This window comes from Castor canadensis, chromosome 8, assembly GCF_047511655.1.
Source record: "Castor canadensis chromosome 8, mCasCan1.hap1v2, whole genome shotgun sequence".
Taxonomy (NCBI): Eukaryota; Metazoa; Chordata; class Mammalia; order Rodentia; family Castoridae; genus Castor; species Castor canadensis.
The window spans coordinates 28,446,472-28,518,560 of NC_133393.1; the positions used below are offsets into that span (position 1 = coordinate 28,446,472).

A 72,089-nucleotide genomic window follows, 5' to 3' on the forward strand; every position below is an offset into this window, starting at 1 on the left:
TTGATATGGGTCTTTGGCCTCAGTCACTGATGACAAACTTCCTGGATTTGGTTCAAAGCCTCCGAGGATCCAGTCTGCTACCTGGTAGCAGAAAGGCCTTAAGTTCTTATGAGGTACCCCCTGGTTAGAGTTCTTTTTTCCAAGGTACTCCCTGTTCTTGACCATAAGTGTAGTCTTCCTCTTCTACAATAAGGAGGCTTTTCTGTTCCCTTCGACATTTTATTAATAAAAATGTTGCCAAGGCTGCAGCCATTATGGGCTGCAGCATTATGGACTGTAAGGGTCTTAATTCACAGGCTGGGATCTATGGCAACCTGTGTTTCAAGGGCTCTCTGCATCAAGAAGATGCATTGAACCAAATACAGGTGAAAAGTTGCTAAAATACTTTAAAAAAGGTTAAATAAGTCATCTTGCACTTCATTAAATGTACTAATTCAAAAGAAAAATGAACAATTCTGGTGAATTTTGCCACATGACAGGAAGGAGGTACAAACCAGGAAGACAGACATAACATTTATAATGTGGAAACATGAAGCCTGGCTCCAAATGGAATAAAATTAAAATACCAAATCAAGCATGCTGATATTTCTCACTACAGATAAATCTGCAGGTAACATTTTTGACTATCATCAGAAAATGAACAAATTATTTTTAGAGGATCACCAACAGCATAAACAAATCTGAGTATCATTATACAGTCCATCAGTTCCACAGAGTTCATCTGCTAATGCTTCTCTGGGAGATATGAGCTGCCAGCACCTGGAAAAGGAGTAAAACAAAAAAGGAAGAGGTTCTTCTCTCCATCCCCTCCTGGAGTCTGTTTTGGTATTGTGATGGGAGGTGGGGAATAGGATAGATCTGTTGGCTAGCAGTTGAAGCCTTGTGGGGAGCTGACAAGTGTACTGAATAAGTTGTGTGTTTGAGTTTGGCACAGCCCCAAACTGCAGAAGGGAGCAAGCATAGTTATGCCCAATAAGTTGCATACTTGAGTTGGTACAGCCTCAGTTACAGAAGTGGGCAAGATGCAGTACAGCTGTTTTTCCTTTAATGTTTACATTCAGAGAGAAGCTGTCACAGGTTCCTCCCATTCCCAAAGATCACAATGTCATGCCCCCTCCCCCAAGAATCACGTCTCCACCTTGTGTTGCTGCTGTATATAACAAACTCACTGGAGGTGGAGGGATTGGTATGTCTCCATCTGAGCACCCAGCCTACCTGACCCCAGCTTCATGCATGTTTGGTCTTCTGTCTGTTGTCTTTTCTGCATCTCCCGTCGCCCCCAGTTAAGGTTTCTAGGACAAGCTCGTGCGAGACGTGAGAGGTGGCGCCCAAACAGGAACCTGACAGCAAGGTGATACCTGGACGGAAAATTAACTATGGGGGGAACTGGAAGCCTGATAGGAGGAGACACATAGGACATAATAAGAGACAAGTAAGGTGTGGGAGGAGAGTGAATTCAATACAGCCAGTTATAAAACATGGGACAGGGTGAGTCTAAGGACCGAGAGCTCTACATACAGGCTTTAAAAGCTATACTAAAGATTAGAGGAAACAGGTCATTTGAACTTATGCAGTTTTTAGATTTTGTACAGGATACCTGCCCATGGTTCTCTGAGGAGGGCACTGTAAATTTAAAAACATGGAACAAGGTTGGAGATGGGCTGAGGGCTTGTTATATGGCTGAAGAGCTGGAATGTATGTCCATTTTTACTTTTGGTTTGTAGTATGTGATTAAAGATCGTTTGGGGCCTACTCCCTCACATAAAGCCTCTTCGGTATTTGAGCTGGGATGTGGGACTCACCCTTTACAATCAGCCAGGCAGTATCCCTTAAAGGAAAAACATGCTATGGGTGGCAGAGTCACTGAGCTGTTAGCCCCAACTTATGGTGTCAAAGGGGAAAACATTGGGCAAATGAATGTCACTCCAAAACGGATATAGATGGGCAGCCCCTTATAGGGCAGAAAAGCTTCCAGCTCCGTCAAACAGTGGGGGCAATCATACAGGCTTCTCACCAATACCCACCACTGAAAACCTTGTCTATGCCACCCCAGGAAGCATGGAATTGGGCCTCAGTCCCACCTCCCGATATGTATTAACACCTGATTTGGGAGGGCAAATTATCCCTATGGGGGTCTATGGCTCTCTGCCCTAGGGCACAGTGGGTTTAATATTAGGGAAAAGTAGCACAACCATAAGGGGATTACAGGTTTATCCAGGTGTGATTGATGAAGACTACATTGGGGAATTTAAGATAATGATCCAGGCACCAGGTGTCTTTGTAGCAGTATCCCCATAGATTAAAAATAGCTCAGCTGGTTATTCTCCTTTCTTTACCTTGAAGAAAGGCAAGGTGTTAACTCACACCCCATGGAGAGATGGAGGATTCGGTTCCTCTAATCATACCTACTGGGTACAAGAAGTAACAAAAGATAGGCTTGAAATGACTTTGTTCTTAAATGAAAAATGGTTCTTGGGACTTTTGGATACTGGTGCTGATGTCTCTGTAGTTGCTGCTAGACACTGGCCAAAAAGTTAGACTTGCCAACTCTCTGCTGCTGATCTGCAAGGGGTAGGGGCCGCTCATGGCCCCCTCCAGAGTGCTCAGTGGATCTGCTGGAGGGATAAAGAGGGACCCTCAGGGCTTTTTGCTCCTTATGTCCTAGACAATCTTCCAGTCAATCTGTGGGGCAGAGATGTTCTGGAGGATATGGGAGCTATACTCTGCAGTCCTAATAGCGTGGCCTCTCACCAAATGTTTCAACAAGGCTGTAATCCCCTTAAGGGATTAAAAAAATATCAACAAGGCAGGTTACATCCTGTACAGCCTTTAGAGAATCTAGAAAGAATGGGACTAGGATGTCAGGTCATGCAGCTTTCTCAGTAGGGGCTCTGGTCCAACAAATTAAACACTTTCCTTTCAAACATAGAGCCCAGATCACTTGGCTTTCAACAGATTCAGTCTGGGTGGATCAGTGGCCCTTGACAGGGGAGAAATTGGCTGCATCCACAGCTCTGGTGGAGGAACAATTAAAGGTAGGGCATATTGAGCTTTTCCATAGCCCTTGGAATACTCTATTTTTTGTGATTAAAAAAAAGTTGGGAAGATGGAGGCTCTTAAAGGATTTAAGAGCTGTCAACAGGGTAATGCAGCTAATGGGAGTGCTCCAGCCTGGCTTTCCCTCACCCACAGCTATTCCATTAAATTATTGTCTTTGCATTCTTGATCTTAAAGATTTTTTTTTTTCCATTCTTCTCCATCCAAAAGACAGAGAAAAATTTGCTTTCACTTTACCATCACCAAATCATCAGGGCCCTGGGCATTGATTTCATTGGACAGTGCTGCCCCAAGTCATAGCTAACAGTCCCACTATGTGTCAGGAATTTGTTGCTGCAGCAACAGAATCTACATGCCATAAGTATCCAGAAACAAATGTCCTTTATTACATGGACGATATTCTGATAAGTCATCCCAGTGAGTCTATACTTTCACTAATCTTGGCAGATCTTACAAAGGACCTTGAGGCCTGGGGATTGTGCATTGCCCCCCAAAAAGTACAAAACAATGCCTCAGTTTCACTATTTAGGGCAAGTTATGGAGACTCGATCCATCCTCAAAAGGTAGAGATTAGGAAGGATAATTTAAGAACTTTAAATGATTTACAAAAACTGCTAAGAGATATTAATTGGCTGAGACCCTCTCTAACACTTACCACTGACACTTTATCTCCTCTTTTTCAACTGCTCAAGGGTGACCCTAATCCTTCCTTGCTTTGAGAATTTATGGAGGACACCCGACAGGCATTGATTAAGGTAGAGAGAGCAATTGCTACAGCCCAGCTTCAGCCCTGGGATCCTCAGCAGCCTGTTCAATTACTGATTTTACTCTCTCCATCAATGCCAAAGCGAGCACTCTGGCAATTGCGGGGAGGGTGTTGGAATGGTTAGACTTGGGTCACTGTCCTGCTAAGGTTCTTACACCATATCATGAGCTGGTAGCTAGGCTGACTGCTAAGGGATGCACTCATTGTTGTGAATTGCTGGGGCATGAGCCCAGTAATATTGTTGTCCCATTTTCAAAAGATCAACAGCATTGGTTATGGCAATTTTCAGACTTATGGCAGTCTGAACTGGCTAATTTTCCAGAACAGATTGGAAAATATCTCCCACATTCAAAACTTTTACAGTTTGCCTCCCTTCATGTGTTTGTTTTTCCAAAATTATTCTATCCTTCCCTCTATCAGAGGCTGTCACAATTTTCACTGATGCTTCACTGATGCTTCTGGGCGTGGTACTGCGGCCTATTACACCAAAGATTGCCATAAGGTTGAACATACTGTTTTTGCCTCAGCTCAAAGGGCAGAGTTGTATCCAACTCCTTGGATTATGGGGCAGGCTTCATCACAAACATTCAAAAAATTAAAAAAGGGGGAGATGTGGGGAGCTGACAGGTGTATTTAATAAGCTGTGGGTTTGAGTTTGGCCCAACCCCAAACTCCAGCATAGTTATGACCAATAAATTGCATGCTTGAATTGGCACAGCCTGAGCTGCAGAAGTGGGCAAGATGCAGTACAGATGTTTTCTCCTTTAATGCTTACATTGAGAGAGAAGTTGTCACAGGTTCCTCCTGTTCCTGAGGATTACAATGCCACTCTATATAATAAACTCACTGGAGGTGGAGGGGGTTGGTGTGTCTCCATCCGAGTGCCCAGCCTACTTGGCCCAGCTTTGTGCATGTTCAGGCTTCTGTCTGTTGTCTTTTCTGCATCTCCTGCCGCCCCCATTAAAGGTTTCTATGACAAGCTTGTGCAGGATGCAAGAAAGCCTCTTTTCATAGCTGCTGCCTTCATCCTCAGAATCTTGATCCTAACCTCAATAGAAGCCCTGACAGAAATTAGGGACAGGAGGTGTGCACATGATCCTGGGCTGCAACAGGAGACCCTTGTGCCAAGGCACAATTGTTCACTGGTGCCACACAATCAGGTTGGAAGATTGACTGACCAACCAGGGGCAAGAGGCCACTTCCATTTTCCTAGGAAAATGCTCTAGGTGGTCGTCTCTTAGGTGTGGCACCATGGGGATGGACAGCAAAGTCCATGTTAGGCATTGGCAGGTTGCAGCACCTGCTATGAATTTTGAAGTATTGGTCAACTGGCATTCTAAAAAGGTCATATGCCTCCCTTTTACCACCCTCCCTCAACTTCAACAGTTAAGAAGCTATGGTATACAAATTCTATCTCTTCTGATGTTATATTCTTTTATTCTGTTGATTTAATTTTTAAATTTGTTAGCATATATTAGTTGTACAGGGGAGATTCATTATGATATATACATATATGCTTACAATATATCTTTGTGTGTGTGGTACTGGGGCTTGAACTCAGGGCCTACACCTTTAGCCACTCCACCAGCCCTTTTTTATGATGGATTTTTTTTTTTTTTTTTTGAGATAGGGTCTTGCGAACTATTTGCTTGGGATGGCTTTGACCTGTGAGCCTCCTGATCTTTGCCTCCTGAGTAGCTAGGATTGCAGGCATGAGCCACATCTGTATATAATATATCTTAATTACATTTACTCCTCCATCATTCTCCCTCATCCTTCCTCCCCCTCTGATGTTGTATTTTGTGGTAACACTATTGGTGACATAATGAAGATTAAAGTTAAGAATTGTCACCCTGAAATAAAATGTGTGTTTAAATCCAGGTTCCAGTTCTTGCTGTGTTATCTTGGGCAAGATCCATACAATATTTATTTAATCACAGCTCAGTTTTCTCACCTATAAAATGAGAAAATAATAGCACTTAATAGAATTATGAGATAGGACATATTAGCACAGTGCCCGTAAAAACTTTGGGCTCAATATTACCTTAAAAAACAAACTAGGGGGCAACCTCTCTTGGGACACCCTCTACTCTTTTCTATTTTAATAAACTCTTCTGATTTATACTTAAAAAAAAAAACACTAGGGCTGGTGGAGTGGCTCAAGCAGTTTGTCTGTCTAGCAAGCATGAGGCCCTGAGTTCAAATCCCAGTGTGGCCAAAAACAAACACACAAACAAAATGTTGAGTTACTTAAGTATTATCTGGTCACTTTTAGTATAAGATCATTGAAAACAAACACTAATGTATTTCTTATAAGTCTCTTAGTGGAAGATTTTGTACATTTCACATTATTCTAATTTGAGGTCCTATTTACATTTTATACTGTAACAACATTAGGTACCATGGATTACTTAAGTCTTGTATAATTGCTTTCAATTCTCACATTAGTGAAAGACAATGTGTCTCATCAAACAGGTAAAAGCATTAGAGCAGAATTTACCTTTATAGCCCCCCAAAACTGGTGTAGCTCTAACTTGTGGCAGATACCACACATCCCTAAACTCAGATACTTTCACTAGTCTTTCCTGAAGAGGAGTGCAGATGACAGCAATGAAACAGTTTCTGAACTATTATTTTCAGTAGTAACTCCCTCACCCTCTTCCACAATCGTAGGTAGCCAGAGAACCCAGTCAGATTCTCTTTCAAGGGAAGCTAAACTCAGTCTTTATCAACCCATTCCAGAAAGATACAGAAATCCATAGCACAGGTATTGCAGTAAAAAACTGGTTATAGTATCATGTCTTTTTTCCAAATTCAACAGTTTCACCTTATTCCAACTTTGGCTTAATTCATTTCTATTCTCCTGTTTTTTTTTTTTTTTATCCTTTTTTTTCTTTTATTCATATGTGCATACAATGTTTGGGTCATTTCTCTCCCCTCTATTCTCCTCATTGTACCTGAATCTGGATTCTGGCCTCTTGTCCTGCATACTCTTCTGATTGTGTTTGCTTCCTGGCATGACCTCTGGATATGGATTTTAGCCTTGTATTAAAATTCCATTGTTCACGTATCTCTTGTTTGACATAACCCTGACTTAACATGACAATCATATTTAGCTTGTGGTCTTCACTTTTTAAGGTAATGTTATGAAAGCACTGTTCATCACTGGAGTGTGCAAAATACTTCACTTCTTGGGCTGGAATGTAACTCAGTTATAGAATACTTGCCTAGCATGTGTGAGGTTGTGGGTTCAATCCCCAGCGCTGCCCCTATTTTCTTTTTTTTACTCATGGACTTAGCCTACCTCCTCATGTGGAGAAATAATTAACTAGGAGAATTAACTGGGGCTGATGATTAGTTTCTTTACCTGGATCGTCTTCCTACACTATATAGTTACTTCCCAAGGCAGTCTGTTTGTCTACATCCTACTGCCATGACTAACCTATTTAATAGCCGCTCCCCAAATTCTGCTCTTCTGGTTTGAGTTTTAGCAGTCAATAACAGAAAAAGCACATTCCCAGTCTCACAGAAAGCACACACAGAGATAATGATCATATATAGAACAGCAAGCCTGAGAATGAGACAGAGAGGGAAAAAAACCCCACTGTTCTTTCAGTCATCTGTCTCAATGTTTTTTTTTTAGTGTTTTTCACATTTTGCTATTTTATCAGCATTTCCATGTAAATTTGTTTCTTACATTAATACTTTTACCTTATATGAAATCTCTGGTGTTGACTAAGATGTGAACTCTGACTGAAGACTCTCCTACATTCACATCGTTTACAAGGATTCTCTCCAGTATCGATTCTCAGGTGTCTGAATAAGGTGTGAAGGTTTTTCCACATTCATATTCATACGGTTTCTCTATGGTGTGAATTCTTTGATGCAGGGTAAGATATGAGTTCAGGCTGAATATCCTCCCACATTCTTTGCAACCAAAGGGTCTTTCCCCAGTATGAATTCTCTGATGTCTAATAAGACCGGAGCTCCCCTTTAAGGCTTTTCCATTCTCATAGGGTCTTTCTCCAGTGTGGATTCTTTGATGCCTAATAAGCTTTGAACTGTGCCTGAAAGCTTTCCTACATTAATTATACTGATGGATCTTTCTCTCCACTATAAATTGCTTTAGGTTTAATAGTTTGGGCTCTTGAAAGGTTTTTTTCTCCAGCATAAATTCCTCAATGCTTAAAATCTGAATTCCAATTGAAGTTCTGGTCATGGGCACCATGTTTATAAGGCTTGTGGTATGTGAATTCATTTGAGTTCAGATTCAAGTTTCTCTCACATCCACCATGCCTTATTATTTCACCTGTGGGATTTCTGTGGATGAGGATTTTACCCAAACCTCCATACAGGCAGGTTGATGGTCTCTGGAACTCCTCTGGTTCTTTTTCCCATTGTCTCTTTACCCTTTCTTCATACTTACATATGTCCTGAGGCTCATCAGATTTTTCTGACATGTATCCTGAGATGCTTCCTGATATAATTCTAGGTGATTCCATTTTTTTCATAAATGTCTAGCTTTGGCATGGGTCCACCATTTTTACTCTCATTGTCTAAAACAAAGAAAAAAGAAAGAGGTGCATATTATCTGCTTGCAGCACTGGAAGAAAATTTTGGGATATCTTAAGACACACATTGATATTTCCTTTGGCCACTTTAAATATGTGCCCTTTCACATGAGAGGAATGATGGACAAGGATGCAAAAGAAAGAAACATATATAAAGGAAAGGAATGCATGCAGTGGTTGGTAAGGGGTGTGGGGAAGGAAAGAACGAAAAAAGACATCTGACCAAGAATAGAAACAACTAGAAGAATTATCAGCAAGAATGGGTGGGGGCAGGAGACAGAGTAAGGACAAAGAAGTATGCAATGTGACCAAGGGGAATCTTGGAAACTTTGGGTCTCTGATACATTTCTAGTGTTAAGCTTAAAGACAGAAAAAAGGGAGGCACTACTTAAAAAGAAATCAGATCAGGACACAGGAGAGAAAAGTAAAAAAACTATAAACAACTCTGAGTTATGAATATGTGGAGGGAAAAACATTCATCCATCATCTACTTCTTCTTATTCCATGGCTAATTATTTTTCCAAGTTGTCTTCATTTTCTGCTAAATGTCCCCCATGTACATCTTTTCCTTTACAGATGTGCTACCATCCCCACAGTGTGAGACCTCACTACTCCTCGTGTACATAACTCCTTGCAGCCTCGTTGCTATTTTGACTGCATGCTTTCCTTCTTCCTAGTCATCCTAAATATCCTTACTAGATTAATTGTCATTCAACACTGTCATCTTAATATGGCTTCCAAAACTCATTTATGATCTGGTCCTCACAGACCCGATCCTTATGATCAAGTCTACTAGGTCTAGCTCATGACTTTATACTGTGCTGGAATAAAACAGTACCTCTTTACATAGGATTTCCTTTGTCTAGAATATGCTAGAACAGGAAAGGGGTCAGAGAGTGCTACTCTTGGAGTGAAGGAAATTTGCAATTTTATATGGGGTGTAAGGACATGTTTCCAGAACAAATCTGAAATCACAATCTGTGGTAATTTATTAAAAATTAAAATTAACTTATTCTTGGGCCCATTCACACCTAAAGGAACACTGCATCTATGAAATTTTTCATCAAATGGATTTTAGAAAAAAAGATAATTGTTCTATGAAGATAATCTCTAGAAGTGTAGCTAACTATAAAAACATAAAAGCCAGGTGCTGGTGGCTCATGCCTGTAATCCTAGCAGAGACAAAGAACAGGAGGATCCCAGTTGGAGGCAGCCCAGGCAAATAGTTTGTGAGACCCTATCTCTAAAATACATAACACAAAAAAGGGCTGGTGGAGTGGCTCAAGTGGTAGAGTGCCTGTCTAGCAGGCATCAAGCTCTGAGTTCAAACCCCAGTACAGCCAAAACAAAACAAGAAAAACCATAAAAAACTTTACAAGACTGAAAGTACAATATAAAGGGCGATAACATGGATCATATGTACCTGTGAATTGTATTCTATTTCTGATATATCAACATGCGCTCTCTCAAAATGCCTCTTTGTCACTATATGTTGTTCTCCATTAATATGTTTTTGTTTCTGTTCATTAATATGTTGTGTTTCTTCCTCTTTTGTCTATTACTTTTTCTCAACTTATTCATTTTTCTTTAATTTGGTCACAGCATAAAAGTATCCCTCTTTTTAGAAATATTCTGGATAAGGGTATAATCTCCTTCCCATTGGCTAAAGATCCTAGGAGAACAAGTTCCCTACTTTTCATTAGGTGATAAAGAAAAAGACCACCTACAGTTTCTAAGACTAATCTGAGAAGGGAGCGTCATCTCCTGCCTCTTCACTGACATGCACCACAGGTAGTACAATGCCCCTTACTAGAGTCCAGCAGGAGCTATGGTTTTGAAGACCTATAGTGAGCCCTGGTCTCCACTGGTTGGAACTGAACATTAAGTGCTGGTCCAGGAGATGACACCTTTTTTCTGAAAACTTCTTGTCCATATCCATGGGATGGAACCTGAGAAAGATAAGTCACATTTGGATGTATGAGAGAATCCCTTTTGGAATCAAACATCTAATAACAAAATCTCCTGCAGAAATAAAAAACTGGGAAAAAAATTCCAAATCAGTTGTACAATAGTGTGGTATCAAGCAGACAGAAAGTGAAACATAAATGCAAACTGAACTAAGAGCTCCTTCAAGTCTCATTAGATACTCAATTGAAGGCTCTTCCTCTACTTGTAGGACTCCATCCATTCTAGAGGTCTTGGATCTCCCATCCCCTATGCACCTGGAGAACTGCTTTGTCAATGCCTCTCTCTAAATCTTCCAGTATGGTCCCGCCTCCTCTCCACTGTCGGGGTAATGTTCATATACCCAGGCCTGCAGAGGCTCTGGCAGGATGGTCAGGAACTGCTCCAGCACCAGCAGCTCCAGGATTTGCTTCCTGCTGTGGGTCTTGGGCTTCAGCCACTGACAGCACAGCTCCTGGAGCTGCCTCAGTGCCTCACAGGGTCCAGGAGAATCCTGGTAGCAGAACTGCCTAAAAATGTTGCTGGCAGAGCTTCTGCCTGAAGAGACTGTTTCCTCTGTGAGCAAGTCCTCTTCCTTTTCTCCTTCACTATCAAAAGTCCTTCAACCTCTGAAAAGTTCTCAGCTGCAGATTTGTTTCTGTAGCCATTTTGGAGTATATTGTCAGAAAATCCACCTCTGCTTTGGGAAGGGTCTTCTTTAGTTTCAAGAGGTATCCTGAGGGATCAAGAGTTACCATTACTAAGAAAATGAAAACCTGCATCACAGAAATCATTTTCCATTACACAAAAATTTACTGGGTATTTATTGTATGTAAAAGTACTGGTGTAGCTGTTTTAAGAAATACAACTGTACATGATTTTTTACTTCAAAACAATGTAAAACTTAAACTTCAAAATAAGATAATTTAAAAATGGTTAAAAGACTTAGCCAGAGGGAAGCCATTAATCAAGTGCCATGTTAGCTTCAAAGCTGAAGGAGGTTCATGAGGGGGTCTGGTTCCTAAAAAATTGGGAGAACAGAAGGAACCAAACTAGGATACGGTCAAATGATTGTGTGGATTGTGTTGATTGTGTTCACTCATGCTTATAGATAGCAGCCACTGTCTCACTTCTGTAACTTAGCTAACAGCTGTTGTCTTACTTCTGTACTTAGGCTAGCTTGCTTTGCAAAGATTGCCAGATGGGATGTAGTTTTTGCCTTTATAAAACCTGCAAAAGGTTAGAAAGGGGCTACTCTGAGTACCAGCGACCTGTTGGTCAGAAAAGTCACCAGCTGGCTAATAAAGACTCTCCCTTAAAGTCTTTCTTGGGTGGTCATATCTCATTCTGACTCATAACAGAAACATCAAAAATGAAATGATAGAAGTGCTTTCCTAAATAGAGGATGAGAAAAATACAAGAACAGGTAAAGATTTGACTAGGATATGGGACAGAAAGATACAGCCAATCACAAGTAGGGAAAAAGAACAATTAGTTAAGGGTAGAAACAGAAGTGGGGAAGCAAAAAGTTCAACAGGTTTATGTAGGGAAAGTGCGAAGACAAAGGTTATATAAAGGTTAGAGTTTACATTTAGGCAAGGGGAGCCAATGAAAGCTTCTGAGCAGGATGACCTGCTAAAAACTCTTTGTAGAGATTACTATGCTGTTCATTTATAGGATAGACTGTAATATAAGAAGATAGAGGACACTGTACTCATTATGAGCAAAACACAAACTTGGATTGTTATAATTATCTATTCAGAATTTGGAATGAGGATTGCTTATAAATCTCTTATAGAGAGTCAGATATTAACTTCAGCCAGTATAACTGGCTCCTTCTCCAAAAGTCTCCGTAGGTTGCCTCTTGTCCAAACAATTCCTTCTCTGTCTTCCTAGTTTTATGACCCAATTCATATTTTAAGTTTTTGAGTCCCCACTTTTCACCAATAAGAAGAAATATAAGTATGCATCATGATCTTCTTCTTAGTCTTCTGTGAATCTTTTATTGAATCTATCTGTTCTGTAAGTCTTATTGGTTCATGGGAATGGTCAGGCTGGTTTTTAAACTGAAAAACTGAGTGACAGAATTTACAAAAGCAAAATTAAATATCAGCCATTCAGGCTACTACTAAATATTTTACTAAGTTAACTACTGACTGATGCACTGTCATATACTTTATTAAGAATCTTACTACAAGCAAAGTACTGTGCTAGAAGATTTATGACAATAGCTTACAAGAAAGCCTGCATACAGGATTGGTATCTAAGCATCATAGGGGAACTTTGATCGAAACAGATTCCTGAACCCTGTCCCTGGAGATGCTAACATGGTTAATTAAGAGATATGTCTGGAATATCTGCATTCTGATGTACAGGTGTAAGAGTTTACAAAGTGTTTGAGTTTGCAAACTAGTTGGGACATATGGACATAAAACTTATGGATGAAAATTAAATAAAAACATGCTTCACATGACATATATTATACATGCTTATTAAATGAGTACTGAAGTACTAAATGAGTTGCATGGGTGAGACCCTGAAGATCCTAATGGTTCTCAGGTAAGTGGTAGCAAATATTTCCTAGAAATAGTGGGGCTTAATTTGTACAATAAAGATAAGACAGATTCAGAAGTTGAGGAAGTGGGAATGGGCAGCAGATTGATGGTGAGACCAGCTTGCAGGGTGTGAAGTGACTAAGAATTCTGTGTGTTTTTTTTTTTTTTTTTTTGGTGGGACTGACGTTTGAACTCAGGACTTTGCATTTTCAAAGCAAGCATTCTACCACTTGACCCATACCTCCAGTCCAAATTCTACTATTTTAAGGAATTCCTAAACTCTACTGAGTCTGAGTTCCTATAATTCCTAACAACTGTATATAAGATATACTACCCTGTATTAATTTTAGTTGTAGCTGTTTTTCTTCATCAATTGGTATTCTATATTAAGTGCCATATGTTATTAATATTTGTTAAAGATTCATAGTTGTTAATTTACTGAATGAAAGGGGAAACTGGGGTGACTTCTGTTTTGGATATTTTATATTCAAGATCACAGCTTATCCAGTTGGAAAAATAATTCCAACAGATACTATGAGGTATTAATAATGGAAAGGAGGTAGAAATGGGAATACAGATTTGGAAAAAAAAAACCATGGAAACCGGCAGCTGATTAAAAGGCTTAGATTAAACTTTGGAAAACAGTCTGAGTGAGTAAAAGTGGGAACAAAATTCAGCGATGCTAAAGCGGGAGAAAGGCAGGTACGTGCTATGGTAAATCAATCACTGAGTCTTAACCCCTCATAGTTTGCCAGGCCATTACTTTGATGTTGTGGTTTAATTTCATTTCTTATGTTTCCTAGATTAACACTAATCAAACACTTAACCAAACAGTGTCCTAATGCTTCCTGAGTATTACCTTATTTAGTATAGGGAGATAGGCAGTAAAGTAGGACTATCTAGCCCAAAATTCGCTTAAACATCAATTGTCAGGCTAAGTAGCTCATTCTACAACATGTTATCTCAGACAGCTGACAGTCCCATCTTCCTCATTTGTCCACTTAACACTCAGTTTTAAATGAGTCCACAACTCCAGATAGAATTATCTGCAAGGATTTCATACATCCCTCACCCCGTAACCTTATGTAATAACTCCAAGCTTAAACACATGTATTGAACATCTAGTGCCTTACGTTAGAAATGAAAGAGGCATGGAAGAGGCAGAGAGATGGTTCAAACACCACAAGGCTGGTGTTTCAGGCAGGAGCCCTGTGGAAGGGGACCCCAGCAAGAGAGCTAGAGCCCATTGCCATACACGGACTTGAGCTAGATACAGGGGGCTGATAGAAAAGTACCAGGAAGGTCAGGAAGGAATACCGTTGCTGGACAACCAAGAAAGATAACTTGTGGTTAGGTCACTGCTCAACTGTCCTTGGCACCCATCCGAAGATAAAGGTTAACAACTGTCCCTTTGTTAGTTTTTGAAGTTGGGTGGGGAGTTTCTAGTAAGCCATCTGCAAGTGGGGAGGGTATCTAGTCCTATCTTGGCTGTGCTCACTGTTAACCCCAATATCTTACAATTGTTGTTGGAATTACAAGAATGTTAAGCAGATGTGTAAACAAACGCTAAGCAAACAGCAAGGAAGGAGTAATCATGAGAATGGTAGGTGTTCCTAAAGATCAGAACTCCTGATGTTAAGTAGGTCCCTAGTGTGAATGTTGTGGGAAGAGCTGGGGGTAGGGAGTTTTGTTGGTGGAAGGAGAGGAGTTCAGGGAAATCTGGTGGTGGCTGTAGAGCGGGAGGCTGCAAGGAAGTGGGGTTGGGCAAGGCCCCCGCGTCTTAACACTGAAACACTTTTCACAGTCTGAAAACTGCCGGCTTTTCTGTCTCCTTCTAGAACCACAGTAGGGGCTCAGTGCTGGTTTCACTCCAGCCCCAGCACACATAACATACTAAATATTTACTGTGTGAATAAATTTCTGGGCGACACTGGAGTTTTCAACTACTTTGCGAAAGGCAGTTGCTCCTTTCAAAAAAGCGGGCGTTCTGGGCGCAGATTGGAGACACATGCCACCTCTTCCCATCTCAAAAGGCTGGATCGGGCCACTCTTGTTTTCAGTGACACCACAATGCCAGCAGAACGTCCCCCTAAACCACGCCCTTTCTGGCGATGACGTCACACGCAGCCGTGGGAACTATGGAGTCCATCAAACCCTCCAGCAATACGAGGGAGCAGCGAAAGCCTTCTCAACTCTAAAGATGGGCTGCACCTTGCTCCGGGATTCTTTTGAGGTACAGCGTCCAGTTGCCACGAGGACGCTGCATCTGAAGGGAACATGAAAAGGTCTGGATATTTAGAGCTGGGTTGTCAAACTCACCTCTCCTACCGGCTGGTTCCGATCCCACACTTCCGGTGGAAGGACCGAACTGCGCAACCTCTCACGGATTCGGTGCACAGGACTGGAGCGACAGCGCAAAACACAAGCGGGTTTTGGACTACGATTCCCAGAAACCTTCGCGGTTCCTTTGGGCATTCCGAAGAGGTTCTTCAGGCATAGTTGTCTAAATCCAGAAGATCTCAGGGATTGAAGGAAGAGGTAACTTTCTTCCACCCTCTGTGGTAGTAATAAGCCTGGCACTTTTGTGTTCATGCAGCTTCAGCCTTGATTTTAATCCGAGCAATGAGACTGAAGCAGCAGGGACAATGTACAACTGCTCTGTAAAACTTTCTTGCATTCCCAGGCAGCATTTTTTACAGTCTTACACCTTTCTGGCCCAGCAGAACACGCACAAAATGGAATGAATCACAATTCCTGGATCATGGTGTTAATCATAACACTTAGTCTGTGCTTCCCTAGAGCAGGAACATTTTAAAATTATCCAATCTATAAGGAATAGATTTACAGCAATTTATATTTATATTTATTTTTTAAATTATTTGGGGGGCCTGTTTTGGTATTTAAACTCAGGGCTTCGTGCTTGCTAGGCAGGTGCTCTACCTCTTGAACCACACCCCGGCCCTAACAATGTGCATTTACTACTACTCTTTGTTTAGTCATTCTCTGTACCTCCTCTTTTCCCAGGTAACCACTATCACAAAATTTGTGTTTGTTTCCTAGATTTTTGAAAAGATAGTTCTGTTGGATACATATGCATGCCCAAATAATATATGATTTAATTTTAGTTGCTTCTAATCTAAAAGGTAACATGCCATATATATGCTGTTTGCTTCTTTTCATTCAACATTATAAAATATTTATCCACATTGTTGAATTAAAATTAATTTTCATTATTGTATAATATTTCAGTTGTAAACATAGCATTGCATTCACTTGTTTTTCTAAAGGTGGGCTGATAAGACTATAATGTCTTATGCATTACTGCAACAGGCTTTTCAGTGATGCCTCTGCTTTTACTTGAATCTCCCACAGTTTTTTAAGAATAGAACCACCAGTGATACTGTTGAAGCACAAGTTCTATCACAGTCCTTTAAACCCTTTCAGTTTCATTCAATCCCCCAAATCCTTAATGTGGTCTATAAAACCCTATATGACCTGTACTCTATACAGTCTGTTTAATACTGTCTTCCCTTGCTCATTCTGCTTCACCCCCAGTGAATTGCCGTGTTGATCTGGACTATATATTCTTGGTTAGTACCATGGTTCTGGTTGTTTGCTCTGCTTCAAACATAGATAATCCCCTCACTTCCTTTAAGTCTTTGCCCAAGTCATATTTCCTCAGTAAGATTGATCTCATACTCTTCATTCTTTTTCCTTGCTCTACTTTTTCTGTCACACTTTTTTTTTCAGTTTTGGGGTTCCAGCCCAGGACCTTGGGTATGCTAGGCAAGTGCTTTATTACTGAGCTACATCCACAGCCCAAGACCATAGATCTTTAAAGTCATACTTCTTGTCGGTTTTGTTCACTACTGAATCCAAACATTTAATAGTGTCTATCATGAAATATACTCACAATAAGTAATTTGTTCAATGAATGATCATTTCAAACAATGTATCTATAAATCTTCTTGTATGTGTGAAAGAATGTCTTCCAGGAGTAGAATTACTGAGTGAAGAATATATATGTCAAATTTTGTAAAATAAGTCAAATCATTTTCCAATGTATTTGTTTAAATTATATTCCAACCATCCATGTTTATTCAGACATACTTTTCATCAATTGGTTTAAGAGATTTTGATTTTTGCCAATTGAATGGGTATCAAATGTTGTCATTGTATATCTCTCTCTGATTAAAGTACTACAGACGACATTTTAAACAATATTGACACTTTAATATTTGTTTACTATGAAATAATTGCTTATATATTTTTCCATTTTTGTATTGAATTCTCTAAGCTTTTCTTAATGATTTTTATGAATATGTATTCTAGATAAATTTTTTGCTAGTTTTATGTGTTGCAAACACTTTCTGCCAAACTTATAGCAGTTTTTTTTTTTTTGCTTTCCTTGTAGGTTCTTTTGATTAACAGAAACTGTTAATTTGAATATGGTCAAATTTATCAATATCTTATTTTACAGTTAGCAGTTAATGAGGACTGCCACAGAGGGCTCTTATCAGCCAGTAACATTCCCAGCTACTGGAGAAACAAGTAACACACTCCTGAAAGGGGATCTGGGAGGCAAAACATGATGTTTTGTACAGGGGAAATTTTGAGATATTCTGTTTCCCAGTCTTCTTTGTACTTAGAGAAAGGGTATGTGTTTTGTTTGACCATTCAGCTACAGCCTCTCTATTATCTGAATAAAGGATAGGTGGCAATTCTAGTATAATTTCTTTCTGGTGGTGGGTCCTCAGTGGCAGCAGGCTAGCATGCAGTGTCCAGGGCAGTCAGCATCAGTGGGACAAACTTCCACATCCAGCATTTAGTGTCAGTGACTTCAGACAACTCATAAGATGGTTCTGTATGTTGCTTTGGCTGTGGTCTGCTAGTAGGCTTCTGAGCCTGGTTCTTCATTCCTTTAATCATTCTAATGAATCATCCAACTCTATTTCTATCTTTTAATCCATTTCTGCCTTAAAGTTATTACATCATATGAAAGTAATTGAGCATGCCTTTTGCAATGTTTAGAGATATTTTTGCCTTCTGGGCATTCTTTGTAGATGAGCACAAGGATTTATATAGATAAAGGCCCATATATAAATACTGCTTTTTACATTAGAGAATGAAGACAGGTTATACAAAATGCATAGAAGACCATCTGAAGCTGTGAATATGTACAAAACATTAGGGTGAAAAATGAGTATCACATTCTTCACTATATGCTAATTAATGCATTCAATATTTACTTATTGATACCATGATCCTTCTCTACAACTCCTCCTCATGTGTTTTGAATATTCTCATCATTCCTGTGCAAAGCTCACCCATATTCATGATTGAGATTAAGTGCTGTCTTTTTCTTGCAGCTTTGCTTGACCTGTGAAGCTCTCACCAATATGTTTTCCCTTTTACCTCACATTGTACTTAGATTTGATGTGTTTATAACATAGTGATTTTATTCTTCAGTGTTTTTCATGCAAAAATGTATTACCTACTGTCCACTCCAGACAGAGTATAGTCCTGGAAAAAGCTCTAATTTTCACTTCCCACGGTACAAATGCATGTTAATCTGCGCTATCTAGTTTGTCTTAATGAAACATTTAAATGTTGAGTGCATATTTTATTGGGATATTCAAAGACTCAAGATAGAAATATTTTGTCTACATCAGCTTAAATGGATAAGATTGATCACTTCTAGTGTTTGTAGCAAATGTAGGTCAAGGAAGAGTTTAAATAGGTGTTTAATAACAGCTTTGTAAAATAGACAATAAAAATAATCATCTTACTTGAATTTCTCTTTTGTTGAACTCCTTTCAGTCACTCTAAATCATTGGGAAAAGACTTTTCTCTGGCCTAGGGTCTTTTTGAAAGTCCTCTTCAGTTCATTGTTCCTTAGGCTATAAATAAAAGGATTCAATACAGGAGCTACAACCATAAAAATAACTGATGCAGCTGAGTCTTTGTCAGTTGAATGGTTGGAGGATGGGCTCATATAGACCCCTGTGATTGCTCCATAGAAAAGAACAACCAAGGCAAGGTGAGATCCACAGGTGGAGAAAGCCTTGAGTTTTCCTTGGACAGAAGGGATTTTCATCACAGCAGAGACAATGAGAATATAGGATGCCAGGATACACACTGAAGGTACCACAAAAATCAGCCCCACCACAGCTAAAACCATCAACTGGTTAAGACTGGTATCAGAACAGGAGAGAGGGAGGAGATAGCTGATATCACAAAAGAAATGGTGGATGATATTGTCAGAGCAGAAGTGCAGACAGGCCATCATAATAGTATGCAACAGAGGGTTTAAAGTGGCAATGATCCAAGATACAGTCACCAGAGAGGTACAGAGATGCTGGGTCATAATGGTAGAATAATGCAAAGGATGACAGATGGCCACATAACGGTCATATGCCATCATTGTGAGAAGAAAATTGTCCATGTTGGCAAACATCATACAGAAGTACATCTGAACCAAGCATCCCGGATAAGAGATGGAATGAGTCTGTGTTTGAATGTTTAGTAGCATCTTGGGGACTGTAGCTGAAGGAAGACAGAGGTCTACAAAGGACAGATTGGCAAGGAAGAAATACATAGGTGTGTGGAGGTGATGGTTTGAGCCAATTGCCAGCAGGATGAGTATGTTTCCAAATAGTCCTGTTAAATAGAGACACAGAAAAAGTGCAAAGAGGAGCGCCTGCTGCCCTGGCCAACTGGAGAAGCCCAGAAGAATAAATTCAGAAACACTTGTTTGATTTTCTTTTTCCATTGCTTGGATCTGCGTAAAACCCAAAGAATGAAATAAAGTTTCCCTTTTTTTGTATATTCACCTAGTTTTAGTCCCATCTACCAAATGATCTCTCTTTAAGCCTCTTATCTCCTCTCTGATGCTTTATGCCAAGTCTCACTGAGCCTTGGCTATGTCCCTCCACCTTACTCACCAAGATTTCTATAGGATCTGCACATATCTCTCCTCAGTAGGCAGAAATTCTTTTCCTCCTTGTGATGTTGGACACTAACCCTTGAATATTCTGAATTGTATGTGGCTGCCTTACTGTCTGCTATGTGTTGGAACACGTCCATGAGACTGACATTCTAAATGGCTCCATGCCAAACATTGAGATTTAAATAAGACTTTCCCCAAAATATTTGTCTAATACTATAGGGGCCATCCTTACTTGAGAACCAGGTAGACCTCATCATTAGACCCCAAAGGTGTCAATAAACTATTTTATTAAGATTCAAAAGAAAAGTATATTAATTTTATTAACAAGTGGATAGTTAAAGCTCCAAAAATAGTTTGCATGAACTATGAACACCAAAATATTTGCAAATAACTTAAAAAGTTATATAACATAAGTAGTTATATAATGTAGAAAACAGAGGAAAAGAATGTCAAGACAGAGGTGTAGATTAATAATACTTCCTGTTAATGTTTTTGTTATATTTTAACAATAATTACAAAGAAGAGGTTCTCTTCTTTGATTATATATTATATATATATATATTTATAATCACTATGACTTTACTGTGCATGCAGATGGTAATAGTGGTGATGTAGTAAAGATGTTGTTCCTTCACTATTCCATGAGATGAAATGGTTTTGCTGTTGAAAATGTGATAAAACAATTAGAAGTGTATGAAATCAGCTTAATAAATTCTATAACCATATAAAAAAATCATAAATTTTTCACCAAGATAGACAAAATATAGTTACAACTACCAAGTACTCTGTGATACACTAAACATTTCCATTATTTGTTAATCTGCACAAGAAACTTTAAATATGTCTCATGTATCCTCATTATGTAGATGCTGAGTATTAAATTTCTGTTTTCTTTCTTTGTGATGCTGGAGTTTGAACGGAAATTGTTCTATCTCTGAGTTACACCCCCAGTCACTGAAATAAGATTCCTTGACTTGAAATCTAGCCTATTTTTCACTAAACCATGATGGTATCAGGGATTTCATACCTTCAGATGGTGGGCACCCAATATTTGATTAATTAATCCCACAACTGCTAGTAGGCACCTACTATATGTTAGATAATGCCTGCTAACCTTGAGTGGAATGTGAATTTGTCTTGCTTGTCTAAGAAAAACATATTTTTTTCTTGTTTCTTCAAACCTGGTCAGTTCCCATTGCACTTACCAAGTACTCGTATCAGGACCTCCTGGACAGGGAATTTAGCTTCCCAATCTCACTCAGAGGTAATGGGAAGCATAAACATGGGAGAAATTTGCCCTTTCCTCAGATGTACAGGTTGAGAGAAGGGATGATTCTCAAACAGATTATGCTTGGTGCAGTGAGAATGAGAATGACTGAAGGCCTCTTCCATATTAAAATTTTCTTTCCAGCCCCTGGGACCCCAATCTTGACAAGCTCCCTCAACTCTAGCAATAATTGCTTCATCCCCCTTGGGGATTTCTCGATGGCATTATTGCACTGTAGGGATAATGACCTGGCAGATGATTCTACAAGGAGATTAAGGAATTAAAGATCTGAAGGTTGTTCATAGGCTTCCAGGAAGGGTTTTGAAACCTCTCCTTCTCTACTCTCTAAGAAACTCCCAAATAAGAAACATATACAAATAACACCAATAACAAATAACTTTTTTTTCCAATTTGAGTTATCTCTTCCTTTGTAGGATTGACCAGTTCTCCAAATATAGGGTTTGTGTTCCTGCTGATGCACTCTGTTAACAATACCATCCTTGATCTTATAAATGCCTGCTCTGTCATTGTTGCCTGAGCTCAAAGGAAACATTCTGTGCCAAAGGAGGTGAGATAACAGTCATATGGCCAGGATTTGCTGGTCTTGTCATATATTCTTTCTCCCAGAAGCAATGAGGCTAACAAAACAGTGGACTAACTTCTCACAACCTCAATAAATGTGTTATCATGGGGCTAACATCCAGCACTTTTGGGATGTTGTACTCCAGGATGCTGTATATGTATGGTAAGGTAGCCAACTTATGATGGTGTGTTCCTAAGGCTATAATGTATAGATCAAAGTGCCAAAGAGTAAGTACCAGCTAGTGTTTTTCTGTATAACAAATCACACCACACCAAATTAACTATTTTAAAACACCAACCACTTATGTATTAAACAATTATTTGAGTCAGAACTTAGCTGTGTTGTTCTGATCGTGGTTTACCTCATTCAAATGCATATAGTTAGTTTATGGGGTCAGTTTGGGCTGACTGGTCTAGGGTAACCATAGCTGGAATGGCTGTGTCTATTTGATACTGTTTCTCATCTTCTAGTAGAATGGCCTGGGCTTGTTAGTATGGTGAATCTTTCAGATTTCTGAGAGAGGGGTGAGGAAGGAAGTGAGGGCTGGGGAGGGAGACAGGAAAAAGAAGGAGGAGGAGGAAGAGCAACAACAGAAGCAGGAAGAGAAAGGAGCAAAGGAATTAAGAGAAGAAGAAAAGAAAAGAAAGAAGGAAGAAAAAGGGTGGGGAAGGAGAAGGAGAAGAAAACATGAAAGACCTTTTCAGGTCTAGGTTTAAAATTCACATAGAATCATTTCCGCTACATTGTAAGTCTTGAGACCAATCCAGTTTCAAAAGATGATAAAAGAATTTGCCCCAGGATAGCAGGAACTTCAAAGTCTCATTGTAAAGTGCAAAGAGAGGAAGACAGAAATATTGGCCATTTTTGCAGTCAACTGAGGATACATGTAAGACTGATTTTTAAAAAAATTATTACTTCTAATGAACTGCTTCTAGAATATGATTTTATCTTCCCAGTATACTTAGGCTCTTCTAGATGAGGTCCTACTTCTCAGGTGGAAAATGTTTCTATCATGAAGTAGAAGAGTTTTGCTGAACTCAAAGCTGTTGCTATCATCTGGCCACTTTGGGCTCTTCATGCTAGTAGACCAGAATGAAATAAAGGCATTAATATGTTGGTGGGGGGATAATCAACCTTTATTGCCATGTGAATCTAGGGTTGCTGCTGCACATGAGATTAAGAAGGATATTTCTGGAACCCAGAAGCAGAATATGGAATTACAGCAGCCATGATCATACAAGAGTAAGGCAAATAAAAGCACCTTGAAGATGAATGTCTGTATGACCTCCTCAGGAAAGCAACAGAACTAAAAGACAACTGAGGATAAATGAAATCTACTTTATGTATCCAGCTTTTGAATATATGCTACAACGAGACTGGAATATTTTCATTAACTCTGTTGCATTGGTACAGAGTTTGTGCTGGGAGCCATCTTGAAAGGCATTCTGTGATAGTTCTGGGACAATGGAATAGATTTTAGAGTTGCCAAGGGCAGATTAATTTAGCAGTCTCTTGAATGCTACTTTGATTTATTGGCCCTTAAATTTTTCTTACTTCAGCCACTGTCCTAGTGAGTAGTCTGTGGAGGCAGACCAGGGGGTTCCACATCTCTTGGGAACACTGGAGCAAGAGCTCAGCATTGTTAGAGCACTGTTAAATTATCGTCAATGTTAATCACAAGTCTTTCTTTTAAGCACCTCATTTAATATTTATTTTTAACTTAAACATGCTAAGAAGTTGGAGGCTAGGGTGATTTGACTCCTAATTGACAGCTATTAGACCCTTCCCTGGTGCCCTAGCTGCCTTGAGTAAAGCTAAACATCTGAATAGACTGCCCTCTCCCAGTCCTGCTGCTTTTTAACATTGCACAGACTCCTTGAGGAAGCTACACTGTAGCCAAGGCTGTTTTAAAACAGCTTGTGCTGGACTTTTTGCCATCACTAAGCCTTGGGGAACTCTAGATGATCCTGTAGCCATTTTCACCCAGGGAAAGCACTTGCCTTGGTGACACAGAAGAAGGCCTGTGATTGGGGCAAACACAGTCCTTCATTTGCATGAAGGTAAGATGTAATTTGTGCAAGCACCAGTGAATAGGGTTCTGCTTACTTTTTGAGTCAACCTGAAGATACCCTGTTGTGCTGCCCAACCCCCTCCCCGGGGTTGCAACATTATTTCTAATAACAGGTTTCTCCCAAATTGTCATTTCATGCCTGTTTTTGTCTTTAGTAGAATAGGATGAGTTGATATGACAAAGATGGAATTTGTAGCAGATATGTGGCAGCAGCCCCTATCTTGACAGGGGCAGTAGAGACAACAGGGCAGGTAGGAGGGACAGAAAAGTTGGGGAGCAGAGGTGGCAGAGACAAGGAGGTACAGTGGAAGTGGAAAGAAGTTGAGAGAGGATGGAGAGCTGAGGCAAAGCAAGATAGAAGGCTTTGAAGAGCCAGAGAAGAGAAATAGCAGTCTCTAGTACAGAAGAGTTCTAGGGACTGTTAAGCCTTAAGAGTCAAGGGTCTCAGAAACCCTAAGCCTGAGGACTTTTAACTGTAGCTGCTGTCAGGAGCTAAAGGGTCTCAAAGCTGTAAGGTTGAGAGCTACACCACCTGTTGCTCTAGGGTTGAGTATCCCAGAATTGAAGTCCTATTCAAGAGCTGTAGTACCAGCTGTCAGCTGCTGCCACTCACTGCTGCTGGCAGCCAAACAGTGCCGGAACCGCTGGTGGTAAAGCTCAAGTACTAAAGCCTCCAACCCAAGTGCCTGGATCCATAATCTCTGGGTTCCATATCTTGGAGTAACTGGCCCCTAGCTCTCTGTCATGTGTGTGTGTAATTTTTTTGCAACTGAGAGAAAAAAATCTCTTTTTTCTTTTTAAAAGTAAACTATTCAAACAGAAGGACCAAGATCATTGGGGAGGTCCAGGGAGTTATCTCTCTTCTGTCAGTATAATAAAGTCATAAAAGACACAATAAGATATCCTGTGACGTTCTCTTTGATACTCATTTTCCCTGAGGAGTGTCATCTCTGGACGACTCTGTGATATCAGCTAATTCACAGTGCAGGATATATGTTTTCTAGAGTTACTAGCCAGATAAACAGGCTGAGTTCATGAAATGGAAGCAGATCTTATTTTGTGAAAAGGTAAAGAAATCACCCTGGTGTGTATGGACTGCTAAAACTTATGCAGTTTTAGTTACCAATGTCTGAAAATATTAATTGAGAAATTACATGAATAAACAATTCAAAAGTTTTAAATTTGATGCCAGTCTGAGTACTATGGTATTGCCCACTGTCCCATGCGCTGCACTTCCAAAGTTGAAAGAAAATGTTAAATACTGCTCCCTGTTATTGCTGTTACTGTTACCCACTGAAAACATGAAACCTCACTAGTTTTAATCAGTCAGTTCTCTTGCCTGTTGAGTTTTTATCCCAAGGATGAATCATCTCTTTTTCTGGCATATGAACACAATATATTCTACCATCCATAAGTCACTTGTATCCTGTTGGTTATTGGCTCAACTGTTACCTTATTGCAGTACTTGTGTTTGGGTAATCCTCATTTTACTTAACAATGGACCCAAAGTGCAAAAGTATTTATGCTGGCAATTTGAAAAGGCTAAAGAAAGATTACTAATTGCTTTCATTGAGTGAAAACGTGATAGTTCTAGACTTAATAAGAAAATAAAAGACTGTGTGCTGAGGCTGCTAAGATCTACAGGAAGAATGAATGTCCTACCTGTGAAATTGTGAAAAAGAAAGTGAGATTTGTGGTGGTTTTACTGTCATTAATTCGGATGGAAAAAACATTAACTTTGTGGGTAGAACATATAAAGAGAAAAAGTGATCCAATTTACAACAATGTGAAAGCACCAATATGAAGGCTTTGTTAAGGGATCCCATTGCCAAAGTGATACCAAGCCATTTACTGCAAGTAAGGGATGGTTATAAGATTCAAGAATAGGTTTGAACTAAAAAAATATACAAAAATTATCAGAGAGTCTGTGCCTGGTAATGAAGTTGATTAAGGGAAAGGATATCATCCACAGCAAATCTTCAATTGTGATAAAACTGGGCTTTTCTGGAAAAAAAATACCCAATAGTGCCTACATTCATAAAAGTGCAAAGGAGGCACCAGGACATAAGACATGGAAGATAAGATTAACTCTGATACTTTGTGGCAATGCTACAGGGCATATGATGAATCTATGTAGTGTACAGAATGAGAATGGACTGTCAAAAATAAAAGCTATTAACTTGTGTTCTGGTGACATAATCAGACAGTATAGATGGCAGCCATCTTGCTTATGGAATGGTTCTACCACCACTTCATCCCAGAAGTGAAAAATTCACTGGAAGAGAAAGGGTTGGTAATAGACAGCGCACCTGGTCACCCTGAATCTGCTATGAAAATGAAAATGTCTAGATTGTATTTTTAGCTCCAAATTACAACCTCATCACTTCAGGCCTATATTTGGGTTTAGTAATAACTGTGGTTTCAGGCATCATGGGGGTCTTGGAAGGTACTCCCCCCATGGATAAGGGGGAGCCTATTATATGAAAACTTTGTATCATAAAATTGGTATGTTTATCAATGAAACTAGCAGTTATGGATATAAAGAAAATACCAAGAGCTTGTCACTAAAAAAATCATAGCTTCTGCATTGTACTCCAAAAATAATCAAAACTCACTCAATATTCACTACAAGATCAACATTCACTAATCTATTTTAATTTATGTAAAGAATTCGTTGTTCCTCTAACATTTTATTAACATAAGATATGAAGAAATCTTCAAACCATTGTCAAAATAAATGTTTAAGAAAACACTTAGTAAAACTAATTGAGTTTATCAAATAATAATTTGATTATTTGTTACTTTATTTTGTAAATCTGCTTCAAAAACTGCTTCTGGATTTATCTAAATTTATCAACTACCTTGAAATCATTGGCTAATGAAAATATTTTTTGATTTTTACTAAATTAAGGTGTTTTGTTGAATACATTAATTCATACACACACCTACAAACACACACACTAAGCATACTTTTCAGTCATAATACATTAATTGAAAAAAATTTGAATACTCAGTAAAATTTCCACCTGTAAGTGAATACTCCATTTTTTTTGCCTCAAGAGCTGGCCAGCAAATTGCATTTGTGAGAATGATGTATGTTGTTGTATGTACTTACAATTTGTTTATTCCCTTATAGCAGTTCCAATACATGATATGCCATAATTTCCTTTTAGCTTATTTTATGTGTAATCTCCCCATAGAAGGTTTAGCTTCTTGATGATAGTGGTTTCTCCTCTGTTTTGATCTCTATCTATCGATCTATCTATCTAATGAAGTACCTAGTAAAATGAATGGTACATAGTAGATGCTTTATGAAGATTTATTATTTTATGTTCGAACTAGTTTCTTGCTCTCAGGAGTTTTCCATCCCATTGTGTTTGAACATGCAAGCCTTGTGTTAACTCCTCTTGAATATTCTCCTTAGTGCATCTTTCACTTCTTTGTTCCTCAGAGTGTAAATCAGGGGATTCAGCAGAGGAGTCACCAGTGTATAAAAGAATGAAATGCTTTTGTTCATGTCCTGTGAATAACTGGATGGAGACTGGAGGTACATGGAGATGAGAGCACTGAAGAAAATGATCACTACAAGAAGATGAGAACCACAGATTCCAAAAGCCTTCTGCCTGCCCTGGACTGATTTTATCTTCAGGATTGCAAGAGTAATGTGCCCATAGGACACTAAAATGAGTGAGAGGGGCACTACCAAGAAGAAGACACTGACAGCAAAGACTTCAGCCTTGTTGATGGAGATGTCAGTGCAGGCCAGTTTCATTATGGCTGGGACTTCGCAGAAGAAATGGTCCAACTTGTTTCTCCCACAAAGGGGAAGTGTCATGGTCAATGCTGTATGTACCACAGAATTGCCAAAGCCTGTAATCCAAGCAGTTATAACCAGTTGCAAGCAAAGTTGTGGATGCATGATCACCATGTAGTGGAGTGGGCGGCAGACAGCTGCATAGCGGTCATAGGCCATCACAGTCAGGAGGACACACTCCATTCCCCCAAGTCCCAAGGCAATGAGTAGCTGGCTCACACAGCCACCATAAGTGATGGTCTTATCCTTTCCTTTGAAGTTGATCAGTGTTTGAGGGATCGTACAAGTAGTCCCACAAAGATCCATAAAAGAGAGATTGGAGAGGAAGAAATACATTGGGGTTTGGAGATGAGGATCCACAACTGACAAAAATATAATTGTGCCATTGCCTAGAATGCTCAATAAGTATATGACCAGGATGACCCCAAAGAGAGCTGTTTCCAGCTGAGGCCTATTGGAGAAGCCCAGGAGAATAAATCCAGAAAAGGTGCTGTCATTGTCTCTTTCCATTGTACTCTTACTTGTTGAATCAAGAGATCTTTTTTATCTTGCACCCTTTAATCCATGTTCTTTTTCTTAACCTGGGTAAACAGAGTTCAATGGGGAACCCGAAGTATTTTCATGGTTACTTTTTTGTTGGCAAGAGAGGAGGTGATAAACAGCTGCTATGTATGGTGTGCCTTTGATGGCATAAGCACTGTCTGTGTATTTTGTCACAATAACTCTAAAAGACTGGCAATGTCATTACCTTGGTTGAATACTTATGGCACTGAGGGTTAAAGAGTTTCACTAATTTTGCTAGGGTGACTCACCTAATAAATGGCACAGATAGGATTTAAATTGACTCCACAATGCTATTTCACTGCTGATAGGGACACTGCTTTTTAAAATGATTTTACAAACTTAAGGATAACTTGTTTCTCTAAAAAATAAATTCAGTCTTCCTAAATAAGTTACAAATTTGCTACACCCCTGATTTCTCTATCCTGGTTTTCCATTAAGGCATTGAAAGATTTCAGACTGGCTCTCCTAATTCTGTTTCATGCAGAGAACATAATTATTTTCTGAAGCTGCATAGAAAGGCAAATTCACCATTTCCCAATTGTATTTGACAAAGAATTAAATGTTTTAATGCATAAACCAATGAACTCTTTTGGTACTGTGGTGTGGAATCATTTTATTGATGGGAAAGAATCTGCTAGAAATGATTTTAGAGCTCACTGTACTCAAACCTCGTATTTTAGGACCAAACCTGAGGAAACATCATTGCTACCGTTTTAAGTAAAAACTGAGAGAACCACCAGACCAATATTTAATTTCCAGACCAATATTTAATTTTCCTTTTTGCTCTTTTTATAACTTTTAAATTTCTTCAGTGTAATGAAACATTATTTTTTCAACTTTTCCTTCTGCACTGCCTAAAATATCAACTTCACAAAAATTGTTCTTTTTTCTATTAAAATACTTGGGACTGAAATCTTTCTCCATCTCTGTGTCTCACACATCTCCTATGATTAAATTTGGTAGCAAATAATACCTGAATGAGTAATTTATTATTGTTATTACTATTAAAATGATTGTTATTGTTATTTCAGAGGGGCTGTGGATCAAACTTAGGATCCCATGCATGCTAACACTCGTGTTCTACCCCTGAGTTTACACCACTCCCAAGAGTAGTATCTTACCACCATAGTCTGGAGTCTGGCATATAGACACTTGTAAAATATTTGTTGAATAAACAAAAAATAAGAGAAGCTTAAAAACTGTCATAGGGTATGGATAATGAATTTAGGGATTATACAAATTTATAGGTGTTCAGGGGAAAAACAAGAGAAAATCTCTAACAGTAGTTATTAAATAGTTGTATCATCTCCCATATAAGAGAAAACTTTAGCTGCCTAAAAAATTTGGTCTACTTGGAAAGATGAACTTTAATTTCAATTTCTTCACATATATCAAAGATACATGGTAATGAGCAGCCATACATATTCAAGTTTTTAAAAAAATGCTGTGTTGTATGGAACATTGTAGGACTCTGATTATCTTTTGTAAACGTCATTTTTCTAAGAGCAAAATTTATGAGCAGTCAAAAGGATACCTTGTCTCTTATGCCTTTCCTGTTGGATTCTTGGTGTCTCTAATCTCTTATATTCCTAAATTCTTTCAGTTATTGCTTCAGAGGCAGTTACTGTCATGCCAGAGTATAATTAACTTGGGATAACTTCTAAGATGCAATAAAATGGGAATTAAAATATTTGTATTCTATGTATAAATCTGCCATTGATATGGTTTGAGAATCTAACTCTGTAAACATTCCTACTTCCTAGCCTTTTTCGTGTCCTGGAAAGAGAGAAAAGAAACCCCTGTAGCTCTTTACTGAAAACTGGACAAGTTTACGTTCCCACAGATCTAATGTCATGTCTTGAATAAGTACTCCTAAGTCTTGCACATGCTTTAGTGAATGAACATGCTTTGTAATTTATCTTTCATATTTTCAGCCCTTGTTTCAAGATATCTAGAGTCAGAAAAATGGTAAGAATCTCTACCATCCTTTTTTAAAATGTTGTTAGTGCTTACCTTTGGCTTTTTCTCTCTATCCTTGTGCTTTAAGGATAATGAAAAATGAGCTTCTCAAATGCACCATGAGAGTTGAAGTGTCTTACAATGTGTTACAATTTTATAAGTGTTATATTTTTTTCTTAGAGGTCATGTAATGGCCTCATTAACTTAGTCTGACATACTTTTGAATTATTTTTTTCTTCTCAGCAATGTACGGAAGGTAACCTGAATCAAGAAAAGTATTCACCCTGACAAGATATGTATAATTCATTATAATCACAAAAGTAGAATTAAACTGTATAGGCTATTTAAAAAATTTCTATATGGTTGCATTAGTTTCCTATGGCTGCCTACAAGAAACTGGAGGCAGTTTCTTAAGACAACAAAAATTTATTGTCTCACAGTTCTGGAGGATAGAAGTCCCAAATCAAGGTGTGAGCAGGACCATGCTGCCTCTGAAACCTGTGGAGTAGAATCCTTCCTTTCATCTTCTGGTACTTTTGGTGGTTTACTGGCATTTTCCTCTCACATGTTGGTTTTTTCTACTTATAAGGGTAACAGTCACATTGGATTAAGTAAGGTCCACTCAAGGTCATTATAACTTCATCTTAACTTGATTATATATGCAAAGACTTTATTTTCAAATAAGTTGTCATTCACAAATAGTGGAGTTTAGGATTTCAACCTATCTTCTGTGGGATGGGGAGGGGGTAGTACAGCCTATAAAAATAGTGTAATTCATTCAGCCTTGCCGAGGCTTAATGAGTCTTTATTTTAAACACCTGCTGCATAGTGGTAAACCTAAGATGAAGGTGTTAGTTCTATCCTATTCTAAGTCTGTAAATAAGGTAAACTATGGTTATGATAATTGTTAGTATTATTATCCGTAATGTTGCTATCACTGTGATTTCTACTGATGTGTGCATAGTAGCAGTCTAGAGTAATAGGAAAGCTGATGCAAACTTGACAAGAATATCCATTTAAAGATTTTCTCATATATATATGTCTCTGTAACATGTTGAAGATGTAAATCATCAATACATATCACACACTTAAAAACTTAATGTCTGACATGAAGGTTGAGTGGAAAGGCCATTCACTTCTCTAGTGCAGTGGTATTTACCTATTGTAGAGTTCAGATTCCTCTTCTAGTTCAGAACTTACTGTCATACCAAACTCATGCATAGACATCAATTCTCAGAATAGCACCACCACATTTTATGATGTAAGGAATCAGAAGTGAAAGAGCAATCTTAGCAGACCCAGGGAACAATTGAATAGGCTTTGGACCAAGAACATGGCATCTTCCATAGAAGAATAACAAATGTTATCGACATTCAGTTACCTTTGGGAAGAAGCAAGATATGTAATCAATGAAACTAGATGATTTCACCTTGATTGGAAAGTTAATATTGAAAAATAAAGCCACATGAATGCTGAAGCCAAAACATGGCACATTCAGTTATTACCAAGTGTTGGGTTTGGATGAAGAACTGGAGAAAGGGGGTAGGGGATGAGGTAGGTAGAACAGAATCTATGGGATAGCTATAAATCCCATATATTAAAATTATGCTTTGCATATGCTCCCCTTTGACAGAGAAGTCCTTGAAAATGAATAATTATCAAAGGAAAGTGAAATTCATTCAAGCTGCTAAAGTTAAACCAATTCTTTTCAAAATTAGTGTTGACCAAACCCATGTCACTCCTAGTGTTTTCCCAGGAAGACTGTCCAGTTTTTAGAGTTTTGATGCAAAAGAGTTTTGCAAGTTGGGGTAGATAATTGAGCCTGTAACTAAACAGAAATTGGGATCTTTGAATTTTATTAAGTCTGCAAATGTATTAAAGGACTAATGTTATATCTGATGAATGATATTACAAGCCAAAATCAAGGTACATTCTTTAGGGACTGAGATGTTTGAGGATATGTTTATTTTTAATAGCTCCCAGAATGTCATGCCCCATGTAACTCATTAGCCTCAGTTTTGGTACCCAGAGGTTGACCGCCTCTGGGGAATAGTAAGAAGGTAGGCTTTGGACAGGTGAAATCAACAGATAATCTTTTTCTGCTAAATCGATGAGGAGTGAACCTATTATCTATACTTAACTTCCACTTTGCATATTAGTAGTATTGATTGCAGTTATGGGTCAATCTTTAAATTCTTCATCCTTATTTTCATAAATATTGCTTCTTCCTATTTAATAGAGGAAAAAAGTGGTCATTAGGCATAAATTTATGTACCTTTTATTCTATATTAGTTTATACTTGTGCTATTATTGACTCACTAAAAGATATTATCAACTCTGTTACCTTCCAGTGTTTTCTGAGAGCTTGTCAGACAAACCTGATCTATTCCATCTTCAGTTTCTGATATTCCATTAACTCTCATACATAGCTTAAAAATATTCTTAAGTGTATTCTATCAGAGAAAATTTAGAGGACCAAGGTATTGTTCATAGTACAGTGTGTGCTTAGCATGTGAGAGACCCTTGGTCCAATCCTTAACACCAACCAATCAAAAAAATAGAATTAAACTTTCATCCATTCAGTCTCTTTTAGTTCTTTTCTTTCCTTAACTTATAATCTATGTATTTCTCCTTCTAACAAACTTTCAAATGTTGTTATTTGCTTCTTTCCCTATCACTCTGGAAAAGCTTCTTTCAGTGACATTTCCAGTACTCTTCCTGTCATACAAAAAAGATGAGCTAACTATCATTTTACTTGACACAATTTGACTTTGATGACCTTTCTCTCCTTTGAGAAATTATGTCGTTTATTAACTAATCTCTTTTTATTTTTATGATTACTTGGTCTCATGATTCTCAGTTTTCTGGAACAACAGGTGTGCACCACATTGCCCACTGTTTTTGGTTGAGATGGAGTCTCACAAGCTTTTTGTCTGTGCTGGCCTCAACTGCTATCCTCCTGATCAGCCTCCCAGGTAGCTGGGAGTATAGAAGTGAGCCAGTGGCACCCAGGTCTAATTCTTATTACTAATTAATGCTCACTAATTTCTGGCTGCCTATGTTCCACACTAGAAAGGGAACTCCTCCCAGATTGGACCTATTTCTGCTTCACCTTTCTATTCCTAGTGCCTGATTCCATGTGTAGGTCTCAAAGTTTTTATGCTTAATCAATATAAAATTAATGAGCTATGATTCTGGAAATTTGAATTCAGTGTCAAAGGAACTCTTGTTTGGTGAACTGAGAGAAAACTATGCAAAGTACTTTATCATCTTCTCTGTATATGTTGAAGTTTATGTATATATACTCCCCATTGCATATTGATTTGAGGCCAAATCATGAAGGTGTATGGTAGAAATACTGTTTTAAGTTTATTTTTAATTGACAGAAATACATATTTATGGGGTACATGTGGTAATTCAATACATGTATATGGTATACAATTATCAAACCTTAGTAATTTGCATATCTTTCAATACAATCATTCATCATCTTTGCCATAAAAACATCTGAAATCTCTTCTAGCTATTTTGAAACATATATTACAGTATTGTTAACTATGGTCACCCTACTGTGTAATGGAACACCAGAATTTTTCTTCCAATCTAATTGTAACTTTGTACCCATTAACTATTTTTTTCTCATCCTCTTCTTCCTCTTACCTTTTCTACTCTCTTGTAATTACTGTTCTAGTCTCAACTTCTAAAGGTTTCAATTCTGTAGGTTTTAATAGCTGAATGTTTCTATTTCTTTCATTTAAATTTTCAACTGTTGAAACCTAGAGCTTCTCTTTGAATTTGTATAATTTCACTTTCTTGGTCAATATTTTATAAACCTTAACCTGCAACTATATATTTTATACTTGCTTTATTAATGTGTCCCTATAGTTAGTAGGTACACATAGAGGATTCTTCTCTCAAAGAATGAGAAATCAATGCTAAGCAATTAATTATATCTTTTAGAAAATTTGCTTAATTCACCCTTATGGAAATGTTAAAGCCCAGTTTTACTTGGTCACTTGGTGTGAGAGCTTCATTAATCAGCTGTTGCACCCTCTGTCTGTTTGTTTCCCTATTGGGGATTATCAATCAGCACTTACAGTTTTGTTATAGCAAAAAGTATCTTAACTAAACTATCCCAGGATTAATTGTCTAACTTATGTTGCTTGCTTATGTAGAAAAAATGTGCATGTGTAAACTTTATAAACAAATACTTAGTATTCCCAAGTATAGACTTTCTCTTGACTATAAATTCAATTTAAAAAGTATCCATATTAGTCATACCAGAAATAAACCCATAAGTTTTAGAAATACCAAAATGTTGCTATAAATTAACCTTGTGAGTTAGTGTTCACCAATACAATCAGGCAGGAATAAGATCTATAATTATTGGAAAAGAAATAGTAAGATATTAATATTTTCACAAAATACAATTATATACTTAAAAGCAAAGCCATATTTTTTTTTCCAAAATAATATGTTTTCCAAGGTCATGGATTACAGAATTGTTGCTCAAAAAGCAACAATTGTGGCACATTCAAAGCATAATCTGTTGGAAAAGGGTCCTAGCTAAAATAGTGACCGACAAGTTATAACATATGTAAGACATTATATCATATATGGTATCATGAAAATAACTGAAGCTTCAGTTTAGTTAATATTTCTGTATATTGGATTGAAAGTGAACTAAAGGACAAAGAATACCATATAAGATTGATAATAAATGATTGACTTGGTAATATACACATATACTCACACACTTGTAAGATTTGTATGCATTGGCCATGAGCTAGCAAAATACATATTCTTTGGAGAATTGTGTTAATCACTCTGTACATTAAGGGAAAAGGTCAATGATATGCAAAGCAATAGAGATGTTGAAAGGAGATGGAAGAAAATAAAGGGAAAAGGAGAAATAGGGGGATAAAGAAAAATTGAAGAAGTGGAAGAAGAAAGGAAACCTTTTAGATCAAGAATAGCAACCCCACAGAGGACATACTGTTAGTAAAACAAATTGGATTAGATTTGAGAAATATCAACTGCCGAAACCTAAATAAAATGTAACTAATGCATTTTACAGTTCAAATTGATAGAAATTTTGTTACCCACTTATTTTTTTTAAACTTGGAACAGAAACTTGTTTGTTTTTCTCCACAATGATGTCCATTTGAAGTTCTATATTTAATTTTATGAAGAACACTTCAGAAATCAGCTTGAGAGTGATCATTTTGTGCTAATTCAATGTGTAAAATAAAAACAAAATTTTCAGTTTGAAGAACTGAGTTTCTAGACCAAAGGAATTCACTTTTCGGTAAACAAACTTTTGAAAAGAGAAAGGAACTGTACGTGTGAGAAAAAGATGTTTAAACAAAAGTAAAACATTCCATAAGTATCCTATGAGAAGAATAGCTTGTGCTCAAAATCCCATCTTACAGTATTCCTTATTTAGATACCCATAAAACTTTTTTTGTGGGACTAGGGTTTGAACTCATAGCCTTTACCACTAGAGCTACTCCACCAGTCCTTTTTTGTGTTGGGTGTTTTCAACACAGGGTCTTGGGAACTACTTGCCCTGGGCTGGCTTCAAACCAGAATCCTCCAGATACCTGCCTCTTAAGTATCTAGAACTAAGCCACCTGACCCCAGCAAAACCTTTTAATGATTAATTAAGCAATAGTTAATGTTTTATCTGAATACAGAATTCATAAATAGGAATTCCTACAGTTGATTATTAGATAAAAATTTGTGAAAGTATATATTTATAGTGATAAATAGATGTAAGTAAATAATCATGATATTCATGTCAGAAAAATAAGATGAGAAATATTTAAGGTTCTGAAGTTGCTACTTAAATCAGAAAATATCTTACCTGCTCAAAACCAATTGTTCCCTAAATCAAACTCAAGTTAAGTAGAAGGCAAGAGCAAAGATGAGAAAAGAAATCATGAAAAGGAAAATAATCAAAAAAGAAAGTTAATAAGATCCAAAAGCTGTTTCTTTGAAAATAATAATCAAATTGATTTTTCACTAGAGCTAAATGGTGTTGGTGCCCTTTCTGGATTTGAAACCTTGGAGAAGCAGAAGGAAACCTCCCCCTACAAGTGACCCCAGTGGCCTGCGAGTGGAGGCTTTTAGGTAATGTTATATGTTAGACAATACCTGGTAACCTAGAGTGCACCTTAAACTTGTCTTGATTGTCTAAGGAAAGACATAGTTTCTCCAAACCTGCTCAGTTCCCATTGCACTTACCAGGTAGGTACTCATATCAGGACCTCCTGGGCAGGGAATTTAGCTTCCAAGTCTCACTCAGAATGGGAAACAATGCTATCAAGAAATCTACAAGGGTGATGAAGCAGTTATTGCTGGAGTTTAGGGAGTTTGTCAAGATTGGGATCCCAGGGGCTGGACAGAAAATTTCAATAGGGAAAAGTTCTTCGGTTACTCTTGTTCTCACTATACCAGGAATAAACTGCTTAAGAATCATCTCTTCTCTCAACCTGCACATCTGTGTACAGTGAGAATGAGAGAGTGGCCAAACAGTGAGAATGAGAGTGGCCGAACAGTGAGAATGAGAGTGACCGAAGAATTTTTCCATATTGAAATTTTTTGTCCAGCCCCTGGGGCCCCAATCTTGACAAACTCCCTAAACTCCAGCAATAATTGCTTCATCCCCCTTGTGGGTTTCTTGATGTCATTATCCCACTCTAGGAATAGTGACCTGGCAGACAGTTCTCCAGGGATATTCAAGGAGTTAAAAGACCTGGAGGTTGTTCATAGGCTTCCATGAAAGATGGCATAACCTCTCCTTCTCCGCTCCCCAAGAAACTCCAAAACAAAAACATATACAAATAACACCAATGACAAATAAACTTCTCCATTTTGAGTTATCTCTTCCTTTGTAGGATTGACCAGTTCTCTAAATACAGAGTTTATGTTTCTGCTGATGTACTCTGTTAGCAATACCATCCTTAATCTCACAAATGTTTGATCTATCATTGTTGCTTGTGATCAAAGGAGACATTTTGTGGCAAAGGAAGTTAGGTAATGGGCATATGGCCAGGATTTGCTGGTCTTGACGTATATTCTTTCTCCCAGAAGCACTGAGCCTACCCTAACAGTAGAACAACTCCTCACAAGCTCAATAAATGTATTTTGGGGCTAACGTCCAGCACTTTTGGGATGTTATACTCCAGGATGCTGTGTATGGGTGGTAAGGTGGGCAATTTACGATGGTGTGTCCCTAAGACTATAATGTATAAAGTGCCAAACAGTAAGTATCAGCTACTGCTTTTCTGTATAACAAACCACCAAATAAGTGGTTTAAAACACCAACCATTTGTGACTCAATTATTTGAGACAGAAATGTGGGCTATACTTAGCTGTGTTCTTCTGGTCTTGGTTTGCCTCATTCAAGTGCCTGTAGTTAGGTTTGAGATCAGTTTGGGCAGACTGGCCTAGGATGACCATAGCTGGAATGGCTTGTGTCTGTTTGATACTGTTTCTCATCTTCCAGTAGAATGGCCTGGGCTTATTCACATGGTGGGGACAGATTTCTAAGACAGGGGTGAGGAAGGGAGAGAAGAAAAAGGAGGAGGAGGCAGAGGAGAAAGGAACAGAGCAGATAAAAGAAGGAAAAGGATGGGAAAGGAGGAGGAGAAGAAAACATGAAAGACGTTTTCAGGTCTTGGCTTAAAATTCACACAGTATCATTTTTACTACATTGCAAGTCATAAGACCAATCCAGTTTCAAAAGGTACTGAAAGAATCTGCCTCAGGATAGAAGGAACTTCAAAGTCTCATTGTAAAGTGCAAAGAGAGGAAGATAGAAATTTTGGCCATTTTTGCAGTCAACTGAGCATGCATGTATGACTGATTTTTTAAAAATCATTACTTCTTTTTCTCCCTTTTTAATTTTTTGTGCTGGGTAGGGGTACATGGTGGCATTTACAAAAGTTCTTACAATATATCAAGTATATCATACTTAAATTCACCTCCTCCACCATTCTCTTCTATCCCCCTCCTTCCATTCCTGGACGAGTTTCAGCAGATATCATTTTTCAGTTTACATACATGTATACACAGTATTTGCATCATATTCACCCTCCTACACCCTTTCCCCACCCCTGCTACCTCCCTCTGATTCCAACCCCCCCCCATAGGACCTGTTATGCCCTCTTGAAAAATGACATTTTTGTTTATTTAAGATAGCTACACAGGAATTTCCTTATGGCACTTCCATGTATTTATGTATTATAGCTTTGGTTAATCTCTATTTTTCTTCTTTTTACCTTAGTCCTTTTCTTGTGGTGGTTTCAACCAGTTTAAAGATTCTACATTCATTCTTGTATACAGAATACATCAACCAGATTCACCTTCTTAACTTCCTTCTTTTACTACCCCTCCCCTCCATGTGATGTCTGCTTAGTGTGACCTGTTTTTCATAATATTGCTGTATTTGTATTAGGTCTATGTTCCACATGAGAGAAAATGTGGCTTTTGGCCTTCTGAACCTGGTTATCTTCACTTAAGATGATGTTCTCCAGTTCTATCCATTTACCTGCAAATGACAAAATTTCATCTTCTTTGTGACTGAGTAAAATTCCATTTTATATAAATATCACATTTTCTTAACCCATTCATCAGTAATGGGGCATCGTGGCTGTTTCCAAAGCTTAGTTATTGTGAATAATGTGGCAACAAATGTATGTGTGCAGTTGCCTTCATTGTAACCAGACTTACATTCCTTTGGGTATATCCCTGGGAATGGAATTGCTGTGTTATATGGCAGTTCTATTTTTTAGTTTTTTGAGGAGCCTCCATACTGTTTTCCATAGTGGTTGTGCTAATTTACATTCCCACCAGCAGTGTATGAAGGTTCCTTTTTCCCCCACATCCTTGCCAACATTTGTTGGTGTTTGTGTTCTCGATGGTAGCCATTCTAACAGGAGTGAGGTGGAATCTTAATGTGGTTTTTTATTTTTTTTATTTTTTATTTTTTTTTTCATATTTTTAAACTTTATTTGTGTTTTTTACTAAGATTTAACCATACTGTCTATGTTATAACACTGCCTTTTTTTTTTCCTTTATTTTTTCAAATACATCACGCATGTATTGGGAAGTTGTTGATTAGGAGTGGAGTCTTACTAGTAGGTGGGTGGTTACATTAGTGCACTCTGGCATTCCCTTTACAAAGTACTTAGCAATGTAGCTCAGGAAGCAAATCTATACATAGGAATTGATGTGATGAGCCTGTATTCAAAGATGGTTCTTTTACTTTTTTCAAACATTTTGTTAAATTCTTTTTTAAAAAATTTTTATTGTTTTATTATTCATATGTGCATACAATGCTTGGGTCATTTCTCCCCCCGCCCCCACCCCCTCCCTTACCACCCACTGTGCCCCCTCCCTCTCCCCCCCACCCCCTCAATACCCAGCAGAAACTATTTTGCCCTTATCTCTAATTTTGTTGAAAAGAGAGTATAAGCAATAATAGGAAGGAACAAGGGTTTTTGCTAGTTGAGATAAGGATAGCTATACAGGGAGTTGACTCACACTTACTGTGGTTTTGATTTGCATTTCTTTTATGTCCAGGGATGTTGAGCATTTCTTCATGTGTTTTTAGCCATTCGGACTTCTTCCTTTGAAAAAGCTCTATTCAGTTCTTTCCACCATTTCTTCATGGGGTCATTGAATTTTTGAAAGTTTAACTTTTTGAACTCCCTGTATATTCTGGTTATTAATCCCTTGTCAGATGTATGGCTGGCAAAGACTTTCTCACATTCTGTGGGCAGCCTCTTCAATTTACAGATAATTTCTTTTGTTGTGCAGAGCTTTTTCATTTCATGTAGTCCCATTTGTCAATCCTTTCTCTTTGTTGCTGAACCATTTGAGTTCTTTTTTTTTTTCTTTTATTATTCATATGTGCATACAAGCTTGGGTCATTTCTCCCCCCTGCCCCCACCCCCTCCCTTACCACCCACTCTGCCCCCTCCCTCTCCCCCCCACCCCCTCAATACCCAGCAGAAACTATTTTGCCCTTATTTCTAATTTTGTTGTAGAGAGAGTATAAACAAAAATAGGAAGGGACAAGGGTTTTTGCTGGTTGAGGTAAGGATACAGGGCATTGTCTCACATTGATTTCCTGTGCTTGTGTGTTACCTTCTAGGTTAATTCTTTTTGATCTAACCTTTTCTCTAGTTCCTGGTCCCCTTTTCCTATTGGCCTCAGTTGCTTTTAAGGTATCTGCTTTAGTTTCTCTGCATTAAGGGCAACAAATGCTAGCTAATTTTTTAGGTGTCTTACCTATCCTCACCCCTCCCTTGTGTGCTCTCGCTTTTATCATGTGCTCAAAGTCCAATCCCATTGTTGTGTTTGCCCTTGATCTAATGTCCACATATGAGGGAGAACATACCATTTTTGGTCTTTTGGGCCAGGCTAACCTCACTCAGAATGATGTTCTCCAATTCCATCCATTTACCAGTGAATGATAACATTTTGTTCTTCTTCATGGCTGCATAAAATTCCATTGTGTATAGATGCCACATTTTCTTAATCCATTTGTCAGTAGTGGGGCATCTTGACTGTTTCCATAACTTGGCTATTGTGAATAGTGCTGCAATAAACATGGGTGTGCAGGTGCCTCTGGAGTAACCTGTGTCACAGTCTTTTGGGTATATCCCCAAGAGTGGTATTGCTGGATCAAATGGTAGATCAATGTCTAGCTTTTTAAGTAGCCTCCAAATTTTTTTCCAGAGTGATTGTACTAGTTTACATTCCCACCAACAGTGTATGAGGGTTCCTTTTTCCCCGCATCCTTGCCAACACCTGTTGTTGGTGGTGTTGCTGATGATGGCTATTCTAACAGGGGTGAGGTGGAATCTTAGCATGGTTTTACTTTGTATTTCCTTTATTGCTAGGGATGGTGAGCATTTTTTCACGTGTTTTTTGGCCATTTGAATTTCTTCTTTTGAGAAAGTTCTGTTTAGTTCACTTGCCCATTTCTTTATTGGTTCATTAGTTTTGGGAGAATTTAGTTTTTTAAGTTCCCTATATATTCTGGTTATCAGTCCTTTGTCTGATGTACAGTTGACAAATATTTTCTCCCACTCTGTGGGTGGTCTCTTCAGTTTAGAGACCATTTCTTTTGATGAACAGAAGCTTTTTAGCTTTATGAGGTCCCATTTATCTATGCTATCTCTTAGTTGCTGTGCTGCTGGGGTTTCATTGAAAAAGTTCTTACCTATACCTACTAACTCCAGAGTATTTCCTACTCTTCCCTGTATCAACTTTAGAGTTTGTGGTCTGATATTAAGATCCTTGATCCATTTTGAATTAATCTTGGTATAGGGTGATATACATGGATCTAGTTTCAGTTTTTGGCATACTGCTAACCAGTTTTCACAGCAGTTTTTGTTGAAGAGGCTGCTATTTCTCCATTGTATATTTTTAGCTCCTTTGTCAAAGACAAGTGGGTTATAGTTGTGTGGCTTCATATCTGGGTCCTCTATTCTGTTCCACTGTTCTTCATGTCTGTTTTTGTGCCAGTACCATGCTGTTTTTATCATTATTGCTTTGTAATATAGTTTGAAGTCAGGTATTGTGATACCTCCTGCATTGTTCTTTTGACTGAGTATTGCCTTGGCTATTCGTGGCCTCTTGTGTTTCCATATAAATTTAACAGTAGATTTTTCAATCTCTTTAATGAATGTCATTGGAATTTTGATGGGAATTGCATTAAACATGTAGATTACTTTTGGGAGTATCAACATTTTTACTATGTTGATTCTACCAATCCATGAGCATGGGAGATCTCTCCACTTTCTATAGTCTTCCTCAATCTCTTTCTTCAGAAGTGTATAGTTTTCCTTGTAGAGGTCTTTCACATCCTTTGTTAGGTTTACACCTAGGTATTTGATTTTTTTTGAGGCTATTGTAAATGGAATTGTTTTCATACATTCTTTTTCAGTTTGCTCATTGTTAGTGTTTAGAAATGCTAATGATTTTTCTATGTTGATTTTATATTCTGCTACCTTGCTATAGCTATTGATGATGTCTAGAAGCTTCTGAGTAGAGTTTTTTGGGTCTTTAAGGTATAGGATCATGTCATCTGCAAATAGGGATATTTTGACAGTTTCTTTACCTATTTGTATTCCTTTTATTCCTTCTTCTTGCCTAATTGCTCTGGCTAGGAATTCCAGTACTATGTTGAATAGGAGTGGAGATAGTGGGCATCCTTGTCTGGTTCCTGATTTTAGAGGGAATGGTTTCAGTATTTCACTGTTAAGTATAATGCTGGCTGTAGGTTTGTCATATATAGCTTTTATAATGTTGAGGTACTTTCCTTCTATTTCTAGTTTTCTTAGAGCTTTTATCATGAAATGATGTTGGATCTTATCAAAGGCTTTTTCTGCATCTATTGAGATGATCAAGTGGTTTTTGTCTTTGCTTCTGTTAATGTGATTTATTATGTTTATTGATTTTCATATGTTGAACCACCCCTGCATCCCTGGGATGAAGCCTACTTGGTCGTGGTGAATGATCTTTTTGATGTGTTGTTGAATTCGGTTTGCCATTATTTTGTTGAGGATTTTTGCATCAATGTTCATTAAGGAGATTGGCCTATAATTCTCCTTTTTGGAGGTGTCTTTGCCTGGTTTTGGGATAAGTGTAATCCTGGCTTCATAAAATGTGTTTGGCAGCTTTCCTTTCTTTTCTATTTCGTGGAACAGTTTAAGGAGGGTTGGTATCAGTTCTTCTTTAAAGGTCTGATAGAATTCAGCAGAGAATCCATCAGGTCCTGGACTTTCCTTTTTGGGGAGACTCTTGATTGCTGCTTTAATTTCATTTTGTGTTATAGGTCTATTCAGGTGATTAATTTCCTCTTGGTTCAGTTTTGGATGATCATATGTATCTAGAAATCTGTCCATTTCTTTAAAATTTTCAAATTTATTTGAATATAGGTTCTCAAAGTAGTCTCTGATGATTTCCTGGACTTCCATGGTGTTTGTTGTTATCTCCCTTTTGCATTCCTGATTCTACTAATTTGGGTTTTTTCTCTCCTCATTTTAGTCAGATTTGCCAGGGGTCTATTGATCTTGTTTGTTTTTTCAAAGAACCAACTTTTTGTTTCATTAATTCTTTGTATGGTTTTTTTTGTTTCTATTTTGTTGATTTCAGCTCTTATTTTTATTATTTCTCTCCTTCTATTTGTTTTGGGATTTGCTTGTTCTTGTTTTTCTAAGAGTTTGGGATGTATCATTAGGTCATTGATTTGGGATCTTTCAGTCTTTTTAATATATGCACTCATGGCTATAAACTTTCCTCTCAGGACTGCCTTAGCTGTGTCCCATAGGTTCTTATAGGTTGTGTTTTCATTTTCATTGACTTCCAGGAACTTTTTAATTTCCTGTTTTATTTCCTTGATGATCCATTCTTCATTAAGTAATGAGTTATTTAGTTTCCAGCTGTTTGCATGTTTTTTTGTCTTTACTTTTGTTGTTGAGTTCTACTTTTACTGCATTATGATCAGATAGTATGCATGGTATAATTTCTGTTTTCTTATATTTGCTGAGACTTGCTTTGTGCCCTAGGATATGATCTATTTTGGAGAAGGTTCCATGGGCTGCTGAGAAGAATGTATATTGTGTAGAGGTTGGATGAAATGTTCTGTAGACATCTACTAGGTCCATTTGATCTATTGCATATTTTAGATCTTGGATTTCTTTATTGATTTTTTGTTTAGATGAGCTGTCTATTGATGATAATGGGGTGTTAAAGTCTCCCACAACCACTGTGTTGGTGTTTATATATGCTTTTAGGTCTTTCAGGGTATGTTTGATGAAATTGGGTGCATTTATATTGGGTGCATACAGGTTGATGATTATTATTTCCTTTTGGTCTATTTCCCCTTTTATTAGTATGGAATGTCCTTCTTTGTCTCGTTTGATCAATGTAGGTTTGCAGTCTACTTTTTCAGAGATAAGTATTGCTACTCCTGCCTGTTTTCAGGGGCCATTGGCTTGGTAAATCTTCCTCTAGCCTTTCATCCTAAGCCTATGCTTATTTCTGTCGGTGAGATGGGTCTCCTGTAAGCAACAAATTGTTGGATCTTCCTTTCTAATCCATTTCGTCAAGCAGTGCCTTTTGATGGGTGAATTAAGTTCATTAACATTAAGTGTTAGTACTGATAGGTATGTGGTGATTCCTGTCATTTAGCTGTCTTGGTTGTTTGAAGGTTTGATTGTGTGTACCTACGTTGAGGTTTCTCTCTACTTTCTTGCTTTTTCTTTTCCTGTGGTTTGGTGCTACCTGTCTTTTCATGGTTAAGTTGGGTTTCACTTTCTGTGTGCAGAATCCCTTGCAGAATCTTTTGTAGTGGTGGCTTTGTGGTCACATATTGTTTTAGTTTCTGCTTTATCATGGAAGACTTTTATTGCTCCATCTATTTTGAATGATAGTTTTGCTGGGTAGAGTATCCTGGGGTTGAAGTTATTTTCATTCAGTGCCCGGAAGATCTCACCCCAAGCTCTTGTTGCTTTTAATGTTTCTGTTGAGAAGTCTGCTGTGATTTTGATGGGTTTACCTTTTATGTTACTTGTTTTTTCTCTCTTACAGCCTTCAATATTCTTTCCTTAGTTTCTGAACTTGTTGTTTTAATGATGATATGTCGTGGGGCAGTTCTATTTTGATCTGGTCTGTTTGGTGTCCTGGAGGCCTCTTGCATCTGTATGGGAATATCTTTCTCTAGATTTGGGAAATTTTCCATTATTATTTTGTTGAATAGATTATGCATTCCCTTTGCTTGCACCTCTTCTCCTTCTTCGATGCCCTTGATTCTCAAGTTTGGTCTTTTGATTGTGTCAGTGAGTTCTTGCATTTTCTTTTCACAGGTCTTGAGTTGTTTAATTAATGGTTCTTTGATTTTTCCTTTCATTACCATTTCATCTTCAAGTTCTGAGATTCTGTCTTCTCTTTGTTCTATTCTGCTGGATTGGCCTTCCGTTTTGTTTTGCAGTTCTGTTTTGTTCTTTTTTCTGAGGTTTTCCATATCCTGGGTGGTTTTCTCTTTAATGTTGTCTATTTTTCTCCTGAGTTCATTTATCTGTTTATTCATCGTGTTCTCTCTTTCACTTTGGTGTTTATACAGTGCTTCTATGGTTTTCTTTTATTTCTTCTTTTGCTTTTTCAAATTCTCTATTTTTGTTGTCTTGGAATTTCTTGAGTGTCTCCTGTACATTTTGGTTGACCCTATCCAGTGTCATCTCTATAAAATTCTCATTGAGTACTTGTAGTATTTCTTCTTTTAAATTATTCTTGTGGGCTTCACTGGGTCCTTTGGCATAGTTTATCTTCATTTTGTTGGAGTCTGGATCAGAGTATCTGTTTTCTTCATTCCCCTCTGGTTCCTGTACTAATTTTTTGCTGTGGGGAAACTGGTTTCCCTGTTTTTTTCTGTCTTCCCATCATTGTCTTTGGTGTTGTTACTGTCCCTGTACTGTGTGCAATTAAGTATTTTCTAGCTTGTAATAATAACAATGGTAATATTTAGAATGGAAGGGTGAGCTGAGATGGAAAGCAAGAAGTTAAAGAAAAGGCAAAAACAAATATACAGACAAGAGGGAGAAAACAGAACAAGGTTTCAGACAAGAAAGTTTCAAAGGTATAAACAGGGAGCGTTAGTGTACTAATTGACAGTAAGCTGAACAGACATTAGAGAGACAGAGATAGGATTGAAAATCAAAAATAAAACAAAAATTAAGATAGGAATATAAATAGAAAATAAGTAAATGAAAGAAATATCTATATATTAAAAATGAATTAAAATAAAATGGAAAATAGAAAATTAAAAAAAAAAAACCAAAAAACCTCCAAGTTCAAATGCAATGAATTTTCAGTCTTAACAATTTGGGTGTCTGTCTCAGTTTCCAATCCTGGAGGTGGTGCCTCAGATGTTGTTCTGTAGTTGTCTCATCAAAGAGGACAAATAAAGTAGAAGAAAACTACACACACACACACACACACACTCAAAGAAAAAAAACCCCACCTAGTGTCCCAAGTTCAAATACAATACAGTTTCAGTAAGTTTTTCAGCATGCAGGTGTATTTCAGTTGTTTTCTCATCAAAGGTAGTGAGAAAAAGAAAAAAAAGAGTCTGGATACAGTTCTGAGTATGGTGTCTGCAGCTGTGGCTTGCCTGCCCACTGCTGTCAGCCTGCTGTTGCTGGACGCATTGTTTATGCAGATCTCTGGGGTGAGCTTAGCACTCACCTGGCCCTGCAGGCTTTGTTTGCTCAGATTTCTCCTGTGCAGGAACCTCTGCTACAAGCTTTCCCCTTTCCAAGCACTGGGAAAGGTGACACTGCACCCGTGTTCTCAGACCTGCATGTTTATTTACAGTTCATTTGGAAGGTGGGTCTTCCCCCCTCTCCTGTGCAGTTCTCCTCCCACCTTCACTTTCACAAGCTTTCCTGCTCCTGATTACTGGACGGTGCTGCTGCTCCTGCCAGCCGCCATGTTTGTTTACAGTTCACATGGGAAGTGGGTCTTCCCTCCTCTCCTGTGGAATTTTCCTCCCTCCGCCACTCTCACAAGCTTTCCCGCTCCTGGTTGCTGGGCGCGCACCCCCTGTTCCCACCAGAGGCTCTCCGGCCCGCCCGGCTTGTTTATTTACAGTCCCAGGAAGGGTTCCCTTCCCCCAATCTTCAGTGCCCAGGGCGCCCCACCCTCTTTCCTATGTGTCTTATTTGTTCTTATTGCTTATTACTCAGTTTCTCTTTTTTCCCTGGGTGGTGGTCAGTCTGTCCAGGGGGTATGTTGCTCTGGCCCAGGCTTGTCTGTGGGAGTACCGCAGTACCACGAAGCTTACCTGGTCTGTGTCTTCCCAAGCCGTCTGGGTGCCGGCGACTGGCAGCCTGGGGGCCCTCCTTGTTTCTCCGTTTAACGTGAAGTGGAGATTCTCTGCACCGGCTGGAGGTGTGGAGGGGTCAAAGTTATGCCTTTTCTCAGTGATTATGCCTGCAAAGTGTGTCTCCGGCGTCTCTCCAAGATTTCACTATAGGAGGCTTGCTTTCTGTTTCCTCCCTATAGCCGCCATCTTGGAATTCTCCCATTTGAGTTCTACGAAGGAAGACATTGCCTATGCCTATTAATTCCAGTGTATTCCCCAATCTTTCCTGCACTAGCTTCAAAGTTTCAGGGTTATATTAGATTCTTTAATCCACTTTGAGGTGATAACTGTACAGGGTGATAGACATGGATCTAGTTTCAGTTTTCTGCATACAGATATCCAGTTTTCCCAGCAATATTTGTTAAAGAGGCTGTCCTTTCTCATTCCTGTGTTTTTGTGCCTTTGTAGAAAATCAGGTGGGCATAGCTGTGTGTATTCATATCTGGGTCTTCTATCCTGTTCCATTGGTCATCATAGCTGTTTTTGGCCTAGTACCATGCTGTTTTTATTGCCATGGCTCTGTAGTATTGTTTGAAGCCAAGTATTGTGATACCTCCAGTGATGTTCTTTTTGTTTAGTATTGATTTGGCTGTTCTCAGTCGTTTGTGCTTCCAAATGAACTTTAGGGTTGATTTTTCAATCTCTGTGATGAATGTCATTGGAATTTTGATGGAAATTGCATTAAACTTGCAGATTAAGAATATAAGAAAATAATTCCATTTACTATAGTCTCAAAAAAAAAATACCTAGAATTAAACTTAACAAAGGATGTGAATGGCCTCTATAAGGAAAACTGTAAACCACTGAAGAAAGAAATCAAAGAAGAATACAGAAGATAGAAAGATCTCCCATGCTTATAGGTTGGTAGAATTAACAGTGAAAATGGCTATATTACCAAGAGACCTCTTGAATAAACAATGTAATGATACACCATAAGCTCCTAGAAAAATATGAACAAACCAAACCCCAAACCAGCAGTCAGAGCGAAATAATAAAGATCAGGGCTGAGATCAATGACAGAAAAACCAAACAAACTATGCAAAGAATCAATGAAGCCCACAGAATGGGAGAAAATCTTTTCCAGCTACTCATCCTCTAAGGGACTAATACCAGAATCTACAGGGAGAAAATCTTTTCCAGCTACTCATCCTCTAAGGGACTAATACCAGAATCTACAGGGAACTGAAATCACTCAGCCTCCAAAGAATCAACACCCAAATGAAGAAATGGGCACATGAATTAAACAGGGAATTCTCAAAGGAATAGGTATGAATGGCCAGTGAATGCATGAAGATGTGTTCAACTTCCCTGGTTATAAAAGAGATACGAATCAAAAGAAACTTAAATTTCATCTGGCCCAGTTAGAATGGCCATAATCAAGGGTAATAATAACAACAAATGCTGGTGAGGATGTGGCAAAACAGGAACCGTTATGCCCTGTTGGTGGGAATGCAAATTAGTATGAAGATTCCTTAAAAAACTAGAGATAGAACTGCCATATGATCCAGTGGTACCACTCCTGGGCATCTATCCAAAAGAACATAAGACAGAATAGAGTAGAAACACACGAACACTGATGTTCATCACAGCACTATTCACAATAGCTAAGTTCTGTAAACAACCCAGATGTCCTGCAACTGATGAATGGATCATGAATTTGTGGTACATATATTCTATGGAGTATTTCTCATCCATAAGGAATAAAGACATGTGGCTTGACGGTAAATGGATGCAATTGGAGACCATCATGTTAAGTGAAGTTAGCCAGGATCAGAAACATAAAAGATGCATGTTTTCTCTCATATGTGTAAGATAGATCCAAAGATAAACATATACACTAAAACAAGCATGATCATATACAAACTCAGATGCAGAATATGTTTGTAATAGTGGAACTACTCTACAGAACTCAGGGAAAGAGGGAAAGGAAAAGAGAATGATGGAGCATCAGTAATATCACATACCATAAGGTGTAAAGGTAGAGGATATAAGAATGTGAATTAAAAACTGCTGAAAAACGGGGGTGTGTGTGGGAGGTAAATGGGTAAGGGAGAGTATCTGAAGGGATTGAACAGAACAAAGTAAAGCACACGCACAGTGGGCATACATTGAGAAACCCCTTTGAACATCAACTTAAATATTAATAACAAAAATCAGGAGTGTAAAATAGGTACAGTGTGTGTAGGGGAGGGTTCCTAGTGGGAGAGGAGAAGGTGAAGGAAGGAGATGAAGGTGACAGTATATGGTTGATGGACTTCATATACCTATATGAAACAGAACTAAAAAACCTCTTGCAGTTACTTTAAGTGGGGTTGGGAGGGAGCAGAGAGGGAGAGATGATGGGGGCAATGTAAATATTGTACAATATAAGTCTAATCAGAATTGTCACTATGAACCCCCCTATCCTGTATAATGAATATATAAAAATAAAAAATTTATAATAAAAAAGAAAAAATTCTAAGGTGTAAAAAGGCAAAAACAATTTGAAGAGGCTGAACTAGTATAACAATGTTTCTAATTATAATATATATAATTATAAGAGGGGATTTATTAGTTTGGTTTAACATGATCAAAGGCTAGATAATACCACAATGTCTGTCTAGAGACTGGAGAGTTGAAAAACCAGTGGTTTCTCAGTCAAGAAGCTGGAAACCTCAGAACAAGAGGGTCCAATGATGTAGCCCCAGTCTGAGGTTGAAGGCCTAGAAGCCCTATGGAGAGTTGCTGATGCAAGTCTGCATTCAGAGACTGTGGAACCTGGAATATGACATTCCCAGGTGAAAGCAACAGCAAAAACAACAACAACAAAACAAACTGCACTCGCTTTCAGAGATTCAGCATATTCATGCATGAGCATTCCCCTTCTCCTCCCCTTCCTCCTCACCCTTCCCCTTCTCCACTTCTTGTTGTCCCTCCTTCCCTCTCTCCCCCTCTTCATCTCGCTCCTTCCCCTCTTCCTCCCCCTTTTCCTCCTTTACCTCTTCCTTTTCCTTCTTTTGGGTCTGTTCTCTTCTGTTTTGTTTGTTGCATCCATGCCCCCAGTATATTGGATGATGCTGTCCATATCTGTTCGGGTCTTCACTACTCTGCTGAAGCACAGACATAACCCAAATTGCGTTTTGCTAATAATTTTCTAGGTATCTCTCACTGTAGTCAAGTTGAACTTCACACAACCCAATATTTTTATGGACAGATCCAGCAGGCAGAAAATCAGGACATACCTAAATTCAACATTACCACCAATTAACTCTATGTAATTGACACCTGTAGATGATTTTATCCAATAACAGCAGAATACACATTCTTCTCAAGTTCACATAAAACTTGAACTTAGATAGACCATAACCCAAACCATAAAACGTGCTTTTGCAAATAAAAAACGGAAACCATACAATGTCTACTCTGAGACCACACACACGAATGTAATCTAGATCCCAATAACAGAGAGAAAGGTAATAAAGCCTCATGTTTGGAGATTAAACTATACTTCTAAGTAATGCCTAAATCAAAGAAGAAATGTGAAGAGAAATTTAAAAGTACAATTGAAGTGAGTAAAAAAAACTTATCAAAGTTATTGGGATACAGTGAGAGCAGTGCCAACAGGGAAATTTATGGCATTGAATACATTATTAGAAAAGAAGGAAGAGCTGAAATCAATAATGCAAAGTTTTACCTTAGGAAACTAGAAAAAGAAGGACAAATTAAATACAAAGTAAGTACAAAAATAATACAAATTAGAGCAGAAAACAATGAAATTGAAAACAGGGAAAATGAATAGAGAAAATAAAATCAAACTCTTTCATGCCCTCTAAATTATGGGACCAAGACATGATGCTTTTGTTAAGAAATGTGTTCCCCAAAATGTTGAAATTCTAACTCCTTGTTCCTAGAAATGTGAGATTATTTGAAAATAAAATACTAGCAGATGTAATCAAGTTAAGATGAGGACATACTTGATTAAGGTGGATGCTTATCCAATATGACTGGTCCTTACAAGAACACAGAAACACAGGTACACTGGGAGAATGGCACACAAGACCAGATGTAGAAATTGGAATGGCATATCCAGAAGTCAAGGAACACCAAGAATTACTGACAGCACCAGAAGCTAAAAGAAAAGCATGGAACAGATTCTCTCTACAGAGTGCACATAGCCCTGCTAACACCAGGAAGTGCATTCAAGGATGGATGGCCAATAGCATGCCATGATTGATGGTGCTCTGGGAAAATGGACTGAAGAAAAGGTGTGAGTTTAGTCAGAAATGTTAGTAGTTCTTTGCATTTAGATATGTTTTACAGTTTATAGTGCATTTTTACATTTGTTATCTTATTTATTTGCCATAACACTGAAGGGGCAATGTTATTCTTATTTTACAGTGGAGCATGCTCTGGAAGAGGGAGGTGAAATGCTTGCTTGGAGTGAGGCAGTCTAAAATGGCGGGCCAAGATGTGAACCTAGATATGAAGACTTCCAAATTGTACTCCTTTCTTGGAACTATGGAGTATCTTTTAAAAACTTTTACTAGTTAGAGACTAATGACTGGCAAAGGTGGCAATCATTTCTTAAAGTTTTAGTCAACATGCTATACATTTAAAATTCACATGAGTATAAGCTTCATGTTTCTAATTTTCAATTTATAACAATGATAAAATTGGTTTCAAACAAGAATTATAGGATTGGTCTTAGGCTAATGTTAAAACATTGAAACATTAAAATTGAAATTGATTCAAACTATTTTAAGGTTTCTTGTATGTTTAGCAGCATACACCTAGAATCATTCATTGGCCAAATAACCAACTAAGGTGTAGCAAACCAAATTTTGAAACTTTCTTATATAAATATTTTGTATATATGTAGTTGTGTATGTATACTGGAAAGGAATGATGGAAATGTAAGCTGTGCTCTATGGGCTCTTTCTGCATGTTTTAGATTTCTAGTGTTCAGTCATATCCCCATAAAACTATACCTAATGATCTTTAGGTTTCAGCAAATTTAAAAATCAAAATAGTTTGGGAATTCTTAAAGAACCTGGGGCAATGGAAGATTCAACTTGGTTCTGCTTAAATGAAAATATCCAGAATCACATCTTGTGTAAGAGAGGAGTGAAAGATTGGCTATTGGACTCTGCAGAAAGTGACCAGATTTCGTTACATTGACTTTTAGTGGAAACAAGATGTATTTATCCAATATCTGACCTTTTGTGTAAAATCACCATGTATGTGAAACTCTCTCTTACAGAAGTGAATTCTTTTTTAGTATAGAATAATCAAACATTGTACTGGGTATTATACGTTATACTATAAGTATACTGTTTTCTGTCAGTATATTTTATATCACTGGTAATTCCTTCAACTCCTTCTGCCTTTTGAGCTACCAAGAATCATTTTCCCTATCAATTTACTATTTTCTCTCTCATTTTCCTACTGCCTTCCCTTTTACAGTATATGTGTACTGTTTAACTTTGATCTCTGTGTATATATAGTGTTACTTTTAGCTCTTGTCCTTTGACCTTCTAGATTTATCTGCTTATCTTTCCCTTTGCTTTTGATCCTTTCCTTTTCATCTTTCCCATTTTGGCTTTTATCCATTTATCTAGTGGTAACAACAGAAATCCAAAAGGAGGATAACCACACAGAAGTAGTAGCTTTACTTATGAGATTTGGACTTTTCCTTCCACTTATCTCAGATTGAGGACATGTAGCAAGGAAGAGAATCAGAGAGCTGTGAAGAATTCAGAAACCAGAAATCATCTCTCCAATAATTTACTGAGGAACTTAGATGTTTCAGATAAAATGCTATCTTCATTATGTCTAGTTCTTCACAGTGGGTGGTGTCCTGGAACTTGTTCTTTCCTTTTTCATTGACATTTCTTTTCATTAAGAACAGTGACAATTTTTCCCTGACTTGTATTCCTTTCAGTTCACTTATCTGATTTCTTATAAATTCCTGACAATTTTATCACCTTTATGTATTCTTTTTAAGGAAAGGGTCATTTATACTATTTTTAAAAATCTCATTGTTTTCTGATTTCTCAAGTAGCGTAGGTAATATTGAGCATAATGTGGTTGTAATATTGTTCTGTGTGTTGTTCCCTTTGTCCTCTGATGTGTATTCTGTCTATCTATGTATCTATCTATGAATCTATCTATTATCTATCTATCTATCTATCTATCTATCTATCTATCTATCTATCTATCTCTGGGTGATTGTTTGAATATCTTTGCCTTTCCCAAATTCATATGTTAAAAGTCTAGACCCCAATGTGATAGCATTTGGAGGTGGGGTGTTTGGGATTAGAATGTATGTGGAATCCTAGTGATGAATTTAATGCCTTTTTTAAAAAAGGAGAGAAAGGTTACCTCTTTGTGTGCACAAGCTGAGGAGATCATGATGTAATGACCTATTCAGGAAGAGGGCCCTCATTAAGGACATGATTCTGTTGGACTTCTGACATCTTCAACTATGAGAACAAAATTTGTATTGCTTAAAGCATTCAGGCTATGGTATTTTGTGATAACAGCTTGAGATAGGCTATATAAAAATATATTCAGTTTAAAGAGTAATTTGAAAAGTGAATACTCACTATATCCTCCTTTTTTTTAGAACCTCAACAATACCTTTGACAACCTCTTCCTTCACTATAACTTTCCCTTTTTGATTTTATATATATATTTTTTGGTGGTACTGGACTTTGAACTCAGGGCAAGTGCTTTATAGGTTGACCACACCTCTAGCTTTTGTCTCTGTTTGTTTTTGAGATAGGGTCTTGTTTTTTGCCCATAATATCCTGTACCAAGATCCTCCTATTTTAGGCTTCCCATCATCACTGGGATGACAGGCATGTACCACTATGCCCAGCTTTTTTCTGTTGAAATGGAAATCTCCTGAACTTTTTTTTTTTTGGCTTAGGCTGGCCTGGAACCATAATTCTACTGATCTTGGCCTCCCAAGTAGCTAGGATTGCAGTAGTGAGCCACTGACACCCAGATGCCCTTTACGTATTATTTTTAGTTTTGTCTGTAATTTTCCCAAGTTTGCATTTATAAAAATATATTTGGTATTAGATTTTTTTGAACTTTATGTAGAGAAACATTTTTTTCTCATCACTTTTGTGTGAAGGACATCTGTTTCCATCTGTGTAGTTGTAGTTTGTAGTTGTTGTTATACAGTTCTTTCTTCTATGAATGTGCCATAATTTATCTATTTTTTTGTTGATGGATATTTGAACTGTTTTCAGTTTTTAAGGAATGAAATAATGGTGCTATTAGTGTTCTTGTACATGTGTCCTTGTACGTCAAAAATCACTTTAGGGAATGTACATACTTAGGAATGCAATAACTGTCAGCATTACTAAATAATGCCCAACATTTTGAACATGATTTTACCAGCAAATACTTCTAGTGATAAGAGTATACTAGGAAGGAAAGAGTTAGCAATAAGTGAAATACCTCTCTCCTCTGGATACTGAGAGTAATCTTGACTTCTACTAGACCTCCTTCTAAATATTATAATAGGATTTCATTAGAAGGATGATAGCTGAAAAAGTTCTAATCTAAGACTTTTTTTCTGGGAGACAGTTTATCTATCAGGTTGTTTATTATAAATATGCTTAAAATTTATGAATATATGGGAATCAGCTGGATTTAGGATGTAGGTTAATAACAAAAGCTGTCTATATTTGTGTACATAATAAAAATAAAAATGAAGATGCTTCAAACCTAAATGAGATTCTCTGAGTTAACATATATGGCCAGTTAGCAGTTGCCTGTTGCTCTGAAACAAAATGTATTTTAGTCTGGAAAAAGAGACTTTTATTTTTAAGGCTGCATTTTATGTTTAGGGCTAAAGCATGTACCAAGTGCGATGTTTTCATTTGTGCCTGCTTTTTGATTGTGTAGTCAAGTAAAGATAAATTCATTGAAAGTAAATAGAATGACCTCAGACTTGACTTTGACAGACAAAACACCCATAAACTCCTTTCAACTAAAAAAAATTATTTATAAGCATTATAATAAATTGAAAATCATTTAGAACTTAGAGACTAGTTCAATTCAAATGAACTTGTAAGTTTTATTATAAATCAGTATTTTCCTTTTTATTGTCTGAGTTAGTCATTAAAACCTTTCACTATATCCTGAACAATTTTATAGACACTTTGTGATTTTTCTTAGCCCAGTTAGTTTATTGTAAATGTGATGGTTGCTTTCTGTTATGTTCATATTAAAGATTAAAATGTGCCTAAATATTACCCTGTGATCACTTACAAGTTGGTAATGACTGAAAGAAGCCAAATGAATTCATGAGTCTCTGTGTGTAATTTTTTGCACCTGAGGAAAAAAAAATCTTTTTTTTCTTTTGTAAAATAAGCTATACAATCACAAGGGCCAAGATCACTGGGAAGGTCCAGGGAGCTATCTGTCTTATCTCAGTATATATAAAGTCACAAAAGACACAGATAAGATTCCTCTGGCATTCTCTTTGATACTCATTTCCCTGAGGAGTGTCATCTCTGGACAGCTCTGTGATATTAGCTAATTCACTGTATAGGACATATGCTTTCTAGAGATATTACTCAGGTAAACAGGCAGAGTTGATGAAATGCAAGCAGATGCTTTACCTGAAAAGGTAAAAGAAATGACCCAGGTGTGTATGGAGAACAGTAGTGGACCCTTAACCATGGTTTTTATTTTTGCAGTTTTGGTTACCAATGTCTGAAAATGTTAGACCAGAAATTCCATAAATAAATAATTCAAAAGTTTTAAATTTGATGCCATTCTGAGTAGCATGGTACTGTTCCCTGTCCCATGCTGTTCTGCTTGGCACCTCCAATGTTGGAAGAAAATGTTAAATCCTGCTCACTGTTATTTCTATTACTGTTATTCATGAAAAGCATGAAACCTCACTAGTTTTAATCTGTCAATTCTCTTACCTGTTGCGTTTACCTCAATTGTGAATCATCTCTTTTTCTGGCATATGCACACAATACATGCTACCATCCATAACTTACCTGTTGGTTTTGGATTAACTGTCACTATATTACAGTACTTGAATGTTCATGTAACCCATATTTTACTTAATAATGGCTTCAAAGTGCAAAAGTGTCTTTGCTGGTAGTTTGAAAATGCTAAAGAAAAACTACTAATTGCTTACATTTAATGAAAATGTGATAGTTCTAGACTTAATAAGAAAATAAAAGATTGCTGAGGTTGTTAAGATCTACAGGAAGAATGAATGTCCTATCTGTGAAGTTGTGAAGAAGAAAGTGAGATTTGTGGTGGTTTTACTGTCATTAATTAGGATAGAAAAAACATTAACTTTGTGGGTAGAAAACATGAAGAGAAAAAGTGATCCAATTTACAACAATGTGAAAGCACCAATAGGAAGGCTTTGTTAAGGGATCCCATTGCCAAAGTGATACCAAGCCATTTACTGCAAGTAAGGGATGGTTACAAGATTAAAGAATAGGTTTGGACTAAAACAATGCAAAAATTACCAGAGAGTCTGTGCCTGCTGATGAAGTTGATTAAGAGAAAGGATATCATCCAAAGAAAATCTTCAGTTGTGATAAAGCTTAGCTCTTCTGGAAAAAAAATATCCAATAGTACCTATGTTCATAAAAGTGCAAAGGAGGCACCAGGACATAAGACATGGAAGATAAGATTAACTCTGATACTTTGTAGCCATGCTACAGGGCATATGATGAATCTATGTAGTGTACAGAATGAGAGTGGACTCTCAAAAATAAAAGCTATTAACTTGTGTTCCGGTAACATAATCAGAAAGTGTAGATGATAGCCATCTTGCTTATGGAATGGTTCTACCAACACTTCAACCTGGAAGTGAAAAAAATAGTTGGAAGAGAAAGGGTTGGAATTTAAAGTCCTATTAGTAATAGACAATGCACCTGGTCCTCCTGAATCTGCTGTGAAAATGAAAATGTCAAGACTGTATTTTTTTTTGCTCCAAATTACAACCTCACCACTTCAATCCTATATGTAGGGCTTGGTACCAGCTGTGATTTCAGGCATCCACTGGATGTCTTGGAAGGTACTGCCCCATGGATAAGAGGAATCATTATATAAAAGCTTTGTGTCAAAGGACTGGTATGGGTGTCAATGAAACTAGCAGTTATAGATATAAAAAATGGTCAAGAACTAGTCATTAAAAAATCAGATTCGGTATTGTACTCCAAAATGATCAACACTCATAGTTATTCACTACAAGATCAAAATTCACTAATCTATTTTCATTTATGTAAAGAATTCTTTGTTACTCTATCATTTCATTACCTAAGATACAAAGAAATCTTTGAGCCATTGTCAAAATAAATGTTTAAGAAAACATTTAAGAGTAGGTGAAGATGGCGACTAGAGGGAGGAAGCAGAAAGTGAGCCTCCTATAGTGAAATCTTGGAGAGACGCTGGAGACACACTTTGCAGGCATAATCACTGAGAAGAGGCATAACTTTGACCCCTCCACACCTCCAGGCAGCGCAGAGAATCTCCACTTCACGTTAAATGGAGAAACCAGGAGGGCCCCGGGGCCACCAGTCGCCCACACCCAGATGGCTTGGGAAGACCAGGTGAGCTTCGTGGTACCGCGGTACTCCCACAGACAAGCCTGGGCCAGAGCAGCATAGCCCCCTAGACAGACTGACCTCCACCCTGGGGAAAAAAGAGAAACTGACTAATAAGCAATAAGAACAATAAAGACACGTGGGAAAGAGGGTGGGGTGCACTGAGCGCCGAAGATTGGGGGAAGGGAATCCTTCCCGGGACTGTAAATAAACAAGTCAGGTGGGCTGGAGAGCCTCTGGTGGGAGCAGGGGTGCATGCCCAGCAACCAGGAGTGGGAAAGCTTGTGAGAGTGGCAGAAGGAGGAAAACTGCACAGAAGAGGGGGGAAGACCCACCTCCCACATGAACTGTAAATAAACACACAGGCCTGAGAATGCAGGTGCAGTGTTACCTTTCCCAGTGTGCTTGGAAAGGGGAAAGCTTGTAGCAGAGCCTCCCCCACAGGAGAACTCTGAGCAAACAAAGCCTGCAGGGCCAGGTGAGTGATAAACTCACCCCAGAGATCTGCATAAATAACGCCTCCAGCAACAGCAGGCAGACAGCAGTGGGCAGGCAAGCCACAGCTGCAGATACCATTCTCAGAACTGTCTCCAGACTCTTTTTTTTTTTCTTTTTCTCACTACCTTTGATGAGAGAACAACCGAATTACACCTGCATGCTGAAAAACTTACTGAAACTGTATTGCATTTGAACTTGGGACACTTGGTGGGGTTTTTGTGTGTGTGTGTGTGTAGTTTTGTTCTACTTTATGTGTCCCCTTTGATGAGACAACTACAGAACAACATCTGAGGCACCACCTCCAGGATTAGACACCCAAATTATTAAGACTGAAATTTCATTGCATTTGAACTTGGAGGTTTTTTGGTTTTTTGGGTTTTTTTTTAATTTTCTATTTTTCATTTTATTTTAATTTATTTTTATATATAGGCATTTATGTACTTACTTTTTATTTTTATTCTTATCTTTATTATTTTTGTTTTTGATTTTCAATCCTTTCTCTATCTCTCTAATGTCTGTTCAGCTTACTGTCGATTAGTACACTAATGCTCCCTGTTTATACCTTTGAAACTTTCTTGTCTGATACCTTGTTCTTTTTTCTCCTTCTTGTCTGTGTATTTGTTTTCCCTTTCCTTTAACTTCTTGCTTTCCATCTCAGCTCACCCTTCCATTCTAAATATTACCATTGTTATTATTACAAGCTAGAAAATACTTAATTGCACACAGTACAGGGACAGTAACAACACCAAAGACAATGATGGGAAGACAGAAAAAAACAGGGAAACCAGTTTCCCCACAGCAAAAAATTAGTACAGGAACCAGAGGGGAATGAAGAAAACAGATACTCTGATCCAGACTCCAACAAAATGAAGATAAACTATGCCAAAGGGCCCAATGAAGCCCACAAGAATAATTTAAAAGAAGACATAGGTACTCAATGAGAATTTTATAGAGATGACACTGGATGGGGTCAACCAAAATGTACAGGAGACACTCAAGAAATTCCAAGACAACAAAAATAGAGAATTTGAAAAAGCAAAAGAAGAAATAAAGGAAACCATAGAAACACTGTATAAATACCAAAGTGAAAGAGAGAACACGATGAATAAACAGATAAATGAACTCAGGAGAAAAATAGACAACATTAAAAAGGAAACCACCCAGGATATGGAAAACCTCAGAAAAAAGAACGAAACAGAACTGCAAAACAAAACAGAAGGCCAATCCAGCAGAATAGAACAAAGAGAAGACAGAATCTCAGAACTTGAAGATGAAATGGTAATTAAAGGAAAAAACAAAGAACTATTAATTAAACAACTCAAGACCTGTGAAAAGAAAATTCAAGAACTCACCGACTCCATCAAAAGACCAGACTTGAGAATCATGGGCATCGAAGAAGGAGAAGAGGTGCAAGCAAAGGGAATGCGTAATCGATTCAACAAAATAATAATGGAAAATTTCCCAAATCTAGAGAAAGATATTCCCATACAGATGCAAGAGGCCTCCAGGACACCAAACAGACCAGATCAAAATAGAACTGCCCCACGACATATCATCATTAAAACAACAAGTTCAGAAACTAAGGAAAGAATATTGAAGGCTGTAAGAGAGAAAAAACAAGTAACATAAAAGGTAAACCCATCAAAATCACAGCAGACTTCTCAACAGAAACATTAAAAGCAACAAGAGCGTGGGGTGAGATCTTCCAGGCACTGAATGAAAATAACTTCAACCCCAGGATACTCTACCCAGCAAAACTATCATTCAAAATAGATGGAGCAATAAAAGTCTTCCATGATAAAGCAGAAACTAAAACAATATGTGACCACAAAGCCACCACTACAAAAGATTCTGCAAGGGATTCTGCACACAGAAAGTGAAACCCAACTTAACCATGAAAAGACAGGTAGCACCAAACCACAGGAAAAGAAAAAGCAAGAAAGTAGAGAGAAACCTCAACGTAGGTACACACAATCAAACCTTCAAACAACTAAGACAACTAAATGACAGGAATCACCACATACCTATCAGTACTAATGCTTAATGTTAACGGACTTAATTCACCCATCAAAAGGCACTGCTTGACGAAATGGATTAAAAAGGAAGATCCAACAATTTGTTGCTTACAGGAGACCCATCTCACCGACAGAAATAAGCATAGGCTTAGGATGAAAGGCTAGAGGAAGATTTACCAAGCCAATGGCCCCCAAAAACAGGCAGGAGTAGCAATACTCATCTCTGACAGAGTAGACTTCAGACCTACATTGATCAAATGAGATAAAGAAGGACATTCCATACTAATAAAAGGGGAAATAGACCAAAAGGAAATAATAATCATCAACCTGTATGCACCCAATATAAATGCACCCAATTTCATCAAACATACCCTGAAAGACCTAAAAGCATATATAAACACCAACACAGTGATTGTGGGAGACTTTAACACCCCATTATCATCAATAGACAGCTCATCTAAACAAAAAATCAATAAAGAAATCCAAGATCTAAAATATGCAATAGATCAAATGGACCTAGTAGATGTCTACAGAACATTTCATCCAACTTCTACACAATATACATTCTTCTCAGCAGCCCATGGAACCTTCTCCAAAATAGATCATATCTTAGGGCACAAAGCAAGTCTCAGCAAATATAAGAAAATAGAAATTATACCATGCATACTATCTGATCACAATGCAGTAAAAGTAGAACTCAACAACAAAAGTGAAGACAAAAAACATGCAAACAGCTGGAAACTAAATAACTCATTACTTAATGAAGAATGGATCATCGATGAAATAAAAGAGGAAATTAAAAAGTCCTGGAAGTCAATGAAAATGAAAGCACAACCTACCGGAACCTGAGGGACACAGCTAAGACAGTCCTGAGAGGAAAGTTTATAGCCATGAGTGCATATAATAAAAAGACTGAAAGATCCCAAATCAATGACCTAATGATACATCTCAAACTCCTAGAAAAACAAGAACAAGCAAATCCCAAAACAAATAGAAGGAGAGAAATAATAAAAATAAGAGCTGAAATCAACAAAGTAGAAACAAAAAAAAAATACAAAGAATTAATGAAACAAAAAGTTGGTTCTTTGAAAAAATAAACAAGATCAATAGACCCCTGGCAAACCTGACTAAAATGAGGAGAGAAAAAACCCAAATTAGTAGAATCAGGAATGCAAAAGGGAAGATTATAACAAACACCATGGAAGTCCAGGAAATCATCAGAGACTACTTTGAGAACCTATATTCAAATAAATTTGAAAATTTTAAAGAAATGGACAGATTTCTAGATACATATGATCATCCAAAACTGAACCAAGAGGAAATTAATCACCTGAATAGACCTATAACACAAAATGAAATTAAAGCAGCAATCAAGAGTCTCCCCAAAAAGGAAAGTCCAGGACCTGATGGATTCTCTGCTGAATTCTATCAGACCTTTAAAGAAGAACTGATACCAACCCTCCTTAAACTGTTCCACGAAATAGAAAGGAAAGGAAAGCTGCCAAACACATTTTATGAAGCCAGGATTACACTTATCCCAAAACCAGGCAAAGACACCTCCAAAAAGGAGAATTATAGGCCAATCTCCTTAATGAACATTGACGCAAAAATCCTCAACAAAATAATGGCAAACCGAATTCAACAACACATCAAAAAGATCATTCACCACGACCAAGTAGGCTTCATCCCAGGGATGCAGGGGTGGTTCAACATATGAAAATCAATAAACGTAATAAACCACATTAACAGAAGCAAAGACAAAACCACTTGATCATCTGAATAGATGCAGAAAAAGCCTTTGATAAGATCCAACATCATTTCATGATAAAAGCTCTAAGAAAACTAGGAATAGAAGGAAAGTACCTCAACATTATAAAAGCTATATATGACAAACCTACAGCCAGCATTATACTTAACAGTGAAATACTGAAACCATTCCCTCTAAAATCAGGAACCAGACAAGGATGCCCACTATCGCCACTCCTATTCAACATAGTACTGCAATTCCTAGCCAGAGCAATTAGGCAAGAAGAAGGAATAAAAGGAATACAAATAGGTAAAGAAACTATCAAAATATCCGTATTTGCAGATGACATGATCCTATATCTTAAATACCCAAAAAACTCTACTCAGAAGCTTCTAGACATCATCAATAGCTATAGCAAGGTAGTGGGATATAAAATCAACATAGAAAAATAGTTAGTTGCTCACTAATAATGAGCAAACTGAAAAAGAATGTATGAAAACAATTCCATTTACAGTAGCCTCAAAAAGAATCAAATACCTAGGTGTAAACCTAACAAAGGATGTGAAAGACCTCTACAAGGAAAACTATACACTTCTGAAGAAAGAGATTGAGGAAGACTACAGAAAGTGGAGAGATCTCCCATGCTCATGGATTGGTAGAATCAACATAGTAAAAATGTCGATACTCCCAAAAGTAATCTACATGTTTAATGCAATTCCCATCAAAATTCCAATGACATTCATTAAAGAGATCGAAAAATCTACAGTGAAATTTATATGGAAACACAAGAGGCCACAAATAGCCAAGGCAATACTCAGTCAAAAGAACAATGCAGGAGGTATCACAATACCTGACTTCAAACTATATTACAAAGCAATAACGATAAAAACAGCATGGTACTGGCACAAAAACAGACATGAAGAACAGTGGAACAGAATAGAGGACCCAGATATGAAGCCACACAACTATAACCAACTTGTCTTTGACAAAGGAGCTAAAAATATACGATGGAGAAATAGCCTCTTCAACAAAAACTGCTGTGAAAACTGGTTAGCAGTATGCAAAAAACTGAAACTGGATCCATGTATATCACCCTATACCAATATCAACTCAAAATGGATCAAGGATCTTAATATCAGACCCCAAACTCTAAAGTTGATACAGGAAAGAGTAGGAAATACTCTGGAGTTATTAGGTATAGGTAAAAACTTTCTCACTGAAACCCCAGCAGGACAGCAACTAAGAAATAGCATAGATAAATGGGACCTCATAAAGCTAAAAAGCTTCTGTTCATCGAAAGAAATGGTCTCTAAACTGAAGAGACCACCCACAGAGTGGGAGAAAATATTTGTCAACTGTACATCAGACAAAGGACTGATAACCAGAATATATAGGGAACTTAAAAAACTAAATTCTCCCAAAACTAATGAACCAATAAAGAAATGGGCAAGTGAACTAAACAGAACTTTCTCAAAAGAAGACATTCAAATGGCCAAAAAGCACATGAAAAAATGCTCACCATCTCTAACAATAAAGGAAATGCAAATTAAAACCACACTAAGATTCCACCTCACCCCTGTTAGAATAGCCATCATTAGCAACACCACCAACAACAGGTGTTGGCGAGGATGCGGGGAAAAAAGAACCCTCTTACACTGTTGGTGGGAATGTAGACTAGTACAACCACTCTGGAAAAAAATTTGGATGCTACTTAAAAATCTAGACATTGATCTACCATTTGCTCCAGCAATACCACTCTTGGGGATATACCCAAAAGACTGTGGCACAGGTTACTCCAGAGGCACCTGCACACCCATGTTTATTGCAGCACTATTCACAATAGCTAAGTTATGGAAACAGCCAAGATGCCCCACCACTGACAAATGGATTAAGAAAATGTGGTATCTATACACAATGGAATTCTATGCAGCCATGAAGAAGAACGAAATGTATCATTCACTGGTAAATGGATGGAATTGGAGAACATCATTCTGAGTGAGGTTAGCCTGGCCCAAAAGACCAAAAATGGTATGTTTGTGGACATTAGATCAAGGGGAAACACAACAATGGGGTTGGACTTTGAGCACATGATAAAAGCGAGAGCACACAAGGGAGGGGTGAGGATAGGTAAGACACCTAAAAAATTAGCTAGCATTTGTTGCCCTTAACACAGAGAAACTAAAGCAGATACCTTAAAAGCAACTGAGGCCAATAGGAAAAGGGGACCAGGAACTAGAGAAAAGGTGAGATCAAAAAGAATTAACCTAGAAGGTAACACACACGCACAGGAAATTAATGTGAGTCAACTCCCTGTATAGCTATCCTTATCTCAACCAGCAAAAACCCTTGTTCCTTCCTATTATTGCTTATACTCTCTCTACAACAAAATTAGAAATAAGGGCAAAATAGTTTCTGCTGGGTATTGGCGGGGGGAGAGGGAGGGGGCAGAGTGGGTGGTAAGGGAGGGGGTGGGGACAGGGGGGAGAAATGACCCAAGCCTTGTATGCACATAGGAATAGTAATAAAAAAAAAAGAAAACATTTAAATAAACCAATAGGTTTACCAGACATTAATTTGATTGTTTGTTACTTTGTTTTGTAAATCTTCAAAAACTGCTACTGTATTTATATAAATATTTAAATACTTTTAAATCATTGGCTCATGAAACATTTTTATATTTGATAAGCATTTTTGATGAGTACATTTGTTCACTCATAAAAAGATATACAAACACACACACACACTAGCATTTTTTCAGTCATAATTCAGTTAATTCACAAAAATTGAAATATTCAGTAAAATTTTCACTAGAATGTTACCATTCCATGTTTAACCTCAAGAACTGGCCAATAAATTGCATTTGTGCGAATCACCTATGTTGTTGTATGTACTTATAATCTGTTATTCCCATATAGCATTCCAATACGTGATATGCCATAATTGTTTTTAGCTTATCTTACTTATACTCATCCCATAAGAATATTTAGCTTCATGATGACAGGGCTTTCTCTGTTTTGATCTCTAAAATCTTTCTATCTGCCTGTCTGTCTGTCTATGTACTTATCTAATCAAGTACCTAGAACAGTGTCTGGTACTTCATGAAGATTTATTTAGTTATGTTCAAACTATTTTATAGCTGCCAGAAGAATTCCTTCAGACAGTGTATAAGCCTTTAAGCCTTGCATTAACTCTTTCTTGAGTCTGTGGTCCTTAAGATTATTCTTCTTATTTCACCTTTTACTTCTTTATTTCTCAGAGTGTAAATCAAGGGATTCAGCAGAGGAATCACCAGTGTATAGAAGCATGAAATGCTTTTGTTCATGTCGTGAATAACTGGATGGAGGCTGAAGGTACGTGGAGATGAGTGTACAGAAGAAAATGATCACTACAAGAAGATGGGAACTGCAGGTTCCAGAAGCCTTCCTCCTGCCTTGGGCTGACTTTATCTTCAGGACTGCATGAGTAATGTGCCCATAGGACACTAAAATGAGTGAGAGGGGCACTACCAAGAAGAAGACACTGACAGCAAAGACTTCAGCCTTGTTGATGGAGATGTCGGTGCAGGCCAGTTTCATTATGGCTGGGACTTCACAGAAGAAATGGTCCAACTGGTTTCTTCCACAGAAGGGAAGAGTCATGGTCAATGCTGTATGTACCACAGAATTGCCAAAGCCTGTAATCCAAGCAGTTATAACCAGCTGTAAGCAAAGTTGTGGATGCATGATCACCATGTAGTGGAGTGGGCAGCAGACAGTTGCATAGCGGTCATAGGCCATCATAGTCAGGAGGACACACTCCATTCCCCCAAGTCCCAAGGCAATGAGTAGCTGGGTCACACAGCCACCATAGGTGATGGTCTTATCCTTTCCTTTGAAGTTGACCAGTGTCTGAGGGACAGTACAAGTAGTCACATAAAGATCCATAAAAGAGAGATTGGACAGGAAGAAATACATTTGGGTATGGAGGTGAGGATCCACAATTAACAAAAAAATAATGGTGCCATTGCCTAGAATGCTCAAAAAGTATATGACCAGGATGACCCCAAAGAGAGCTGTTTCCAGCTGAGGCCTGTTGGAGAAGCCCAGGAGGTTGAATCCAGAGAAGGTGCTGTCATTGTCTCTTTCCATTGTACTCTTACCTGTTGAATCAAGAGACCTCTTAACTTTTATCTTGCAGGCTTTAATCCATGTTCTTTTTCCTAACCTGGGTAAAAGAGCTCAATTGGGAAATTAAAGTGTTTTCATAGTTACTTGTTTGTTGGCAAGAGAGGGGGTGATAAACAACTGCTATGTATGGAGTGCTTTTGATGGCATAAGCACTCTCTGGGTTTTTTCTCACAATAACTCAACAATATTGGCAATATCATTTCCTTTGTTAAATACATAAGAGCACAGAGGATTAAAGAGATTTGCTAATTTTCCAAGGTTGTCACGTAATAAAGTGGGACAGGTAAGTTTTAAACTCACCCCACAACATGATTTCACTACTGCTAGGGACACTGCCTTTTTATGATTATACAAAGTGAAGGATGCCTTGATTCTGTAAAAAAATAATTTCAGTTTTCCTAAATAAGTTACAAATTTGCTACTTCCCTGATTTCTCTATCCTGGTTTTCCTTCAAGGCATTGAAATATCTTAAAGTGGTTCTCCTAATTCTGTTTCATGCAGATAAATATTTTCTGAAGCTGCATAGAAAGGCAAACTCAACATTTGCCAATTTTATTTCAAGCAGAGTAGTATATTTTAATGAATAAACCAATGAAAACTTTTGGTACTGAAGTCTGGAATCATTTCATTGATTGGAAAGCTTCTATGAGAAATGCTTTTAGAGCTCACTGTATTCAAACCTCATATTTCAGGAGGACCAATCCTGAGTAATCATCATTGCTACCATTTTAAGTAAAAACCTAGAGAACAACCAAACCAATATTTAATTTTTCCCTTTATCTTCTTTTATAACTTTTAAATTTCTTTAGTGTAATGAAATAATTTATTTTTTCAACTTTTCCTTATACCCTTCCTAAAATAACAACTTCGCAAATATTATCCTTTTTCTCTATTAAAGTCCTTGGGACTGAAATCCTCCATCTCTCTATCTCACACAACACCTATGATGAAAGTTTAATAGTAAATAATAACTTAAGTAGAGTAATTTTATTATTATTATTATTATTTTATTGTTATTATTTTGGAGGGGTTAGGGATAAAACCTAGGACCCTATGCATGCTAAGCATTTGTTCTATCACTGAGTTTACAACTGGGTTTACACTAGCTCTGAGAGGAATGTCTTACAATAGTCAGAAAAGGCATCTGACTTATAGACACTTGTAAAAATATTTGCTGGATAAGTAAAAAATAGGAGAAACATAAAAACTGTCATGGGGTATGAATAATGAATTTGGGGATTATAGAAATTTTCAGGGTAAAGCCAAAAAGCCTCAACGAATAGTTATTAAATAGTTGTATTATCTCTCATATAAGAGAAAGTTCGGCAGCCTCAAAAAATTGGTCTACTTGGAAAGATGCACTTTAATTTCAATTTCCTCACATACATTAAAGATACATGGCAATAAGCAGTCATACATGTTCCATCTTTATGTTTTTTAAATGATGTGTTGTATAGAACCTTTAGGACTCCATTAATCTTTTGTAAACATCATTTTTCTAAGACCAAAGTTTATTAGCAATCAAGAGGAAACTTTGTCTCTTCTGCCTTTCGTGTTGTTTTCTTGTGTCCCTAATCTCTTATACTCCTAAATTCTTTCATTGATTGCTTTGGTGGCAGTTACTGTCATGCCAAAGAGTATAATTAACTTGGAATAAATTCTAAAATGCATTAAAATGGGAATTAAAATATTGGTATTCTAAGTATAATTCTGGCATTAATAAGCCTTGAGATTCTGAAGTCTGTAAAGCATTCCTACTACCTAGTCTTTTCTCTACTGATGAAAGAGATAAAAAAAAAACCCTTTAATTCTTTACTGAAACCTGGGCAAGTTTATGTTCCAACAGATGTAATGTCATATCTTGAATAAGTACTCTTAAGTCTTGTACATTCTTTAGTGAATGAACATGCTTTGTAATTTATCTTTCCAATTATCAGGCCTTGTTTCAAGAGCTCCATGCCACATGGCATGAATGTTTACATTTGTTTTTTTCAAATGTGGTTGGTGCTTACCTTTGCTTTTTCTCTCTATCCTTGTGCTTTAAGGATTATGAAAAACAAGCTTCTCCAGTCCACCATGAGAAGTTGTAATCTCTTACAATGTTTTAGCAGTGTCTACTTTTTCTCAAAGGCCATGTAATGGCCTCATTAACTTAGTCTAGGACATGCTTTTAAATTATTTCTTTCTTCTCAATAATGCTCGGAAGCTAATCTGAATCAAGAAAAGCATTCACTTTGACAAGACATGTATAATTCATTATAAGCACAAAAGTAAAATTAATATAGGCTATTCAAACAAAAATTTCTAATATTATATTATATTAGTTTCCTAACACTGCCTACAACAAAGTGGAGGACTTAAGAGATCAGGAATTTATTGTTTTATAACTCTCGAGGATAGAAGTCCCATATCAAGGTGTGAGCAGTACCATGCTGCTTCTGTAACATGTGGAGGAGAATCCTTCCTTGTATTTTCTGGTACTTCTGGTGATTTGTTGGAATTCTCCTCTTGTGTGTTGGCTTCTTCTACTTAAAAGGATAAGAATCACATTGGATTAAGGCCCACTGAAACTTATTATAACCTCATCTTAACTTGATTATATATGCGAAGACTTTATTTTCAAATAAGATGTCATTACAAATAGCAGAGTTTAGGATTTCAATAAATCTTCTGTGGGGGTGGTTCAGCCTTAAAAACAGTGTAATTTAATCATGCTTTCTAAGTTGTAATGATTCTTCAAGATAAACACCTGCTGTATAGTGGTAAGCCCATGTTACTTCTATCCTATTCTAGCTTTGTATATGAGGTAAATTGAGGACATCATAATTGTTAATATTATTATAATGATGCTATTACTTTTATTTTGACCAGTGAGTGCACAGCATCATTCTACAGTAATAGGAAATCTCATACAAACTTGACAGGAATATCCACTTAAAGATTTTCTCCTGAATACATATTTGTTACGCATTAAAGATTTAAATCATCAATACAGATTGCACACTTGAAAACTTAACACCTGACATTAGGGCTGAATGGAAAGGAAGAACATGCTTTCACTTCTCTAGTGCAGTGGTATTTACATATTCTAGACTTGAGATTCCTCTTCTAGTTCAGAACTTACTCTCATAGTAAACTCATGTATCAGTTCTCAGGATAGCACCATTATCTTTTATAGTCTAAGGAAGGAGAAGTTAAAGAACAATCTTAGTACGCCCAGGGAACAATTGAATGGGTATTGAACCAAGAACATGCAGCTTCCACAGAAGAATAACAAAAATTATACACATTCAGCTATCTTTAGGAAGAAGCAAGGTAGATAATCTAGGAAAATAGATTTCACCTTGATTGGCAAGTTATTATTGAGTAAAAACCACAAGAATGTTGGTCCTCAAATACAGTACAGTCAGTGATTACCAATTGTTGCATTTGGTAGAAGAATTGGGGAAAGGGAGCAGGGAATGAGGTAGGTAGAACAGAACCTATAGAATAAATATAAATCTCATATATTAAATTTACAGTTTAAATACACCATCCTTTGACATAGAAATCCTTGAAAACGAATAATTATCAAAGGCAAGGAAAGTGAAAATTACTTTTCATTCAGGCTGCTAAAGGTAAACCAATTCATTTCAAAATTACTGCTGGCAAACCTTGCGTCACCCCTAGAGTTTTCCAGAAAGATTGTCCTCACATTGTTTATGGTTTTGATTCCTAAGAGGAGTGCAAGTGGGGATAGATAACTGAGCCTATAACTAAACAGAAATTGGGATCTGTGTATTCTATGGCATCTGCATATGAATGAAAGGGCTAATGTCATATCTCACGAATATTTTTACAAGCCACCAAAATCAATGCACCTGCTTTAGGGACTGAGATGGCCGAGGATGTGTTTATTTTTAGCAACCCCAAGAGTGTTCTGCCCAATGTAACTCATTAGCCTCAGTTTTGGTATCCACCATTTGACCACCTCTGGGGAAGGGCAAAGAGAAGTGCTCTGAAGAGGTGAAATCAACAGTTAATCTTTTTCTTTCAAATTGATGAGAGGTGAATCTATTGTAAATACTTAACTTCCATTTTGCATATTAGTAGTATTGATTGCAATTGTAGGTCAATCTTTAAATTCTTTATCCTTATTGTCAGAAATATCACTTCTTCCTATTTAAAAGCAGGAAAAGAGGTTATTAGGCATACATTTCTGTGCCTTTTATTTTCCATACTAGTTTATACTTGTGATATTATCAACTCACTAGAAGTCAGTTTTTCAATGGTGCTAGGAACTCTGTTTTCTTTAGTGTTTTCTGAGAGCTTGTCAGTCATCTTATCAGACACCTTCACTTTCTGATAGTTCATTATCTCTCACCCATAGCTTAAAAATATGCTATGTGTATTCTTTCAGAAATAATATAGAGCGCTGAGGGTACAACTCAGTGATACAGTGTATGCTTTGTGTGTCTGAGGCATGGGTTCAATCTCTAATACCAACCAATCAAAAAAATAGAATTAAACTTTCTTCCATTTCAATCTCTTCTAGCTCTCTTCTTCCATTAACTTACAATCTTTTTTTATATACACATATGCATTTATTTATACACATACATATCTTCTTCCAACAAAATTTCAAATGTTATTTGCTTCTATTCTTATCACTCTGTTAAAGCTTCTTTCAGTGGAATTTCCAGTACTCTTCCTGTCATACAAAGTAGATGAGCTATCATTTTATTTGATGCAATTTGACATTGATGATCTTTCTCTCCTTGAAGAAGTTATGTTATTAACTGATCTCTTTTTTACCTATTATTTCTCAGACTCTTTATTCTCAGTCTTCTGTGATGACAGGTGTGCACCAACATGCCCAGCTTTTTTTTTTTTTTTTTTCTGTTTAGGTGGAGTGTCATGAAACTTTTTCCTGAGCTGGCCTCAAAGTGCTATTCTTCTGATCTCAGCCTCCCAAGTAGCTAGGATTGCAGTATGAGTCACTGGCACCCAGATAGCCTTTACATATTATTTTTAGTTTTGCCTATAATTTTGCCATCATGTTTGCATTTATTAAAAATATTCATGGTGATAGCTTTTTTTGAACTTTATGTAGAAAACTATCTTTTTTTTCTCATTTTTGTGTGAGGACATCTGTTCTCATTTCTGTAGCTGTAGTTTGTATTTGTTTTTATACAGTTCTCTCTTGTATGAATGTGCCATAATTTACCCATTTTAATGTTGATGGGCTTTTGGGATATTTCCAGTTTTTAAGGAATAAAAATAATGCTGCTAATAGTGCTCTTATACATGTCTGCTGGTGTGTCAAAAAGCACCTAGGGAATGTATGGGCTTAGGAATGCAATGGGGTCAGCATTACTAAATAATGCCCAAGTATTTTCCAACATGATTTTATCAGTAAATACTTCTAGTGATAAGAGCATACTAGGAAGGAAAGAGTTAATGATAAGTGAAATACCTCTCTCCTCTGGACACTGAGAGGAACAGTGACTTTTACTAGACCTCCTTTTAAATATTATGATGGGATTTAATTAGAAAGGTGATAACTGAAAAGTTCTGATCTAACAATTTTATGAGGAGAAAGCTTATGTGTCTAAGTTGTTTATTTTAAATATACCTAGAAGTTATTGATATATGAGAATTCACTTGTTGTAGGATGTAGGTTAATAACAATTCTGTCTATGCTGTGTACCTAATAAAAATGAAGATGCTCCAAATCTAAATGACATTCTCTGAGTTAGCGTATATGGCCAATTAGCAATCGCCTATTGCTCTGAAGCAAAATGTATTTTAGTTTGGAAAAAGAGAGTTTAATTTTTAAGTTTGCACTTGATGTTTAGGACTGAAGCATGTCCCAAGTGAGAGATGTTTTGCTTTGTGTACTCAAGTAAAGATAAATCCAATGAAAATAAGTGAGCTGATCATCATACTTACTTTGAGAGAAAAAAATCCATAATCTTGTTTCAAGTTTTAAAAAATGTTTTATAACCATTCTAATAAATTGGACTCTCAAAAATAAAAGCTATTAACTTGTGTTCTGGTAACA

The 72,089-nt window shown here is 37.5% G+C and overlaps 3 protein-coding genes and 1 pseudogene across 3 annotated transcripts; all 4 read right to left on the bottom strand.

The window, feature by feature from the left end:
• Nucleotides 1–624: 624 nt before the first annotated feature.
• Nucleotides 625–12,588, bottom strand: Znf165 (zinc finger protein 165). The gene is given in 10 exon segments (XM_074084826.1): nucleotides 625–759; nucleotides 1,216–1,394; nucleotides 7,535–7,649; nucleotides 7,652–7,928; nucleotides 7,930–8,328; nucleotides 8,330–8,379; nucleotides 10,205–10,343; nucleotides 10,617–10,666; nucleotides 10,669–10,958; nucleotides 12,575–12,588. Coding segments are annotated over 10 exon segments (1,548 nt in total). The 3' UTR covers nucleotides 625–724.
• Nucleotides 12,589–18,723: 6,135 nt separating this feature from the next.
• LOC109694844 (putative olfactory receptor 1F12P) lies at nucleotides 18,724–19,665 on the bottom strand. Its single transcript, XM_020177037.2, has one exon. The coding sequence runs from the start codon at nucleotides 19,663–19,665 to the stop codon at nucleotides 18,724–18,726; it is 942 nt and encodes a 313-aa protein (XP_020032626.1).
• A 7,495-nt stretch (nucleotides 19,666–27,160) lies between these two features.
• LOC109694843 (olfactory receptor 2B8-like) lies at nucleotides 27,161–28,087 on the bottom strand. Its single transcript, XM_020177036.2, has one exon. The coding sequence runs from the start codon at nucleotides 28,085–28,087 to the stop codon at nucleotides 27,161–27,163; it is 927 nt and encodes a 308-aa protein (XP_020032625.2).
• Nucleotides 28,088–65,063: 36,976 nt separating this feature from the next.
• On the bottom strand, nucleotides 65,064–66,006 carry LOC109674050 (olfactory receptor 2B8-like; annotated as a pseudogene).
• Nucleotides 66,007–72,089: the final 6,083 nt, after the last annotated feature.

What these genes read in the sequence shown, in the direction of transcription:
- LOC109694844 (XM_020177037.2), bottom strand. Translation starts at nt 19,665, where the DNA reads ATGGAAAAAGAAAATCAAACAAGTGTTTCTGAATTTATTCTTCTGGGC.
- LOC109694843 (XM_020177036.2), bottom strand. Translation starts at nt 28,087, where the DNA reads ATGGAAAGAGACAATGACAGCACCTTTTCTGGATTTATTCTCCTGGGC.